Source organism: Alosa alosa, chromosome 15 (assembly GCF_017589495.1).
Source record: "Alosa alosa isolate M-15738 ecotype Scorff River chromosome 15, AALO_Geno_1.1, whole genome shotgun sequence".
In the NCBI taxonomy this organism is placed as follows: domain Eukaryota; kingdom Metazoa; phylum Chordata; class Actinopteri; order Clupeiformes; family Clupeidae; genus Alosa; species Alosa alosa.
The window spans coordinates 16,286,304-16,358,392 of NC_063203.1; the positions used below are offsets into that span (position 1 = coordinate 16,286,304).

General features: G+C 42.2%; 1 protein-coding gene and 2 long non-coding RNA genes across 11 annotated transcripts; 1 reads left to right on the top strand and 2 right to left on the bottom strand.

Annotated features, from left to right (window-relative positions):
• Positions 1-11,419: 11,419 nt before the first annotated feature.
• On the bottom strand, positions 11,420-21,120 carry grk7b (G protein-coupled receptor kinase 7b). Its single transcript, XM_048264370.1, has 4 exons — positions 20,023-21,120; positions 18,459-18,896; positions 15,362-15,633; positions 11,420-13,704 (listed from the first exon to the last, which is right to left on the bottom strand). The coding sequence occupies exons 1-4, from the start codon at positions 20,623-20,625 to the stop codon at positions 13,362-13,364; spliced, it is 1,656 nt and encodes a 551-aa protein (XP_048120327.1). The 5' UTR covers positions 20,626-21,120; the 3' UTR covers positions 11,420-13,361.
• Positions 21,121-21,543: 423 nt separating this feature from the next.
• Positions 21,544-40,875, top strand: LOC125308108. Of its 2 annotated transcripts, XR_007195834.1 has the most exons (4): positions 21,544-21,925; positions 25,058-25,120; positions 39,592-39,784; positions 40,090-40,875. It is a non-coding gene; the product is annotated as an uncharacterized LOC125308108 (long non-coding RNA). The 2 variants fall into 2 exon arrangements; XR_007195835.1 differs by lacking the exons at positions 21,544-21,925; positions 25,058-25,120 and adding an exon at positions 35,753-35,997.
• A 1,080-nt stretch (positions 40,876-41,955) lies between these two features.
• Positions 41,956-50,948, bottom strand: LOC125308109. 8 transcript variants are annotated; one of them, XR_007195841.1, is made up of 6 exons: positions 50,793-50,948; positions 48,509-48,587; positions 46,048-46,140; positions 44,096-44,202; positions 43,818-43,852; positions 41,956-42,090 (listed from the first exon to the last, which is right to left on the bottom strand). It is a non-coding gene; the product is annotated as an uncharacterized LOC125308109 (long non-coding RNA). The 8 variants fall into 8 exon arrangements; XR_007195837.1 differs by having other exon boundaries at positions 46,048-46,143; XR_007195839.1 differs by lacking the exon at positions 50,793-50,948 and adding an exon at positions 50,096-50,132 and having other exon boundaries at positions 46,048-46,143.
• Positions 50,949-72,089: the final 21,141 nt, after the last annotated feature.

The following is a 72,089-nucleotide window of genomic DNA, read 5'->3' on the forward strand; positions in this document are numbered from 1 at the left end:
CTACCATCAAAGAAATCCTTTATAAGGGACAAAGTTGATGGATAAAGGGATAAGGAGAGAGACTAGACTCTCTCTCTCTCTCTGTGTGTGTGTGTGTGTGTCTGGCCCATAACAGTAAGTTATTACTGCGGTGCTGAGTCCCACAGGATGGCTGTACGCTGAGCGCCCTGATGGGAAAGACTAACCTTTGTTCTGGGCCGTTCCACTGCAGAGGTGTAATATGTCATAATGATTTTGACACGACTCTGCTTCCACTGCAGGATCATTCCAGAGAGGCCGTCTGTGTGTGTGTGTGTGTGTGTGTGTGTGTGTGTGTGTGTGTGTGTGTGTGTATGTGTGTGTGTGTGTGTATCTACATCTGTGGTGTGTGTGTGTGTGTGTGTGTGGTAAAAGTGGACACAGAGGAGTGAGACTTAGCAGAACAGAAAACATCAACTGTGCGTGCAGAGGTAAATACCAGAGGTGGGACCAAGTCACTGTTTGGCAAGTCACAAGTAAGTCCCAAGTCTTAGCAGTCAAGTCCAAGTCAAGTCCCAAGTAAATACAGAGAAGGGCAAGTCGAGTCCAAGTCCAAGTCACATCAAAGCCAAGTCGAGTCCAAGTCCAAGTCCCAATCTTTTTCAAGTCCTGAACAAGTCATCAGGTACTCTTCACTTAATAATGCCATTATTAGACTATCGGTCATAATTTTAGCACTTCCATCTAATCCACAGTATTTTTTTTACAAATACAGATTAAAATATGTTCAATGTTTCTGTCTTGTAATCTTTTACGACATATGCATGTGCATACCTGTGTAATATACACATGTGCATACCTGAGTAATCTGTACAAAGGGATAGCTACATGACACTCAGCACAGCTGCAAATATATATAATGTTTTTTTCCAAATTGCGGAGCCCACTGTAAGGATGAGTAATAATTTGACTGATGGTATTTCACTGCGCTAGGCCACAGATTTGCCTGCAAACAATTTATTAGGCTGTCTGCCAGTGGTGACTCATAAGGGAAGCCAAGGTCAACACTTTTATATTATTTAAAAGATAATAATGACAGTAATTGTGTTTTAAAGTATTCATTTCTTAAGAAATACTACACATTTGATTTGAAAAATTGTTTGTGGCACATGTATAGCACAATATTAACAATGATAAGCATGATATTAAGTTGCCACAAACAGCTTTCATTCCTTTGGAAAGAAAGAGAAGCATGTATGACATGATGCTTGCTTGACATTTTCTGTTTGCAATTAAAAGTGAATTATGAGCCTGGTAGCCAGTAGCCACCTAGCTACAGTAGCTGAGTGGAATGCGTTTCAATCGGCATATCATGTGCTTCATGTAAATAAATTATTGAATACTTCAAGACTCACCAGTTCCATTACACAAGGCAAAGACAACTCTTCATAATATTCTTGTCCACTTTCCAAATCACAGTGAGTGCAGCTATGTCATAGTGACCTGGATCTCATAGTTTATAACAGTATAGTAGACTAGTGAGAACCGGATAAATTCACAATCTCCTCTAATCTCGTACTTGTTGCTTCCACGATTTCTTTTTATACGTTTCTTATATTTAAAAGAAGATATCAATCATCATCAACAATGACAAGCCAGCTGGAACCTACTCGTTTTCTCTCCCTCTCGTGCGTGCTTAGATGTGTTCTCAATTAAATGCAGTAGCCTAGCATAAGTTTAAGTTGGATCTTAATGGAAGGACTCGAAAAGTATCATCTTTATGTAACATGCTGTTGGTGCTTTTGACAAACGTTCTCTAACAAGAGTGCAAATCAGTTTGCAGTAAAGCTACTAGTGATTGGCTAAATGTTGATCCTTCCTCTGTCTCTTGATGCCCTACACACAGTGCGTAACGCGTGTGAGGGTAGTGGCAGTAGGCTACTGAACTGTGCTCTACCGCTTGTCTCCGCTATTTTTTTTTTTAATTTTTAGTCGCAGGAAAGCGTCTCTGGGTTGACTGGTACACGATCAGGAAATTTAGTTTTTGATTCGAGACATGTCAAGTCATCACAAGTCAAAGAGGCAAAGTCCGAGTCAAGTCTTGAGTGAATAGTATTCAAGTCCAAGTCGAGTCGCAAGTCATGCCGAATTTTATCAAGTCAAGTATGAAGTCATGGGTCCAAGTCATGTGACTCGAGTCCACATGTCTGGTAAATACACAGTGAGCCACCACCACATCTGGGTTCATTGTGTGTGTGTGTATTTATGTGTGCGTGTGTGTGTGTTAGCATGTGCAAGGTCTCTTTCAGTAAAAGTGTCCAGTGTTTAAGTGGTAATATAAATGTGCGTGTGTGTGTGTGTGTGTGTCTGTGTGTGTGTTTGTGTGTGTCCATGTGTGCGTATGTGACCCTCTCCAGTTGAAGGTTCCAGGTTCAGCCAAACTATAAATATTCATCCATATTCCTTTACAGAGACCTAAACTTAGCCTTCTGCTCATCCAGGGTCCTTTTGCATGCAGCCATCAAAGTCTTCCTGATCAAAGGAGGGTCACTCATCTTTCACTGGCCTGCACTAGTGAATGTAAATAAAATTTAAATGCCTTCTGGTGCTTACGATTTGACTAATCTTGTGGCTTTGCTTAATGGCAAAGTTGATGGGTTAGAATGTCAAGGTGTGAGACTATGCATGACGAGGCATGTCTATTTCAGATGAGATGTTAGACTTCCAGGAGCAAGCGTGTATTATGTATCAAATTTTATTATGACTATGTAATAGTACGTTAGGAGGTCCTAATATATTGGTAATTACACAATAACTAACACATTATCATTTATAATGTGTTCTGAGTGAAATATACTTCTGTAACGGTCCCAGGACTTAATAGTGTAGGATTCGTATCACTGGATGGGACTCTATAAAAATGAAAGAGCTAAGCAGTGACTATTCTATCTTTAGGGGACTAGATGAGTCCTTTTATGTGTTGACACAGAGGCATTTGTAGCATGTATGCTAAAATGTGTGTTGTTGTTGTTGTTGTTTCTACATCAAAGTGTGGCTCATGCATGAGTTCCTATGCAGCCGTGGTGACTCCAGGGTCCCAGTCTCTCAATCTAATCCCTCTCAGACTCCCCCAGTAAACACCAGTGCAGGGTTGAGGACTCTCAGTCTCACACACACACACATACACACACACACACACACTCACAAGGTCACCAGATCGCCTCCACACACACTCATGACAGCTGGCCTCTGAGACCTGCACTAGGGGTCTCTCTCTCCCCTTTCTTTCTCTCTCTCTCTGTCTCTCTCTCTCTCTCTTGCCCTCTGTCTCTCTCTCAGTCTCTGTCATTCCCCCTCTTTTTCTCACACACACACACAGACACACACAAAAACACACACAGGCAGACCGATATCAGCGCTGAAGTCAAGAGACTTGGCTAAGCCCTTAGTTACACACTCACACACACACATACACAGACACACACAGGGAGAGTGATGGCCTTGGATGGTCTCCAGGGCAGCCCACTGTGCCAACTGTCAGTCACATGACAGCACCCACAAGGAATGCAATAAGCACTGGCTAATTAGATTAAATTAAACTCCAAAACACACACACACACACACACACACACACACACACACACACATTTGACCAGATCTATTACACAGGACCTGACGCTCAGACAAGTGGTTTCAGCTTTCTCTACTTTCGGTCTTCCTGTCTTCCCTCCTTTCTTCCCTTCACTCTTTTGTTACTCCTCCTTTTCCAGTCTCATTTTTTAACTCACCTGCTGCATCCGAGCTGCTTTCTCACCCACTTTCTCTCTGTCACTCGTTCTTTTTCTCTGTTTCTTTTTAACCGGTTTTCAATTCGCTGTCTGAGTGCCTTCTATTCAATCTCTCTCTCTCTCTCTCTCTCTCTCTCACTCTGTGTCTTTCTCCCTTTCTCTTTTTCCCTTGCTCAACCCATCTCTCTATATCTGTCTCGGCCTCCCTTGCTAAGACTCTTTCTCTCCCTCTCACAATGAGATCCGTGTAAGTGGAGCCGGGGTCGGTGAGCGTTATCTCCCCCAGTGTGTCTCCATATGCATGTGTGTGGGGCTCCGTGTATTTGTACTGAGGTAAAGTGGAGTCTTTTGTCCACTTTGCAGATAAAGCCGCAGAGTTAACTGGCCTCTACAGAAGCCCAGCTCGTCTCCAGTCAGTGGTGCCAAGCCTCCTCTTCCTCTCCCTCTCTCTCTCTCTCTCTCTGTCTCTATCTCTCTCTACAGCCAAAGGCAAGATGCTGGGCCTCGCAGCTGAGCTTACTGGCAACCAGTATTTCAAGAACAAATGAACTCCAAGTGAACTGCTTAAAGGAGTTAAATTTAAGAACCCATTTCTGATTCAAGTACTTGAGAGATGTGTATTATAGGCCTTTGGAATTGAAGTGAATATTTTATTATTTTTGGTTGATTTTTATGTAATAAATAACAGTGCCATGTCAAACAGAGCAAAAAAAAATGGGTTTCTCAGTTTGGAGAAGTTGTCTGTCTCCACAGGAGATAATTTTTTTTGCAAGGTTCCATGTTCTCAAATAAGACCCATGAATCATCATCTATCAAGTGAAGCCCAGGAGTCAACTGCTAGCAGCATTGTTCTGCTAAGTTTCAAACTCTCTGTGGGCTGACTGCAACACACACACACACACACACACACACACACACACACACTCACACACTCACACACACACACACACACACACACACACACACACACACACACACACACACACACACACACACACTCACACACACACACACACACACACACACACACACTCACACACACACACACACACACACTCACACACCACACCACTGCCATTCTCGTCTCTCATCTAGCTAGTGATGAAAGGCGAAGAGGTGAAGCCCAGTGGGTTTGTGAAGTCCGCTCTTATCTCGCTCTCCTGGTCCCCTCCCTTCTGGCTGGTGGTCATCTGGAGTGGCCAGGGCCATATGAGGTCTGTGTGAGCCTGTTCTCCAACACCAGAGAGGAGCAGCGCAAGGGGTTTGTGATGGGACAACACTCTGTCTTAGCACACATTCTGTCTTAGCACACTGGCCAGTGTGTATGCGTGTGCGTGTGTGTGTGCGTGTGCTTGTGCGTGTGCATGTGCAACATGCGTGTGTGTGAGTGTGACACTTTATGCAATATGCCCATTGTGTGCAAGTGTTACAATTCAAGCATATGAAGCATATAAATTATATGTGTGTGCATGTGTTGGCACGTGTGATGTATTATGAGATGTGTGCACGGTATGCATGTGTTAGTGCACGAATAGTGTGTGTTAGGGGGCCTATAAGAGCTTTTGTTGTTTATTATGATTTAGTCAACGGATGTGCATGCTAGCTGGAGTTTGGTGTGACTGACTGTGTGTTTGTGCATGTGGTGTGTGTATGTGTATGTGGTGAGAGTGTGTGTGTGTGTGCGTGCATTTGTGCTGTGTGTCAGTGTGAATGTGTGTGTGTGTGTGTGTGTGTCCATGCTGTGTGTATGCAGCGTGTGTGTGTGTGTTTCTATGGTTTCAGTGCGCTCTGGTTCAGACGGGAAGCACGTCAAGGCCGGAGCCTTAGCCTCGCGTCTCTGTGTTGCTGTTGGACGGCGGCGCGGGGTTCACTTATTTGTGAAAATGTCAAGAATTCAAGCAATGGGGCTCAGAAAATTGAGCGTAAAACAAAAAAATAAACCCCCGCTCCTCGGTGGTGAAGCACACACACACACCACCACCCATTCCCACCCATACACACACACACACACACACACACACACACACACACCACCCCACATACCACCCCCACCCATACACACACACACACACACCCCCCATTCCCACCCATACACACACACACACCCACCCCCATTCCCACCCATACACACACACACACACCACCCCACATTCCCACCTATACACACACACACACACACCCCCCCCCATTCCCACCCATACACACACACACACACCACCCCCCACATTCCCACCTATACACACACACACACACCACCCCCATACACACACACCATCCCCCATTCCCACCCATACACACACTCACTGGCCTACATTAGCAAGCCCGGAATACTCATCACCACTATCTGACGAGCAGAGAGGATGGCACTCTCTTTCTCATTCTCTTTCTCTCGCTCTCTCTCTTCCTCGTTCTTTTTCTCTCCATTGTTCATCCTCTCTCTCTCCTCTCTCATTCTTTCTCCTCTTCTTTCTCGTCCTCCTTCTCTCTTCGTCATGCTTTGGTTAACCATTGGCCACACAAAGACTTACTGTTATTAATGTCTAGTCTTACCCCTTCTTCCTCTCTCTCTCTCTCACACACACACACACACACACACACACACACACACACACACACACACACACACACACACTGTAGCCAGTCCATCTAACAGTCCAGCTGAGCTCCAGAACTTGGTAGCTGTGGTTTCCCTCCCTGTTGTTTCACATAGGGCCTTCAGGCACGCTCTCTCTCTCTCTCTCTCTCTCTCTCTCTCTCTCTCTCTCTCTCTCCTTAAAGGGGTTTTCATCTGCTGCTTTGGAAGAGAAACCCCTCTGGTCTCAGAGTTTGTGGTGGTGGTGACATTCAAATATTCATAGAGAAGCAATGGACATCATGTCCTGTGACTCTGCCTGCCCGGCTCGCTTGCGGATGTACACATGGACAGCTGCGGTCAGCTGCGGACACCACGAGTGCATATTTGTTCTCATTATCCTTTCGAGCCTGCTTGGAGTCGTCCATGCTCCGTGGGTGCCCTTGTAGCGTGCAAACAAACAAACAAACTGGAAGGTATACAGACTTCCACACAGATCCATGGGTGATGACACGTATGTCACTTGCACCCTCACTTACTTGAGGACGGAGGTGGATAACCCAGTTTCAAAGAGTAAAAGTCCAACCACATTTGGTCCAACCGTTCACTGGACCAACCGATTCTAGACTCTTTAGCCAAGTATAGACAAGCTAGTCAGTGGAAATCACCTGTGTTACTTTCACAGGTAGCAGGCTTTCCAGAATTGAATTGAAACTGGCTCTTAAATTCCAATTCAATTCTTGAATTTCACTTGCATTTCAATTGAGGTAGCAAGCAGGAAGCAGAATTGCAATTCGAATTGTGCACAACCCTGACAGGTAGAACCAATACCTGGTAGGACTTTTAGTTTCTGAAACCAGAGTAACCCACCTCTGTTCTGTGGACACACACAATTTCACACTGTCACAAGGATGCGCCCCCCCACACCCTCCCCAGTGGTGTAGTCTAGTTAGCTGTAGTGGGTATACTGTGATGTAGTCTTGTTAGCTGTAATGGGTATACTGTGATCAACCCCAAATATTAATACGTATCCTTGCCTATTTTATGTGGGTATACTGAGATTGTGATGCTTTTTAAAGCCCACCACACACGGCGGGCGATACGACAGTCAAACACGAAGGTGAAATTTTGTACTCGCTTTACGACACACACTGCTGGCGACGCGATCAGCCATTGATTCAGTCAGACAGCTGTTTTCTATTATGATGTATCAAAATCGCCCTGAAAAATAGAAAAGGGTCGAGAGACGGTCGCCCTGTCGTCACACTTGCTGTGTGCGTTGCACCATTCCCTTAATTTTCCATTTCCATTTTGCCGGTCGCCTGCCATAAATCGCCGTCGCATCACCGGCCGTATGCGTAGGCCTTAAGTGGGTATACTGTATAGTCCTGCGTATCACATAGGCTACACCACTGACCCACACCATTTTCCATCCTCCAAACACAGACCAGAAATCGAACTCTCTGGTGGGCGTCTGATTGCTTTCCCCCCCACACACTGATCCTTCAGTGGCTACAGTGCATGTTCTCAATGTTGAACAACACAACAAGCAGTCTGTCAGTACCCAAACCCTGAGTCTCCTTTCCAGAATCTCTGGTACGACTGAATAGACTTCATATTGTGAAGTCTGCTTCTTCGTTAATGACTGCAATTCCCACAAAACGTAAACATATTAGCGCTAATAGCTCTGTATGGGTACAGTGAGCTACTCAACACACCTTCACAGGCCATTTTCAAAACAGCTATCCAGCACAAAATAAGCGTTCATACACACACGTACACACACACACACACACACACACACACACACACATGCGCAGGGCGATAACATCCGGAGGATGCCAAAGCTCAGCGGAGTGTTTGCAGACTCTTTGATGTCAAGCCAGAGCATGTCACACACACCGCCTCCAAATTACCCCCTCTGCAGCTTTGATCTTACGCAACAACTGCCTGCACTTTGAGGTAGTACTATGTGTGTGTGTGTGTGTGTGTGTGTGTGTGTGTGTGTGTGTGTGTGTATGTGTGTGTGTGTGTGTGTGTGTGTGTGCATTAGAAATAATAAATGATCAAACTGGTATGAGGTACATAGACAGGCATTTGGAATGGGTATGCATGTGTGTTGTGAGTTACTGAAATAAATCTTTATCACCACCTGATAAATACTCTCAGTGTGTTTGTGTGTGTGTGTGTGTGTGTGTGTGTGTGTGTAGGCTTTGGAATCAACCATCAGCAATTCCTCAGTTTCTCTTGCTCTCTTCCACACACACACACTCCAACACCCACCCACTCCACACACACACACACACACACACAGTGTGGGTCACTATGGGCTGCCATTTTCACGCCTGTGCTTAAGTAGCAACTCCACAGTCATGTTCGGAGAGATCTTGCGAGAGAGTTTCGCCTGTCATCGCATCGACCACAGATGGCTCCCCTGGCCTATCCCCTCTTCCGCGTGCGGCTCCAAGACTATCAGCTTGCACCTTGGATTGCCATCGGATTGCCCCCACACCCCCCACCCCCCATGCCCCCACAACACCCCACCCTCCCCCTGATGAGAACCACAACGTCCCTTTGAATCTCCTGTGTCACCTCCTGTGTCATTAACGAAGAGGGGGGAACGAAACGGAAACCTGTCTGGATGCGAGTGTGTGAGACACCGAAAATGAGACCTGGGTGTGCGGGCTGACGGGTGTTTAGCAAGGTGGTGGTGATGTCGGGTGCTTAGACTTCTAAGGCGTAGTTGATGTGGAAGAAGGTTAAGTGAGGCGGCCGTTAGGTCAAAGTGACCCCTGTATCCTCTTGATGGAATCAATTCAGGAACCTTGGAGACAATGTTTTGGTCTTCTTCAGCCTATTTTCAGTGAAGGAGAGAGGACAGAAGAGAGTGATAGGGAGTGGGTTCGGGATATTACCTCAGGTCAGGCTTGAGTATAGGTCCCCATTGGCACTAAGTGCCGCTTACACTGCACTACACTTCCCCCAACTGGTGACGATTAAACAGCAACTCCATGCAGTAGCCTTAATGTTTCATGTCATCTGTGGAAGCAAAAAAAGTGGAATCTTGTGTCTGATGTTGACCTTAGATGCCACCCTGGAGGAGTGTTCCCAGTACCGTTGAGAGCAGGGAGGGTCATGCTCTGGTGACTCTGGTGGTCAGGACTAGGCCTGGGGAATTGTTATGAGAGTCTTACGGTAAAAGTGGCGAACCGACACACTGTGGCTTTTGGTGGCACGCGGGCAAAAAACGGTACGCGACCGCTAAGCGCTTAAGTATCGCCCCCTCGGAGGCTCGCGGCCAAAATCATCGTAATTTGAGGTCGAACGGCCTGCTGCCCCCGACTTTGCGGTCCTCTTGTTTCCGTCAGAGCCGGTTCAGTCGTCTGGAGCCCCGTTTTGCCGACGCCAGAACACGCAGAGATGCAGACTTGTATTTTTAAAGCCGAAACAGACGTGCCAGTCTGCCAAGGTGTTGACACATGAATGAAGTCTCTGGGAGGCACAGGATGTGCCAGTGATCGGTGGACTTTAGTACGAACATCAGTCACCCTCTGCCCATTCACACAGAGTCACAGCCAGTGATTACAGTGGAAGATTACTCTGGGAGACTGCCAGGGTCTACAGAGGCCCCGAATGCCAATCAGATGGTAGGAATTCATTGTAGGCTACATAAGCAACCCCATACCATGGGGCCGCATCATACACATGAGTACTTCCATGAGCTTGACAGGGGCTGCTATTTTTCAATCCTGCAGGAAGTTTCTATCTGTGAAAAAAAGTTGCAGTCCTGCAACCAAACAATGTCAGAAAACATGGAATAGATTCACCTGGCAAGACAAGGAGGGAGTTTTCCCTGGAAGGACAGCATCTCTTTGTACAATAATCACTCTATTATTTTCTTGTCAACTCAATAGGTAGGCTATGTTCAGCTCAATATAATGTGTGTCATTACTTCATTAAATAAAAAAATAAAACATCAGTAGTTGACTTCAACCAGTTTATAGAGAACAAAAAAACACGTCTCTGACTGTTATTCTGACGTCTTTTTGTTCCGAGTCTTTTCAAATCAAAGAAGCCTGTCGTTAAGGTTTTCTCTTTCTCTTTCCTCTGCGATCTCATGTGGAGCAACACAATAACAAACCGCCCCATACAGATGAGTCTGACTCTGCGTCCCCGGCCGAAATTCCACAGAAGTCGGCCAAAACCTTGCGCTTGGCACCGGCGGTCATAAAGGCACTTGTTGCTTCACACACAGCTTCACGGGAACTCAAGCACGACCGTTGTCCAGACACCAACTCTACGCTACATAACTTGGCCATAGCAGCTGACTAAGCTATGGGTCTAGCCTCCAGCAGCAGCAACTCTAAGGAATCTAGTAGGCCAAACTTGAATGGTTTTATAGCCATGCAAGGAAAATGTTTTGGTATCGTTTCAGTGTTAGGTTAGGTTAGGTTTCTTGAAGGTAGGCTTAGATGACCTCTGACATGATTGCATATTCGATCTATTTCTCTGCTTATGATCTCTGATGTAGGCCTACTTCCTTCCACACATTGGCAATTTAACCACCAATATGTAAGCGATCAATATCTGGTGTTAGGTTGAAGTAGTTTCCTGGGGCCTCCACTGCTAACTGTGTGTGTGTGTGTGTGTGTGTAATAGTAGGGGTTGTGATGACTGGAATGGCAACAAATAAATGACACAAAAATCTCAAGTAGAAATCTCAGAGTAAGAAACATATTATAATGGTTCCCCTCCCTCCACCAGTTAATACATCAGATATCCATTCAGACATCTGCCAACTTGTCTGCTAAAAGCAGTTTCCTTGCACGCCAATGCATTTATTGACAGTGTTCCTCTCCCTCTGCTGGTAATCCTGAGTATGACAGGTTAAAGGGGGACACGTAAAAGCATGGTCAGATTGCCATCATACACCAGTACTGGGGCAGAGAGATAAGCCACTCAGACTTCATTGCTTCATCAAAAATGACTGTTGGAAATAATGGAAAGTGACTTATATGTACAACAGCAGTGAATTCAGTCGGCAAAGACATCAATATTTTTTTATTTTTTTATTTATTTATTATCATTACAGCACCCTAACACACACACACACACACACATAAAAGAACAAAAGTAATTACATAGTCACAGTGTAAAGAAATGCAGAGATGTGCTGAGGACTATACCTCTCTAATTAGAGTAAAAATAAGGCAAGTACAAACAAACAAACAAACAAAGAGAAATGACAGACAGGTTCACATTTGGAATATGAATTTCCTTATTTCACATACTTGAAAGAATGCTACATTATACATACAGTCATTTAATGTGAATTAATGAAATAATGAATGATTGCTAGATTAGACTCAAATCTTAGATTTAAGCTACAGCAGTTAACACTTACAGTGGCAACAAAATACAAGTGTTTTAATAGAACAGCATAGACTTGCACGAAAATTGTCTTCGTTCTCACCAATAGATAAAAACAGAAAGTACAGTACATAGATAGAGATAAGCAGCAGCGGTGAGATACAGGGTCAGCACTCAGCAGCATAGCTATGTCCCTGGTAGCAATATACAATTCACAATCGTCAAATTGTCAGCTGTCAGTATTGAGTAGCTACACATAATTTCATTTCTTACAGATGTAATGGTTTTCTAATGCTCTGTTGCCACCAGTACAAAGCCACCACTGGTTGGTATTTTTCAAGCTGCCATACAAAACACAAACAAAACAAAATAAAAGAAACAAACGGAACACTTGGACATTCCTGTAAAGCTTCTATACTTGTACACTTGTATAGCCTTTTTGTCCAGACTGCCTTTGAAAAATCCTTTTCACCCATTATCTGTATGTAGTGAGGCACAGTGCATTCATGTGTGCGTACAGCACGTGTACAGCTCCACTTCAAATGATTTGTAAAAGCGACACTATAAAACTTACAGGCACAAAACAACAGTAAGGTTTTTGGGTGACCACATCTGGTAAATAAGTGACACACATACAGTACAGGGCACACAACATTTAAGATGTGACAAAAATGATCATATTATAACCATCAATCACAAATGTTTCCTTTCCTGAAAAAGTTCTTTGCCATTGTAGATAAATAAAAATCAAATGCTTCACACATCACTGTCATTTTTAGTTTATCATTTGAACAGAACAAAAGGCATCAGAAATAGTTGCCCAGATTGATTACAGGACCATTAAAGTCTCTATCCACAACTATAAAGTAATGAGCTGAAATGCCCTACACTAGTCAGCTCAGCAGTTAGGCAGAGGACAGAGTGAAGGTTTGATGATGATGAGGGTGGACAGTGGTAATGGTATAAGTACTATTGGGTTCTCTTAGGCATCCTTACACTCATACACATATTGCACTTCAGGAATACCAATTAACATAGAGGTTAACTTTCCATGTATGATATGCCACAAAGCAAAGCTAGGGAAAGGTTTTATCCTGCAGGTTCAAGTCTGTGGAAAGGCAGTTGGTGAGGAGCTGATGACAGGGGAGAGTTGAAACTCTAATGGGTACCTACTGACACCTTGTGGTGGTGAGTAGATACTACAGCCACTATCACCTGCAAGTCGAGGCTGATAGAGAAGCCTCATTAAGACAGAGAAAGTAAGGCTGCGAAGAGGGCCACTCTTCTATTTGAACATGTTTTGACACAGGGTAATTGGACTGTAATAAAATGAAATAGAATAGAATTCTGTATTGAGAAATACCGATGATAAGGCATTAATATACAGACTAAAGAGCTATCTAAAAATCTGTGAAAATCTGTTTGGTTCTTTCACCCCCATCTGCATATTTTTCTAAATACAAGATCAATTCAGATTTTCCGGGATGAAAAAACATGTTTAACTAGAAGTAACTATGTATGATTGATAAACATTGTAATACTTAACTACAGGTATTCTAATAGTATATTAAGATTTAATTGTGTACTGTAATATTGACTTGAAGGTCAAAGTGCACATTACCCTTGATGTTTGAAAAGAAGGAGATGAGTGCTGTGTTGATATCTGGCCACGCTTAGAGCAGTGTGCAGGATTTGGACTTCTTCTCTTCCGCAGTGACCAGTGCTGAGGACGACTCCACCCTGCTGGGGTCATTCAGCTCTTCAAAGAGCCCGCTGTCAATCATCTCTTGTTGCCAAGGGATGGACACCGCCCCTGTGCTAAACACCTTGAAGAACTTCTGGTCGACGGCATCAAAGTTAATGTTGCCCCTGACCTCGGAGAAGTCGCGGATGTCGCCTGTGTCTTTGGCGTAGACCACGTTGGGCTTGGGTGTCCAGGGGGGCTCGATGAGGCCCGCCTCCAGACGGGCGAAGTTGATGGACTTGAACCACTCGTGTTTCCGGGGGTCGTCGCCACTAGAGGTAAACACAAACGCAAACACACACACACACACACAAACACATTGACCATTTTCATCAAGACAAAAAAGCAAATTTCTTCTCATTCCCTGGGTGTGCCATTCCCACAGTTCTTAATGAGGAGCACTCCTGTCCCATCCTTCCCACAGATGACCTCATGAGAATGATTACACCTAATACGGTTTCCAAATAGGACTAGGAACAAGAGTGTGCCATGTGTTGCCAGAGTAACTCTGACTCACACATACATACATACACGCACACATGCACACATGGGCGGATTATGAACTTTCGGGCCCCTGGGCCCAGATGTATTAAGGGCCCCCCACTAATTGTCGCTCATTGAGAGGGGGGGTTTGGGTGTCTTCCCCCAGAAATTTTTTAATTTGTTTGATGTGATTTCCTGTATTCTGGTGCATTTTAGGGATGGCCAATACTTTAATTCAATCAGATTCATAGCCTACATCCTGATTTGTTGATATTGAGGCAATGATTCCATGCAAAAGCTTGGGCTTCAGGGCCCCCTGACCCCTTGGGCCCCTGGGCCTGGGCCCGGTAGGCCCGTGCAGTAATCCATCCCTGCACGCGCACACACACACACACACACACACACACACACACTTTCCCCTCTTTATTAGCTCTCTGTCAACACACACACACACACACACACACACACACACACACATACACACACGCGCACATGCACACACACACACACCTTTCCCCTCTTTATTAGCTCTCTGTCAACACACACACACACACACACACACACACACACACACACACACACACACACACACACACACACACACACACACGCACACACACACACACACACACACACACACCTTTCCCCTCTTTATTAGCTCTCTGTCAACACACACACACACACACACACACACACACACACACACACACACACCTTTCCCCTCTTTATTGGCTCTCTGTCAAGTCAGGCTAAATACAGCTCTCCAGTAAATCCGCTAGTGGAACTGTTTGTGGAAAGCCTACTTGCATGCACAGCTGAGCCAGATCAGGTCATCCCAGGACCCTCTATCCCACTAGAGAGTGTTACCTGAGAGAGTGTGACTGGGTGACATGGAGAGTAAGAGGGGCATGGAAGGTGCTGTGTTAGAAAATACCATCCTTTTTTGTTTTACAGTAAACATCACTGTTTCCTCGGATTTGGGCCTTCTGAATTCCTGTCATTGTGGGAAAATGGTTACATAAAACATGAGCTGACATTACATCCAGACTCCTCCAGCTACCTCAGCTTACCTACTGTAGGCCAGTAAGCATTGGGTAAGGTAAGGTCATTCGCCACTGGTGTCATGTATCATTATACTGTGTTTTACATGCTCTAAATGAATTCCAATTGTATATGAAAGCAATCCAAAAAATGCAAACAGTTCTCATGATTAAACTAGGCTCTTGGCAGGTGCTATAACAAGTGGAAGGGGGCTACTGTCTCTTTCTTAATGCTTTGACATCATTTGCCATTCTGTCCTAGAATGAACAAAAATGGATTCACCACTTTGTCTGATCTTTCTCTTATGTCATTTTTGTATTTTTTTTAAACAGTAACAGGACTGTGGCTTACATTGACATCTACTGTATGCCTGCCAAAAAGAAAAATTTCATGCGGCAGTCTTACTTGCATCCGAGCCGATCAATGATTCTCTTCTTCAGGAACAGGTTGATGATCTTCTTGGTGAGAGCATCAAAGTTCTTGTGTGTGTACTTGCACTCGTCTTCGAAGGTACGCCTGGCCACCTCGTCTCTCTGGACCTTCTCCTTGTAGTCTTTGAAGGGCAGGCGGCCGGCCACCATCTCGTAGATGCTGCAGCCCAGGGCCCACCAGTCCACTGACATGCGGTACGGCTCCATCTTCAGGATCTCTGGGGCCATGTAGCCACTTGTGCCAGCCTGGGGAGAGAGAGAGAGAGAGAGAGAGAGAGAGAGAGAGAAACAGAGGGAGAGAGAGGGGAGAGAGGGAGGGAGAGAGAGAGACAGAGGGAGAGAGAGAGAGAGAGAGAGAGAGAGAGAGAGAGAGAGAGAGAGAGAGAGAGAAAAGAGGGAGAGAGAGAGGGAGAGAGAAAACAGAAGGAGAGAGAGGGGAGAGAGGGAGGGAGAGAGAGACAGAAGGAGAGAGAGAGAGAGAGAGAGGGGGAGAGAGAAACAGAGGGAGAGAGAGGGGAGAGAGGGAGGGAGAGAGAGAGACAGAGGGAGAGAGAGTGAGAAGGAGAGAGAGGGATTAACATTCACACACACAAAGATTGACATTCACACTTAAAATCACTCTTGGTAGAGTTGACCTATGACTACCCAAAAGGTCAAAGAGCCTAATATCCACAGCAGACACAGAAACATATATACACACACACACACACACACACACACACACACACACACACACACACACAGGCAGACACACACAGGTTTGCAGGTGAGAGGTGAGACCCCCCTGGGTGACAGCACTCTCGGTAGATTGGGGTCCTGCTGTGGGTCTGCACACGGATGAGGAGCAGATTTGAGTAATGCTCAGATTAGCTTTATCGAACACATATAAACACACACGCACACACACACACAACACACACACACACACACACACACACACACACACACACACACACACACACACACACACACACACACACACACACACACACACACACACAGTTCTGTATGCATGCATTGAGTATTAGAGCATCAGCAGGCCCACAGACAGACATCTTAATGAGATTACAGGATGAGGGTCTGGAGGAGTCATCGCTGAGTCAGAATCCCACTGCACCAATAACAAAATCACACTTCTTCCAGATGACCCCAGTCAACCTCCAGCCCCCAGGCCAACTGACAGAGGGAATACAACACTCCCAAGTCAACCTCCAGCCCTCAGGCACAGGGGTAGGTTACAACACTGCCCAGCAAACTCCACAAGGATTTCTCACTCATTACATGAAACCATGTCTTGATCTTGCAGTCATGATGAGCCAAGATGTTTTGTTGTTGTTGTTGTTGTTGTTGTTGTTGTTGTTTTTGTCAATGTTTTTTTTTTTACTTTCTGCCATTCATCCAATATCTGTTTGATGAAAGACTGTCTCTGATGTACTGTGCAGATGCCCTGTCCTTTAGCACTCCACTTCTCAAAAGACTGAATCAGCTCAAGTTAGGCCAGACACCATGCTGTGAGTCCTCCCTGTGACCTCCTGCCTCCTGCACTTGGATACGTATTACACAAGTATTATCCAAGTAAAGATAAGCAGGTATCCAACATACAGCGTACACGTGAGGGGAACACTAATCAGAGATGAACACAACTCACAAAACGTCAGAGAGAAAATGGGGAGAAAATGATCTCTGCTGTTGTTAGTACAAGGATTTAACTGAGATTAGCTGTAAGCCTATGTTAAGCTTCTAATAAATAAGAGAATAGTGTAACTGAAGACTGAGTAAATATTTTTGGTCACAGGAGCGAGCGGACAAAGTGAAGCTGATTTGCACCTCTGTTTGTTACTTTGTTGTTCATGCAGTTACACAGTCAGCATCATCATCAAGTAACCATCTCAAAAACTACCTTTCCAGTTAATATCATTCTCTGGGCTTTTGCCACATATTACTGTCAAAAACAGTAAACAACAGTAAACAGTAAACAAAAAAAAATATTTAATGATGATTAGCTGTTCTCTTTCTCTATGTTAGGTCTTCATAGCTATTTGGTTGAGCATGGGGTAGGTGTTCAGTGTTCATTTAGAAGTTATGCACTTGGATAGGGCAATGGCTGGTCCTTTGGTATTTTTGTCATCTTTAACATCATGCTTAAATTCATATATATCTTCAACCTTAAACTAAGCCTAACCCCATAGTGAAAGCTATGCACAGACCCCACAACATTCACACAATATGTAGGAGCCTACATTTGAAGTTTTTCCCAAGTAAGAATTTACAGTGCTGCCCTTTCTGCCTATTAATAAGTACTGATGAATGGAAAAATTTGGGCAGCCGTGGCCCACTGGTTAGCACTCTGGACTTGTAACCGGAGGGTTGCCGGTTCGTGGGCCGCGGCTGAAGTGCCCTTGAGCAAGGCACCTAACCCCGCACTGCTCCCCGAGCGCCGCCGTTGAAGCAGGCAGCTCACTGCGCCGGGATTAGTGTGTGCTTCACCTCACTGTGTGTTAACTGTGTGCTGAGTGTGTTTCACTAATTCACCGAGAATGCAGAGACCAAATGCAGAGACCAAATTTCCCTCACGGGATCAAAAAAGTATATATACTTATACTTATACTAAAAATCCAGATCTTGTGACAAGATTTAGATTTTACAGTTCATAATTCTGGCAAAAGGTTGTTGACATTTGAGTACAAGAAGTCAATCAAGTTCATCCATCAGTAAAGTGCTCCTTCAGCCAGGTGGCCATAGTGTAGGCCTCTTTGTTCGACCCACTTTGGTTCCCATATACAGAGCCAGGAATGTCAATGAATGTGCACACAGAACACACACTAAACTACTGAACAGCTAAAGGCCTGTTGGCCTGTTGGACAGTGGAAGCATTTCAAGGACTAAGCCAATTAAACTGTTCCTATTTTAGGATTCCTAAGGATTTTTTCCCACAATAGCCAGATGAATCAGGGTTTAAAATTCCAGTTATATTGATATTGTACTCCAGCTTGATACAAAACTCCATTAAATCACAACACAGACTACACCCCCCCACTCCCACCCACCCAAACACACACAAACATACACACCTTTTGGCAGATAATCTTCCCATTGGGCAGTTCCACCGCCAGTCCCAGGTCTGAGAGCCGGCACTGGCCTTGGCTGTCCAGCAGCACGTTCTCCGGCTTCATGTCACGGTAGACGATGTTCATGGTGTGCAGGTGCAGGAGGCCAGTGGCGATCTGTGCCGTGTAATACACCACGCGATCCATCTCGATGCCACGCTCGCCCACGTCGTAGATGTGGTACTTGAGGTCGCCGCCAGTCATGAGGGTCATGACCAGGCACAGGTGGTCGGGTGTGTCGTAGGCGTAAGCCAGGTTGACCAGGAATGGGCTGTTGATCTTCTCCAGGATCTGCTTCTCCACCAGGGCCATCTTCTCCCCGGCTTCCTGCTTCAGCCGCTTCTTGTCCAGCTTCTTACAGGCGTACATCTGGCCCGTATTCTTCACCTGCACGGCGCACACCTACAGAGAGAGATAAAGACAGAGAGGGAGAGAGGGAGACCGAGATGGAGAGAGACAGAGAGAGAGACAGAGAGAGAGACAGAGAGAGGCAGGGTAAAGACAGGAGGGACATAGAAGGGCTGATATTAAATCATTCACATTTATACAATGTGTTTTATTTGTTGTTGTTGCTAATATTCTATTTTGCCTGTTTTGTAAGTATAAGTATAGTATAGTATATATACTCTTTTGATCCCGTGAGGAAAATTTGGTTTCTGCATTTATCCCAATCCGTGAATTAGTGAAACAGACACAGCACACAGTGTACACACAGTGAGGTGAAGCACACATTAATCCCGGCGCAGTGAGCTGCCTGCATCAACAGCGGCGCTCGGGGAGCAGTGAGGGGTTAGGCGCCTTGCTCAAGGGCACTTCAGCCGTGCCTACTGGTCGGGGTTTGAACCGGCAACCCTCCGGTTACAGGTCCGAAGTGCTAACTAGTAGGCCACGGCTGCCCCCAAAGTTGCTTTGGACAACAGTGTTAGCCAAATACCATAACCATAATACATGTACCAAAGGTGGACACTGAGATGAAGACAACAGACTTGAGGAAAGATATCGGAAATATACAGAAAGACAGACGAGATAGGAAAGAGAGACAGAATGCAGTAAAGGAGGAACCTGCTTTTTGCAGTGTTGGATGGTTTCATCAATTAATCAAACAATGAATCAGTGTTAATCATTAATTAAACATTGATGGATAGGTGTTTAAATGTCTTTGAAGATTTGCTGGTCTAATGACAATGATCCAACAAAAATACAGGAAACATTAATAGACCTGACAGATTTCATAAGAAAATGCATGGCAGATATATTTTTACTGTAAGACCAATGTGCCCATGTTATAAGCATGTTAATAATGTATATTCAGTGATACTTCTGACATCAACCTCCGTAGGACTAGTGTTCTCAGTACATTTCCCCTTTTGCAGTTGAATTTGTTTACTGCACCCCATTATAGGCTATCAGAAACAACTAAAATCTTCATTTTCGCTATTTAAATTCAGTCATGTTTGAGCAACACATAATAAAAATGCAGTCAACCATCTGCTCTTTAACTTAATAATAAACACAATTAAACGGTTACCTCTCCAAAGCCTCCTTTGCCTAGGGTCCTGAACTCGTAGAAGTATTTCTCATTGATTGGCAGCTTCTCATACTGCTTCCACTGTAGGAACTTGTCAAAGTACGGGCTGTTCTGGTACTCGGTGAAGGGGTTTCCCCTAAGGAAGTCCCTAGTGGCGTCCCTCACCTGCCCCTTCACTACCTCCTCGAAGTCCTTCTCTGTGACAACCTTGCATCTCTCTGCCACGCCACCTGTCAGGAAGGTCAGGAAGCTATTGGAGTCGGCCTTGCAGAACCGGTTGATGATGTTCTGCCGGGCCTTGTCTTTGGTTCCGGCCTCGGCTAGTTCCCAGCCGGCGAGCTCGTCCAGGAACTCGACAGCGGCCAAGTACTCGGGCACGGCGGCGTCTCGCAGGAACTGGCGGAAAAGCCTCTTGCCGATGGGCTGCTGCTGGCACAGCGCCTCAAAGTCGTTGCCAACGGAGAAGCGCAAGGCGGAGCACTGCTCGGGCTTGGGGAGTGCCAGGCTACGCCTCCGGCGCCGCATCTCCTTGTGGTCGCCGGCCTGGGCTTTCAGGTAGGCCGTGTTGGCCACCAGGTTTTCCAGGCCCCCCATGTCACACATGGCTGTGGCTGGGCAGGTGGGGGTGAAACTTCACACCGAAGGGAAGGGGAGAGGCAAGGGCCTCTCTACACAACCACCTCCAGTCTACGTTGTGGATCTATGTGTGTGTGCATGTGTGTGTGTGTATGTTTTACCTGGGTGCTATCCCCTCCGAACCCATGTTGCATCTGAGAGTGACTGAGAGTGTGACACCTGTGTGACAATCTCTCCCCCTCCCTCTTTCTCTCTCTCGCTGCCACTCATGTAATCAGTCAATTGGAATTACAGGCAGTAGGCTACAGCAGGATTTACTCTTAAGTAAGTGTCTTTGTGTGCTTATTCGTGGACACAGCGCATGAAAAAAACCTCACACACTTTCTCGTTTAAGGAGCTTTGGCCCCGTGGCTAAATAAAGACAGCCAAGAGATAGCCATTAGGGCTAATGACAACTCTCTTCGGTGTCGAAATGAACGGTCAGAAATCATCTCGTTGTGGCACAGACTTGATATCATTAAATCAGAATGACTCTCAAGTATTAATTGAGACATATAGAATCCTCTTGTTCTTTTTTTTTTTTTACAAAGACTTAATTTGCAATTTCATTCTAAAGGCTTATCGATATGTTACAATCTAGCCTACAACAATCTCTTTGTTGAATAATTGTTTGTGACATACACCTATCTTCATACAGCATCGCAGGACACAGTTTGGCTTGACGGATTCTTTCTTAATCCATTGATTCCCACTGTGCAGGCAGGATTAGTGGGCACCAGTGCCACTATGTGTGTAAATGTATGTTTGTTGAAGCTGTTGGATGTGAGTAAGCACTGGACGCAGGGCAAGCAGACGTGAACTTCCTTTGACTATGACTGCACTGTGGGGCTGTCGGGTGTGGTTAGACACCACACACTATTGAACTTGAATTCCGAGAAATAAACACACAATTGTTAGGAGAAAAGTCAAAATTACGAGAAAAAATTAATCTGAATTGTGTGAAATAAACTCGTACTTGCAAGAAAAAAGTCTGTAGCCTATATGAGAAATAGAGTCGTAAACGCCATAGATAGGCCTACAGCTCATTCAGTCAATGCGCTTGAGCTGCAGGATGGTTCGATGTTGCATTCGGCTCTGCGATGTTGGTATAAACACTGCCATCTAGTGTACAAGCCTATTGATTGGGGGAGGCAGGCAGTGCTGCAGCCTGTACACTGGAGAGGCAGGAAGCAAAACATTTACATTAGCGTGCAATTTCAAGATGGAATCGAAACTCGAGAACAGGAGACATGTGGAGCCAACCTAAGCCCTCGCCATATTTAACTAGGTAGGCCTAAACCAAGCTGTTATTGCTCATAAAGCGATCATTGAGGTCTGCACTTGAAGTTACTTGATTAGGCGGGAGGATTTACCAGTCTGTAGCATTCATGGCAAGCCATGCTGTGACTGTCTTACAAATGGCCTTCCAAGATCGTGAGAGATCACAGACATGCATGACATAACCAGCATTGCTGTCATATTGTTTAACAAACTATTGTTTTACTATTTGTTTAACAAAAACTATTTGTTTAACAAATAAATGGTCCTGTCTTCAGCTTCCCTCTTACCATCGCTATCGCCATTCTCCTATCAGTAGGCTAGCCTATGTGGCAGCTATATTGAAATAATCTGGCCAATGATATTAGCTTTCCCTGCTCATTATATTTTTAATATATATAACTTGTTTTAACTCATCCTCGAAATTAATTAAGAATATTACAAATATTTTGTCTGATTTAACATCCGATGACTACTCCAATTCACTGGTTAACAACCCTGCAGTCAGTGGCTACAACATGGAATTTTGGCTAATCCAATGGACAGCTAACGGAAAGCTTCTTGAACAAACTGGTACAGACATCTTCGAATGAAGCCAAACGAAATTTCCCTGTCCAATTGAGACGATTTCAAGAGTATTTTGATCGTGGAGAAGTCTGTTTTTGCTTAGTCTTTACTTGCTAGCCACGATTGCTTTGTCCTTGGCTGCCACATCATTCCATCAAGAGCATCTCCTATGTGGAATAGGCAGGAATGAACACTATTACAGCATTGTTTTGATGGCTGAGAGAGTCAGTAGCCTATGTGTCTGTTGATGCTCCATTACATACAGAGTCACACACTGCTTGAGGTTTGATGTAGGCTATGGACTCAAAAATAACTTTCAGTGGGTTCTATGATGTGTCTAATCAGTAGGCTAGTAGGTTTCATATTGCTCACTGTTAGGACGATTCTAAGGGCCCAGAGCTGACAGGGAGCCAACCCCCTCAATAATTATTATTATAATACCAAAGAGTATAGTTACTTCTATACTCTTTGATAATACTATATATCATCTTGGGGGCCCAGAATTATTGTCTGTCATAGGACCCACATTTTCTAGCAGCGCCCCGGTTGTGAATGATGCACGAAATGTTTTGTTTTTTTAAGCCATTATGCAATCTAAAAGTGGAACAGAGACTACATCCACATTAGGCCAGATCAGTTTTAACATGTATTTTATAAACAAATTTGTTCCACGTCCACAAACACTGGATTAGTTTGGAAGTACCGGTAGACACAATGTGCGTCCACATTATTACCCCTGATTCGCAAATCTCTCGCAAATCTTAGTGTTAAAATCTGCATTAAAACTTATAATTCTGATTCTTGAAAATCATGACAAACAGTCAAGAAGTATGGGTAGACGGGAAGAAATAACAATCAGAGAAAATCTGCAAACTGGGGGGAAATGCCAAGTTCACTGCCTGGGTGCAATAGATAGCTTGCATGCTACTTACTTATAGGAATTCCAGGTAGCTTTGTCTGCTGGAAACAAAGCTAAGCTAAGCAAACAAATGAACAAAATAGCCTTCCTCATGTGATGGACATTATAGAACATTACACAGTGCTATAATCAAGAGGGATTTATTTGTCACATACACAGTTACAGTATACAGTGAGAAAGAAAGTAATAACTATACAGCATCTTTATTAAAGTGCAATGGCTATTAATCAGTTGCCATTCACTGTAAGCTACTCGTCAAATGAATAAATGTAAATGTTTACTTCTTGAAAAGCAGCCCATGGCCATCGTTACGTGAAATGAGCACAACAAATCAGGGAAGGGAACATAACTTGTAGGCTACACCATCTCTTTTCAGATGGTTCCGCAACAAACTGTCCACATTCGTCCTAAACAGCTCGGGTGCAAAACGAGTTTGGGCAAGGCAAGTTTATTTATGTAGCACGTGGGGTACACAGGGGTAATTCAATGTGCTTTACATAAGCAAAGAGTAGCCTAATAGTACATAAAAGCAGCGGGGTCGCCAGCGGATTCAAATTGCTCCGTTCTGGGGTCTCGGATAAGATGGTCTAAGGTAGACGGGAGGGTGAATCGTGACAAAAAATGTGTCGGATACAAACGAATCCAAGATAGCATGGACATGGGCGCCAATGGGGGGAGGGCCCTCAAGAAACTGACTCAAAGTCAATGCCCTGTTAGTGGTAGGCTACTCAATATTTCAAATGTCAAATATCTCAATATTTCTTAGGTGTTGCCATAAGTATCCATAATTAATGCTTAAAGTTTGGTTCTCTGCTTCTCCCTACGTTAACCTAAGGCTTGTGGGACATATTCAACACAATGCAAAGGCTTGTGGGACATATTCAACACAATGCACGAAGACCGGACTCGGCACACTGCAGGATTCAAACCCGCGAATACTTGCACCTCGGAGCAGATGTTGAGCGTGTTGACAATTGAGCCAAAATCCCTGGGCTGCTCACTAAAAAAAGCAGCAATGCAAACATGGGGCAGCTGACTCATTGACGGCAGTATTCATGTATACACAGTTCAAGGTTTATGCCCTTCTATTTTGTAAAACTTAGCGAAAAATAGGTCCTTAAAAACTTGGTAAACAAAGAATAGCCTATTTATGGGCTCATGTAGGCTACGATCTAGTTTGACCAGACCTAACTAGTCTAACTGGCCTAAGGGCCAGCCCTGGCCTACGTTTGGGCATCGGGCTTGTAACCGAAGGGTTCGATCCCAACCACGGCTGGAGTGCCCTTGAGCAAGGCACCTAACCCCTCACTGCTCCCCGAGTACCGCTGTAGCAGGCAGCTCACTGCTTCGGATTAGTGTGTGCTTCACCTCACTGTGTGTTCACTGTGTGCTGTGTGTTTCCCTAATTCACAGATTGGGATAAATGCAGAGATTCCTCACGATCAAAAGAGTAAATACTTATACTAAACAACACTTTTAAAACGTCTCTCTTTAGCACCCCCGCTGGCTAGTTTGCACCTCAGAAACGTACCTGGTGGCACGTTTGTCTGGGTCTGCAAAAACGTTCGCTAATGAGACCAGGTTGTTATAAATATAGTTAAGTTTTGTCTCTTCTTGCTCTGTTAACCTCTTCCCTTCCTCCTTCTTCCTCATCAGACCCCATTGGCTGGACTCTCTTCCAGACCAGGCAAGTTTACATGGATACTCCCATAGCTAGAGGTAAGAATTTACATGAAGTAAAAATATAAGACATATTAAATGGTGGAACAGCACTCTCTTTCTTCTGATTATGTTGCACCTGGGAAAATGTATTTGCAAGATATCAACGTATTTTCCCACTGGAAGTACCAGCAGTCTTGACAAGTAAGAATCTAATGAAAGTTTATACAAAAGTTATATTTCATAAGTCATGATGTCATTGGGCTGATGTCAACCTGACTCCACCAGATGGATTGCTTCGCATTTGCTCGGCATATCCATTTGGGAACTTTTCGTTGGAGAACTTTTGGGAAGGGGCGAAAATACTGGTTAGTTGATTGGATAAAATCAGGGATGGATTACTGCACGGGCCTACCGGGCCCAGGCCCAGGGGCCCAAGGGGTCAGGGGGCCCTAAAGCCCAAGCCTTTGCATGGAATCATTGCCTCAGTATCAACAAATCAGGATGTAGGCTATGAATCTGATTGAATTAAAGTATTGTCCATCCCCAAAATGCACCAGAATACAGGAAATCACATCAAACAAATTAAACATTTTCTGGGGGAAGACCCCCAAACCCCCCCTCTCACATGAGTGACAATTAGTTGGGGGCCCTTAACCCTTTAGGCGCCAAAGTTTTTTTTTCGAAACGTTCGATTTTGACATCTTCATTTCAAAAGGCTATATCTTAAAAGTGATAAGAGATAGAGACTTTCTGTAAATTAGAGAAATATTAAGGATGACCCAAAGTTTATGTCGAGATTAAATGTTTATATCTAATTTGCATATCATGACGTCATATGGTGGCGGCCATCTTGGATTATAGAATTTTCACGAAAAGTTGCATGTTTGAATGATAAAATGCACCACTTCTTTTCCCCCAAAATGTCCCTCACCCTCTGTATGCTTTATTGGACAATACTGAATGCTCAGGTAAATAGTAAGTAGTAAACAAACTGTATAAATCATTACTAATAAATGGCAGAAACAAACCAAATGCATGTAGCGGTAGGCTGGCCTTTTGCTGTAGAGATTTTCCATTTACTACATACAGTAGGCACTCTGATTCCATGTATGGGGCACATATATATTATTCAGATGACACACAAACACAAGTAGACAAGACCTGTTTAGTTCAAAAGCTCACTTGCCATGGCAAGGCACAGATCAGGAGTGAGATGACGAGACAAGACAAGAGACAATGTTAGTATTTGTTTTCTTTTTGTTGTTTTTGTTGATGTTTTTTGTTGTTGTTTTTTTCTTAGCTGACAAAGACACACACATCACAAGGACATGAACACACACAAAAGAACACATGTCCTAAATGGTCAGGGAAATAGATAATCAACAGTGTAAATCATTACTAATAAATGGCTGACAATTTTTTTTTTATGTAGCAGGCCTTTTGCTGTAGAGATAATGACTATCCATATCCATATCCTATCCTATCCATACAGGGCCGCATTCCCATCATCTTGTGATAGACTATGCATGGCCTAATGGCTCTCCTGCCCCGTGTCACCACCTCTGCTCCTGTTGCGAGCAGCATGGCCAGATCTGCCTCACAAGCGTTGAGTGGAGAGAATTTGCACAGCTCGGACTAGACCTACTGTCATTCTCATTGCGACTCCCCACACTGCCTCTACGTTCCCCCCTAACTGTCCTATGAGCACTTCGACCTCGCCTAACATACCCAGTGGCATTAGACAAAGGCTCCACCATCGCACTGTCGCCAAAGGACAAGCGGAGGGCACACGCTCAGAAGACAGAAGCTAGCTATGGATATTAGGCTACCTCCAGCCTCGTTAAGCCACACCACTAACACCCTGCTAACTTCCTGATGAACACTCAACCCGTGAAACATTATTCCCACCAGTGACATTGGGCAAACGATTCAACGCTTTGTGCTTGGTGTAAGCTAAACTATGGAGTAAACTCTCACTTTGTCCAGCTGCATCATTGCAAGGCAGGGGGCGATCTGAAGCCTCACTAAACGAATCACCGTCATTTTCTGAAGGCAGATATTCCCCTTCAGAATCAGGGTCCGCGAATAGAAGACCCAACACTTCATTTCAGGTAAACTTTTTTGATGCCATTAGACGATAATCTAATGCAAATACTCGCTGACGTTGACAATATCGCTCTGACAAAGTGGCTCACACGCACACTAGCTCCGGTATTTCACGCACTGATTCAATGCGCTGTAGCTAGAAAGTTTTGTTTAATGCATGCCGTTTTTTCGACTCGGGGATGACGTATGACTTGTCTGCCATCTAGTGGAGTGGAGGTCGAACGAAATATGACACCCTATTTGACTAAATCGGCCGTTTTATTCAGTACCGCATCTTGTCGAGTAAACTCGACCGTGGCGCCTAGAGGGTTAATACATCTGGGCCCAGGGGCCCGAAAGTTCATAATCCGCCCATGGATAAAATACATATAATAACTTCAAACTAAACTAACCTTAAAGGAGAATTCCGGTGTGATATTGACCTAAAGTGTATTGAAACATGATACCGAGTGTGAACGTATGTCTCATAGCCCATCTCCATTTCGTCCCTGCACTCCAAAATCTGGCGCTAGTTAGCCGATGCTACCAACAGCTTTTTCAATAGTGGTGCTTCGGCATCGGGCTAGCCATGTAAATAAATCACTGTTTTACACCCATTTACGAGGCTCAATGTATCTCCACACTTCATTGGTAGACTTCCGAGGGCCCTGACATTTAAAACGAGACATTGAGAACTTTGAAAAAGCACTGGTAGTTTACTTACAAGACGATTTATACAGACAGTATCTTCACGAAGTTTAGCGTTTGCAGCCATCTTGAATTTAGTCACGATAAGTTGAGCAACGAGTAAGAATGAACAGGTATGATAAGGGATCAGATTCCAAAAATAATTCAGTGGAAATGCATGGATTCCAGTTTCTTCCAGTAGCAGCAACTGGAATCCATGCATTTCCACTGAATTATTTTTGGAATCTAGATGACTCGGTATCATGTTTCAATACACTTTAGGTCAATATCACACCGGAATTCTCCTTTAAGACCCATTTCACATCAGACTACACAAAAGTGTACCCAATTGTCTCAGAGTAAAACACAATGATAGTCTTGCACACTGGCGGGTTAAATGATTGCAAAAGACTTGTTGAGGTGAGTTTAAGAAGTGTCATTTCATTTGCATATTACTCAGGCCTATACTACTGTAGATGGCTAGTTGCCAATGCTACAGACCTTTTATTTATTTTCTTATTTCATCACACGTCAAAACACACACACACACACACACACACACACACACACACACATATATCTGACTTTCTCCAACTTTTGCACATCTCCATAGAACTTTTTATTTATTATTTTTAATTTCTCCTCCATCTATCTACCCATGTCCTTGATTGCCTAGCCTTTCTGCCCCCACCCCCACCCCACCCCTATCCCCAACACACACACAAAAAAACACACACACTTACATCATCACTGTCATCACCTCACATACATACACCACACTGCTTGCTACAGTAAGCCTCCTCTACATACTTGCTGCACACTGCCCCCCTACATACACAGCACATTGTCTTCAGGATCTTCTCCAACACACATCCTCTACATACTTACAGCACACTACCCCACCCACCCACACACACTACACACACACACAGTCACTGCTCCACTCCCCTCCCGCCCACACACACATCTTCACTGTCATCACTCACATACATCATACATACAGTACTCTGCTTGCAATAGTAAGTCCCTTCACCATACTTGCAGTACACCCCCCCCTCTCCCCTACATACACAGCACATTGTCTCATGAGGAAGCTTCTCCAACACACATATTGCACACTGCCCTCTCCCCCACATACACAGCACACTATCCCATCTCCCCTGTCATCCCCCAACACACACACCAAGACCCCTGGCAGTTGGGTTAGCCCCCTTGAGCCGTGGATTTCTTCCTTGGTAAGGGGAGTTTTCCTTGCCCCTGTTGCTCTTAGGTGCTCCTTGTTGGTGCCCCAGCCCAATCCCAATCCTCCCCCCACCTTTCTTATGCAGCCCTTGCCACTTAATCTACTAAACCCCTCTTCTACTGCACTTTTTGCCCCGCCATAAATGCAGAAATAGGCTGACACCAGACATAATTTCACTGCATTTATTACTTCCAGTAACTATATTGAATTTCCCCTGGGGATCAATAAAGTATCTATCTATCTATCTATCTATCTATATGCATGTGACAATAAACTTCCTTGTATCCTTGTATCCTACATGGACTACCAAAACTACCAACTACCAAAATCTATATATTTTACTATCACAATTTCTATCAATAGGCCTTCCTTATTTGGTGTACTGACTAGACATTATTGAACAAACATCTGAATTTCAGTATCTAATTAGGTTAGGTTGGGATGTCTGCTATACATTGTTGACATTACTGTTTAAATGCACTTCCAGTATAGTGAGTGTTGGAAAAAACGGTTATCATTTTTATGTTGAGGCAGTGGGGGTGTTGTCGGCAGCTGCTGAAAGTAACTAATAAAGTAACTTATAATCTAACTTAGTTACTTTTAAAATCAACTAATCGGTAAAGTAACTAAGTTACTTTTTAAAGGAGTAATCAGTAATCAGATTACTTTTTCAAGGTGGCAACACTGACTGTGTGCCGTTGTTTGATAGCTGTTGCTTTTAAAACAAACACAAAAATAGAAGGCTAGACTACTTTGCACGTACCTTTGATGTTCAATGTAGGCTACAGGATCCTGTGCCATAATTTCTGTTACTTCTCAGGCGTGGTCTGGAAGGTTCTGAACGTTCAGTCGTGTTATCAGCTTCATAAGTTTGGTCACGAGATTTACAAGTTTCAGTAACTTAATACTTATCTATTGCTAAGTGAAAGCAAGACTGTGTTGAAAATCCATACAGTATATTAATAAGTTGAGACAGCTTTCCTTCTTTTTCAGTATGACAAACTCCTTCAAATAAGTTGTCAACTCACCTATACATGTACAAGTAGCAAAAACATTTTTTTATGTCGAAAATGTCCTTCATTTTAAGTTTTATCTACTAACTTAATGAATAGTTTTTTAGAGTGATATACTTATGGTGTGGATGCTTGCATTTCTTTAGGATTCCGCTGTCTTGGTTTGTATAGAAATAAATATATTAGGTGCCACATACACGTAAGAGTTTGGACATATGGGACGGTTGGTAATATGTGAGGTTCCGATAATTACTTTCCATAAAAAAAAAAACACCATCTGGTATACAATAAGGACATATTAGTGTATATCAGGCTTGGAATTTCACCATTTTATGGGCAAGGCCACTTGGCCTTCAGTTGGGCATCTTTGGTGGGGGGCACAAAGGCCACATGTCAGGGCACCAAGGCCAAAGTTAACTATACAGTAGTAGGCTATAAAAATAATCAAAGTTGTATTTAGCCTATTTACAGCAGTAGACCTGCATCACTGTATGAAACAATACAATGAAAAGCATGACAAAACATGACACATGACATATTACATAGAACTGTAAATCATCTGATCATCTAATATTTACAGATATCTAGGCTATATTTAACATTTATTTTATATTTGGCCTGTTATGAAATCATGTATTGAACAATTTACAATTCACAGCTCAGCTTTAAGAAACTCAAATAGCCATGCTTAGCATTTTGTGCTCATTAAGCTACTTTCACAAACTCTTAGTCAGCTGTATATCCTCTGATTTTAATATTTACTGATATCTAAGCGATATTTGTAACATTTATTTTGTATTTGGTCAGTTATGAAATCATGTAGAAACATTTAAACACATTGTGAAACTTAAAGCCCAAATTTGGAGACATGTATGTCGAAATTTGCTGCAAATTCAAAACCGGATTACTCTGGAACGGCTAACTGTACAGGGGACTGCTTTACACCTTTGTGTTCGGTAAGGTCTGCTGTTTATTTTGATATATGGTTTGTCATGTGTTGAACGAAGGGTTCGTGAAGTATTCCACTGAGATGAATGGGTAGGGAGATAGGCGCAGAACCTAGAATGTATAATTTAATTGAATCATATTATTTATTGTCTCGCGAACCGTTCACCACAGAAATTAGCGACTAACATCATTTAAAAGCTGAGAAAGCTCTTTCATGTGAAGTGATAGGCTACTTGTGATGTCTGTATGATGAGTAGGCTACTTTGCGAGTAGTTCAACTGAGAAGAATGGGTGAATTTGGACGCACTTCTTTCTTGCCGTGTGCTGTCATTTTCTCCACTGCGTAAAATAAATTAATTTGCCCTGTGAATGCTAAGATTATTTTGACAGGCCATAGGCTAATAAAATACGCAATTAGTCGGACGCAAACCAGAATATTGAAAGAAGGGGGCCCCAAGGCCAAAGTGGCCTGTAAACCTCTGATTTTCAAAGGGGCATCACGGCCAACGCAAAGGGCTACGACGGCCATGGCCGCCGTGAAATTCCTACCCTGGTGTATATAATACAATGGTTTTGATATGTATGAATCCCAAATGAATATTTAAATTAAAGGGGAACTATGCCATTTTTTATCTTAATTTGCCTTAACTGAACAGCTTCGGAGTCATTGAAATGGTTATATGACTTTTTTCGGGTTAAATGGTGGCCGTCTTGCTTCTCCCTAGCGCCTGTGAGCGGGAAAACCACCCTTGCAACTTTGGGCCTGCGGGCCTACGGCCTCAGAGACAGAAAGTCTCGGAGTCTCACAATGTAACAAATTGCTTTACTGCACTACACACATAGACACCAGGCACCGACTAGAACAAGGTATCGATGGAGTTTGTCATGGCAGAGCCAGTGAAAAGAAGCAGAAAGCAAGTAAACCATTGTCGGAGGAACAGGGAAAGAGGAAATGGCAGACTGAGTGAGTGTCGTAAAATAAATACTCTGAAGCTGTAGAGGGAGCTCTGCAGAGAAACCTGCGAGCAAAAAGCGAGAAAACAGCAAAGAAATTGCCAAACTGCATAGTTTCTCTTGAAAGAAATAAAATGTCTTACATTATTCACATTTTTTTCAGGGTTTGAATACACTACCTAAGACCTCAAGTGTAAGTAAAATTGTATCTTACTAATCCTCATTAAAGACCACATACACTCACCTACCCCAGCCTTTTCAATATAATAAAGAAATAGTCCTATACACTTACTAAACTATTAATCATGAAATTGATTAAAGCAAGAAAGACAGTTGCATAAAAAGCTTTGATAAGTATATTGAAAGTTCCCCTTACCGGTGGGATTAAAATAGCTATTGGTTAGATGAAGGCTTAGGAAAATGGCAACTATCAGAGTTCCACCAACAAGAGTATCCCAGACTATGCCATGGCTTTGAGGCGCCTGTTAGAAAGTCACATCCATTAGCAAGCAAGACAAACATTACATTTGGCTGGTTCAACACCCAATTATAAATATACACACATTTAACATGCAATCTCTTATGTTCTAAATTATTTTTAAAATTATTAATTCAAATTTCCTTTTTGTATGGTTCTGCTCAACTTGTTCAACCCGAATCCCTGTTTCAGTTGTTACAACAGAAATAAGTTTAAGATAGCATAGACATATTTGTTGTCTTTGTTTGCCTTGATTATTAAGCATTGTTTATCAGTAGTAGTCATCAGTAACTTCGAAACCTATTAGTGCCTTCCCCTTTTGTTTGGAGTTATTAGAAATTCCAGAAAGTGGAGAGATCTAAAGTCGGCTAAAGGCTGAACACTTAAGTATAGCATGCTAAATTTAACATCACCGCGTGGCTAAGCATAAAGAGAGATATGCACACAATGCATTAGAGGAAATAGCTATTAAAGAGTTTGAGAGATTGTTAAAGAGGTGGTATATAGATAATAGTTTATAACTACTGCCAATCTGATAAAATCTGATAAAATCTGCCAAATTGTAGTCAATTTTCACTTTACCGTTACAAATGGCCACGTCATCGTTATACCTCCTTAAGCAAAATGGAGCTGAGCTTTGCCTATGACAACTCTGCCCGGATTCCTGGCCAATACTGCCGACCCACCACATGCCCTTTGACAACTCCTAATCCCCTGGACAATTCCATTTCCTACTCTGGACTATTTGAACTTTCTGACACTACAGTAAATTAGGATTAATGCATTATCATACCGGATATGTATTCATCCCACTGCTTGTAACTTTCACCTTAGGTGGCTTTAAACTAGCCTGGTCCTTACCGCCTATGACTTATGTTTCTCTTTGTCATACAGTCTGGCACAATGTAATAGGAATCTGTCTCTGTAATGGGCGGATGCTTATTTTGAGGATTAAAATCATTGGAGTTCCCTTAACCAATCAGCAACGTTTCTGTGCGCCGGAGTTCAGGCTCTTACTCTTACCACACACACACACAGCATTCGGTCTCCCCAGTCTCTCCATTACTAACGGGGCCACCTGATAAATCAAACTTTTCCCAAAGCCAGTTGGAAGGAGAGCTACGACGTCCTTGCCATTTATAAAATTGACAAGACAAGCCTCTTGTTCTTGCTTTAATTGCGTGATGCTCTCAAGAGTTGAGACAACTTCGCGGATAGCTTCTAGCGTCACCTCCGTCGCCATTGTTGCTATGCTGTTGAACTACAAGCTTCGCTGGACTACAAGCAACTCGGCAGGCCCTAGGCAGATGGGTCAGGCCCTTGAGTCGTGGATCTGCTCGAGGTTTCTTCCTATATGTATCTGCAATTCTAGGGAGTTTTTCCTCGCCCCTGTTACCCATGGGCCTTCTTTTCTTTTCTTTTTATATTCTCTGATTGTCTAACACTCTGTAAAGCGCCATGAGACATGTGTAATGTTTGGCATTCTATAAGTACAATTAAATTGAAATTGAATTGATTCTACATAACACTTAAGTCCCTACCACTTTGAAACATTGAAAATACACTTACATCTCCCTTGTTATGACCCTGAAACTATATGCAAGAGCCATTATTGAATTCAATTTTGTCTGACTCTTAATTAGATTTAAAGTCATACATATGTGATTTGATTCAAGTCAAATTTATAGCCACAAGCAGATACGATCAATACAATAAGTTCTGTAGTTTTTTAGTTCATCATTCCATCATATTCCAGATGGATTACTAAGGCCCAAACAAATCCAAAAGAGATGTATCTCACCAGAACATCCAACACTTGCAATAGTTAAACATTAATCCAAATACCAGGAGGTGTACCTTTTCACACAAAAAACAGGACCACTATAGTCATGTTTGAAGAAAAAACGGTATCCCTTTTCCTCATACTGCATCAGTAAAGGTCTTCTTAACAAAACATTTTTTATATAAAAATATCAATATCAAATCAATCTAATACCATTGGAGGGTAACTATTACCACTTACCAAACTTCTTTTGGGACTTTTTGTGTGGACCACCTCACTACATCAACACCTTAACCAAACCTTTTAGTACAGGGGTATTGGAATCTAGAAGTCTTGATGACAGGCATGTATACATACTGATTGTATAAATACTGACTATCCAAATCCAAGCACTATTTCCCATTCAAGCATGCCAGACACCCAAATTACTGCCTGTTGCTGGTGATTAGAGGTTGATCTTTGGCCCTCTGAACCTTAAAACCCCACTTTGTAAACACTTTACAACAGGCCATTCAGGAAGGGGTGAAGTAGATAATTGTTGAATGTTGCAATCTAAAGCAAAGTTCATCTTAACATCAGGATCAAAGGTTTGTAACATTTAAACAGGCCTAGGCCACAGGCCACAGACCTCAGCTGACCAGTGAAATATTTCCGTAACGCTGACAGTGTGTCATTACAGTATCTACATGTTCTCTTATGTTCAGTTTTTTGGAGTGACTATGTGCACTGACATAACTGTTATGTCTTGCCAAGTCACAGGTGCTTGTGAATTAAATATGCACAAAGCATGCAGGTTTTTTGGTTTTGCTCTAATCCATCCAGAAAGAGAGACAGAGAGGTGAGACTGTTCATTTTTTTATTAGGATCAATAGTGTTTGCCAATCTATCAATCGCTGTGACATTGTACTACCTCTTTTGTACTACCTCTTTTTTACCACAGGGGGGTGACATTGCTCTTTCTTAAAAGAAGAAACAAAGCAAGAACAGTGTTCAGACCAAACGAATGTTGCCTAAATTCACAAAGAAGCAATCACTCTCATTCTAGAAGCTCTAGATTCTATATTCTGTGTGACATCAGAGGTAACTGTCTGTAGAATTTTCCTTAGTAAGAGCAGAGAGGGTTAAAGCGGAGCTAGTAATCAAGGATCTTTGGTAAGAGCCTTAATCATATCTACATAGGTTCTGTCTGACTGATAAAGGTGTTCAACAGAATCAGACAGAGAGCTCTGCATCTCCAGGAGTCAACAAGCCCCCTGGTACCCTATCAGAACAACTAAGGTTCAACAGAGGAACAGAAAAATATGGCTCTAAAATCACCCCTCTCCTTCCCCCATGTCCAACCAACCATAGCCTATCACTACCAACCCCCAAGGGGGGGTGTTAAGAATACTTAAGGGAGAGGTTCAATCTCACCTCCGCCAGCTGCCATAAGGCGCGATCTTAGGAAGTCCTATTGATTTTTAAAGCGGGGGTTTACTGTCCTCTTCCTACTGGGTTGCTTGCGTAGCACGGGTGGAGCTGGTGCATAGGGTGTTGCTGGTAGATCGGGCTGTACACGGAAAAGAATAATATCTAACCAAGTGTTAGATAAGCTGATTAGATTTTATTTGATAAGCAGTTTTTGCAGCGTGCTGATTGAGCCTTTTCAGAAGGAGCAGGGGCTGGTTCCTCCGAGGACAAACCTTTTGGAGTTCCCAAAACGGACGAGGCCAGACTGAGGAGGTCATCCCTGGGGCTGGGATGGTATGTTTTCTTACCGCGGTCGGAAAGCAAGAAATTACCACGGTTCTGTGGTTTCGCGGTATACAACCCCCCACTTTCACGTTACTTTCAAAATAAAAGCAACGATATTGAATTGCATGCATTATCTCTATGCTAGGCTCTTGACTACTTACTACTACTTGACTACTGTTTTTTCACCGACCTTGTGCGGGCCGGTCAGGGAAAGGCCACGGGCCGTATGTTGCCCATGTCTGTTTTAATGGCTGCGTCAGGTTGTAACAAGGGTAGGTCCTAGATGTCGCTGTTAAGTTATTCTTAACAAACTAGAACATATTTTTTTCATTCTTTCATGGAGTAAACATGTATGAGTCCTTTCTGGCTAAATTTCACAGGTTTCACTTTTAACAGCTTAATGTAGGCTAAATCGAGTTTGAACGGAGAGAATAGAAAAGTGTTACTACTGTGCTAGTTCTCCCCTACTCTCGCATAGTCTAGTAAACCAATGGAATGTTGGAACATTGCATTCCCCAACACAAACGCGAAAGGTCGAAAGATCTTTTGATGGTAACTTTTGAAGTTTTGTTTTGAGAACGTAAGGTTAGCCTACTTAACATAACTGTGGTTTTCTGAGAAATGTCATAAGATGGTTCATCACATTGAACAGGCCTTAAGCTGACTGCATAACGTGATTATTTCGGAGATTCTGCAACGTTTTCAACCCGGAATTGTGCATAGGCTATGTCATAGTTGAAAACGGATCAGAATCTCAGAAATAATCATGTTATGCAGTCAGCTTAAGACCTCTGCAGGCGGGTACATGAGGTCGAATCCTCCAAATGTTTTACAGATTTTTTTTTTTTTTGTGGTGATGACGGTGACGAGCTCAGACCCGCGGTAGGTGTCACGTAACCGCGGTATTGCAGTAATGCTGTTACCGTCCCAGCCCTAGTCATCCCTCGATAAACCACTTTCGACTGGAATGCTGTGTTGTAGCCCGGAGATTCAGACCCAAATCTAGAAAGATTTCAGGTCTGGCTTAGCCTAGAAATCTAGACGCACCCTAGCGGGCTAGTCTAGCAACTCTCCGTTGGCTTGTGAGCTCGAAAAATTAAACTTCTATCAGGCCAATCAAATCGTGTATAGAGTCGTTAGGTGGGCTTAACATAATGATTGATGGCAGAGTTGCAACGGTTTGGCTTGAATTCCCTGCTATTTGAAAACAAATAAGATAGATGTTGCTGTTGGCGAACAGTGTGACACGAGTTAAGCTTTTATTAAGTTGGCAAAAGTTTGAACTAGCCAACTAGCTCCGCTGGTGGGAAACGCATGGAACTCATAGCGCTGTCCTATTGCGTGCAGAGGAAATTTGAAAGACAACCGATTATCCCGCCCCACGGACTGAGCACTGCGAACGGTGAGTGCCCAGACCCTACATTTTAATGTGGGTCTGGCTCATCAGGCTAGGTCTGGCTATGAGTAATGAAAATGGCCTCGAGGGGCGGCACCAAGCATACATTTGAAAATATCACTGGTGCCGCCCCTCGAGGCCATTTTCATAAAACTTGTCTCCTCTCAAGTTAGAAAGTGTAATAAGACCAACGGAAAATCAAATGTAGCGATTTTCTAGGCTGTTTTGACATGGAATTATTGGAATCATTCAGGCGTAATAATCCAGTCACTAACCAATTCGTCTGCTGCAGCTCAACCCATAGGTGGAGTTTGACATTCGAGCCAGGGGGGCAGACAAAAAAAAGCAGTATGAGCACATATGGAGAAAACAAATATGTTAAATAAAGATATATATTACATTGTAACAATTTAACAATTCATTCTTATGAAATCCAATGCAGCACGGTTGTCTTGAAACGCAATAGACAGTGTCGCCTAGCAGTTGAAAACATTCGGGGCTTAGCCCATAGAGTCTGGTTGCTGCTCACTTTTGATAAATTAATCCACCGCCTCTAGCCTCATTTGCGTCACATTGATTAAACATTTTGTACAATCATATTTTGTAAATTAAAGAATGTAATGACCTGTTGCCATCTTGACATTTCTGTTTGCTATTAAAAATGAACTATATAGCCTAGTGTAACAGATGCCAGCTAGCTTAGCTGTGCTTGTGGAACATTAAACCTCCGATGCCTCAAGAGTGCTGCTGGCATGCGAGCCACCTAGCAGAGTGGAGTTTTAAATAACAAGATGCATCTGTTTATGTATGCTTATCTTAAGGAGAACGAGCCATTGAAAAAACTCAAATTTGATTCTACAAAGGCAAAGTAAGTAAACTCCAAACTGTAGGCTATTGAGTGCAGGGCAGACCTAAATCATAGCGAGAACTCCAAGAACTTCAAAGGAAGTGTTCACCTACAGTCTGATGCCTCTCCAAACGCACAATCATGACATTACGTTAAGACATGTTAAGAAAAAAATATTCATATATTGCTGTAATCTAATGACACGAAAAAAAGTAATCCACAGCAATCAGTAGGCCTAGATGCACAAAAAGGGTCATGGTATATCTAGCCAGGAGCGTCACGTTCACCAGCCAGTTGAATGTGACGGGTGAACGGGTGAACAAGACTTCGCCACTTTGCCAAAGTGGAATAAAAAGTCCAAAACTGCACACAACGCAAAATCAATTAGTAAGCTGACTCATATACATGGCATTTAGGCAACCTTTATTGCAACGTCGGCATTTCAAGATGTCCATACTAGTGCAACAGTAATTTTCGTTTTCGTCCTGCATGCCTCGTCAGGTTGGCCGTAATGTCGCTTTCAATGTGAAGGATCGCAAGAGAAGAATACCTGGCTGCTCCCATCATCAACCGCAACCCGTTTCTTATATCGTTGTTTTATGTTATTTAAATTATTTTTAAAATATCTGGTCATGCCAGACATATTTCACTAATTTTTGAAACAATGCAATTACCCGTTAACACCAGGGGGGGGAGTGCTCCCCCTGCACCCCCACTAACTTCGCGTATTGCTCAACCTTGTTGCTGTGCTATTTTAAGGTGCTGCATAATATCATTGTGCTGCTGTGCCCATGGTGTTCCTTGATTATTATGCTGGAATGAGAGTATAGTTCCATGTCAAATCAGCCTAGAAAATCGCCACGTTTCATTTTCCGTTGGTCTTATTACACTTTCTAACTTGAGAGGAGACAAGTTTTAAATAGGAAAATTACTGGAAATCTTAGTCACTTTTAAATGTGATGCTAGCAGGCGAGAAGCTAATGGTCTAATCAGATTCGATGATCTATGCTAGGCTGGAGCTAAAACTGGTATCGCCAGACTCAGAGAACGGCTACAGAGCCCAATAATTTTACAGTGTGTCTCTTGGGTAACATATGTACACCTGGTAATTTTTTCAGAATTTTTTGAGACCTACAGTATGTGTGTGGGCCCTGGTTGAATTGACGTGGAATGACCCTATTGCTAGATTGTTGTTGACACAAGGCTTAGAATATGTTTGTTTACATAATCACTGAATGTTTGAATATTTTTTTTAGTGTGGTTATCTTATTCTTAAAGTACATACATACATACTTACATACAATTACCCCCAAAATGGAAAGATGGATTTGAAATGTTGACAATTTCTCACTTTTTTAAGGTTTCCCAAAATCGGAGAGAGGAGGAGGAAGTGGGAAGTTGTCCTAAGAACGGACAGTTTTGCTGCCACTGACAGGACACTGATCTGCAGTGAGCACTTCAAGACCGAGGACTTTGACAGGACCGGGCAGACTGTGCAGTTTAAAGATGGTGTTTTGCCATCCATTTTCAGCTTTCCAGCACATCTTCAAAGGGTATGTGTATGTGTATCATTGACCAACAATAATTTAAGGTGTATAAGATTGACATATCAATATACATATTTGATTACCGTATTTTCCGGACTATAAGTCGCACCGGAGTATAAGTCGCACAAATGTTTCATAAAGAGGAAAAAAACATATATATAAATATACATATGTTGCACCTGAGTCACAGGACTGGCCAAACTATGAAAAAAAGTGCGACTTATAGTCTGGAAAATACGTTGTTTCTGCAAGTTATATAATTTGTTGTTTAATACAGCACATTTTAGACACTCAAAACTACTTTATTTTAGTCGGTTGCAATAAGAAGCACTACCACTTCAAGAATAGTGGAAGACAACCTGCCAATGGACTTGATACCTGATGTTGTGAGTATTTGCATGTGGAATGTCACAAACTAATCAGACCATCATATGGCTTGTAATATTAAATCCTTTATCTTGGTGGTACCCAGAAAGGTTTATGTTGGTGTTAGTAATCTAAGGGCAATTTCATACCTGAAAGTCTGGACCAAGGAGCTTGGCTTTGGGGATTTCCTTGCATGAATGTCTTACATTCATAAACATCATGTTTGTGGCTGCCTGCTGCTCAATCAGTTTTTTTTTTTGTTTGTAAGATATGTTTTATGAAGATGTACACATTACCTGAAAGTGTCACAAGCTATTTTGAGTATTTAGAAAAAAAAGGTGTTTTTGACTATCTGTTTGCAGAATGTATCACCACTGATACAGTCTAAATTGTTTGATAATACTCGTATATCGTGTTTTTTTTTTAAGGTGGTAAGGTGGCTGGAATAACAACCCCAATGCCAGCCAGTTTAAGTATATATTTAGAAAGCTGATGGCCTGGTGTGGAGTTGTGGACCATGCAGAGACAATGTTACAGCACAGGATGAGGCCGAGTCATCGACACCTCTACAAGCCTGTCAACTGTATATATGTCCTCTGCAGCAAGAGAAGATCTTCCCTTTCCGTTTGCTGACATTCCTGCATTAGTACATGATCACAGTTACCTTCCCGTCAGCTTCAATTGTCTTCTGGACAATGCTCTCGTGTACATTTCAGGTAAAGGCTGACTGATTAACCTATCCCCCCCCTGTGGGCCACCGGGATACCTTGTTACTTGGCTACATTTTTAATAAACATGTTTTAAAATGTCATCAAATGTCCCTGTAACACTGTCCAAACATTGATTCTAGTAAAAAATATTTTTATTAAAAATTTGGAAATATAAAATCTTATGAGTTGATTATAATAAACCAAATCGGTTGAAAGATGGCCGCCATATGCGGACATTCGACTCCATTAGCCAGCAACACAGACGAGACATCTAGCCATTCTATATATATCCAGAGAGGGTTAAAGCGAGCTTTTGGCTAAACGCTCGACAATTTCAGCGCTCGATTATTGCAAGGGGGAGGGGGGAAAATCCCCCTTTATGCAGACCAGAGTAAACCCTCGCTGCACTAATGTCAATGGAGACTTTTGGAATTTTACCAATAAATTGGTCATTATGTCTTTCTGGATTTGTTGAGTTTTTTTGGGAAATTTTTGTCATAATCTGTAAGTGTTTGGGATCATTTCAAGCCTAAAAGTGTAATTTTTTAGTGTTCGGATTTGTAATAAAATAACTTAATATCAGACCATGCTGCTGCCAGTTACTGTCCGGTTGTTAGCATGCTAGCTAGCCTCTTAGCTAAGGTAACATTTTAAACGGAGAAGTGTAATTTCTTTGAAATGACAACTAGCTGAATAACATTACTGACATTAGTTAAAGTGGATAGTTTATACTCAAGTGAATTTGCAACAGTATATTAAGTTTAGGCGAAGTCCTTCAACTACTAGTCACTTGTTAGCGCATAGCTGTATTGCCATAGCTACTCCCATCCACTTGTATAGCATTTTAAGCTAACGTTAGCTAGATAGCTAGCTCGGTTCACATGACTAATTAAATTATTCATATCATGTCCTAAAGAATGATTCATTGGTATCATACATGATTATAGACAATAATACTGTGAACACAATTATGTTTATCTGTTCTTATTGCTTATTAAGAGAGAAAGTTTATTTAGTGACGTAAGGTGACACTCCCACTTATGCAGACCGGAACTGTCCCGTTTTGCTCCCATAGTAACGAATTACGTTGCTCTATCTTGCTAGTAATCAAGGATCTTTGATATATCTATGTTCCCTTATGTTCTCCTCTTCTTCCTTCTTCCTCTTCCGACCTCTTTGGCTGGACTCTCTCCCAGTCCAGGCAAGTTTCCATGGATACTCCCAGTGGTTCCACGCCTAGAAGAGGTGAGAATTTACATAAAGTACTTTTTTTCTTAGTCAGATAGTAATTGTTTATAATGTTTTATGAAAAGTTCTCGATTTTTGTTGATGCACAGAAAACAGAAAAATATCATCTTCATCAATTGTTTCATACAACTCAACAGCAGATGCAACATAAGATGTACGTGTTGCGGTATTGTGAGTGACTGCAAGATCATAAATACTATAACTAATTTATACCAATTTCTGCGCTGTTTTGGTTTCTTCTGGAATTATAAGAAAATGTCACTATGAGCCTTTTATTAAGCAGATTTAGCCCACTGTTAGAAGCAATAGGAGACTGGTTGGGTAAAAAAAAAACACTACCACATCAGCATTGGTTGTAATGATTTTTTTTTTTAAATCAATAGGAACATTAAATCTAGGCAACAAGACGTGTCATATTATCATGGACAAAAATCAAGTGCACATCACGTGAACAACATATGCACATCGCAACAATCCAACCAATCACAAAACAGTATCCGCATACAAGTGAGGCCTGTGTAGGCCTATAAATATTTCTTATTTGATTAGCAATGGTCTTTTCGTGGAGACTACGCTCAGAGCAGCTGCAGAACAACAGCGAGCTGGGCTGGGGGACGTGACTCCGGGCGTGTGCAGGCCCGAACTGCACTGTATGACCACTGAGCATAGATAAACAGTAAAATGTAGCTGGGACGGTAGAGGGGTTAGAAACCCATGAATAAAAATAGCCTATTTATTTCCGATAGCCTATTTTTGCACCAAAAATATGTGAAAACCATGAAAGTTTAAAATGTAAACAAAAAAAAAAAAAAAAACTCTCCGCGTTCCCAGCCCCTAGGTTGTCTGAGCGCCCCCCGTTGAGAAACCCTAGCATACACTGACAGGGACTGGCTCCCTCCTCCTTTTTCAAAATGAAATGAAAATAAAAAATCTAATGTAAATGCAAATTTTGCATGAAATGTAATATAATGTAAATGCAAATTTTCAGGTGACAACAAGTTGTAAAAATCACTCGCCATGTCTCAAAAAATAGTCGCAAAATGCAAGCATTTGGTCGCAGTCTGGAGCCCTGTATGTGGTCTGTTTGCCAGCACTGAAAGGCTTTTTTCCAGTAAATGGACGTGAAGAGAGTCAATTAATCCATCATATCTCAAAATAAAAGTCTTGACCCATTTAGACTAGTATTATAATTAGAATTACAGTATAGTAACTGTAAGTATAAGAACTCAAGTGTCCCAAGTCGGATCTGTTTATGGGTACATCCTTGGCCTATGCTACATATTTTCAGCAAATTTCATGAAAATAGGGCACGGGTGAAAACATTACCTCCTTGGTGGACAGCAACATACTCCAAATACCTCCAAGATTCTATAGATGACTAAAGGAAGAAAGTTTTGCAAAGTATACACAACTATAGACTAATCCTCTTGCAAACAGCACAAGACACAAAATATCTGTCCTCTCACATTTTCAGAAGGAGCTTCAGGCATTTTTGATGAGCACAAACGACAAGCACAAACTACAACAACAGTTTCCTCTTCTAGTGATGTAATATACGAGAGGGAGTAGCAGTAGGGCTGGGGCGCTGAGGAACAGCACTCATGCTGTCCACTCCATCACTCACTCACTGTCACTGCAGAATCATACATCTTGTTTGTGAATAGTTTTGGAGATCAACTGTGATGCGATTTTGGTTGTCTGTCAGTTAGACTTACCGTCATTGCAAGGTTCTGGCAAGGGCCTAGCGGCTCTGTGATGCAGTAAAAGAGGGCAGAAATGAAACATTCAGTTGGCCACTTTTAATGGATGGCAGTGTTTTATAGCAGCCAGTTCACATTGACAGAATCAGAGAGTATGAACAGGTATGTAACATTATAACAAATTATAGGTAATATCTACTCTTCATGCATGAATTCTACATAGTTAACCCATCGGTTTTGGCATATTTATCTGAAAGGAACATTTGTTCATGCTTAGAGACAACTCAACTCACAAGACAGGGAGTTGAAATGGATGACACCTCCTAAGGGGGAAGGATCTGTCCCCAATCACCATTGTGGCGTTGAAGCCATACGGATCATCCACACATTGCTGTGGGACCTGCAGACAGTAGACATTTAATGTTTGGGGGTTGAATAACTCCTTAATCAAGCAGTATCAACCTGAAGAGCATCAGAATAAGTATTCATATTGTACTTATTGGCCCAGTGACAAAGTTAAAACATGGTTTCCATTGATGAATGTAAAAGCCATACACTGAGATTTTGGTCATTTTGAAAGAAGAAGTTGTCATAATACACCACGTCTGGCCTTTGACTGTCCACAGCCAGGGCTTAAAATTCATTTTTCAAAATGGGGGGGAATTTCCCCCTTATGTTATTCATGTAGGGGGAATTTACACAATTTTGGGGAGGGGGGTCGATTCTGATACCAAGTCCGCAATTACATTTCAATACTTCGATACTTTTTTTTTAAAAAGTGTTTGATTTTGGGGCCCCCACCACCCTGACGTCATCAGTAATATATACTGTAGTGGGATCATTCACAACAGTGGACATCCTAGATTCTGCTTGACTCTCTCCACACACACAAACACACACTGAAAATGATAGCTTATGTGATATGTTTCTATCATATATTTTTGAATTCATATAGAGTGTATTTATTTAATAATGCATTTTTTAAAGTATAGCATTTTACTAGTAATTACTACTAGCTAAACATATTTAGTAATTTGAATGCCTCATATTGACGTTTAACCTATAACACTTAGGCATATCTTTAATGTGGTGTGTAGGTCCAATTGAGTGCACATTGGTGATGAGTAGGTGTAATTGAGTGCCTGTCACTTTAAGAAAATACCTGAGAGTAATTCTATGGAGTAATTAGCCCCCCTTCAACCTGATGGTTTTAGGCTGTAGTCGCTAGTGAATAAAAGTTGTGCATAGTGCGGTATGTGTATGCAAATCATTATGTTTTCTATGTCATTAGATACAATAAATGTTCAAAAAACTAACATGTCGGAAGACAATCTTTCTGGGATCAAGTGTTGACGTGACCTGAGCTAGCAGGATAGTTACCAAGGAGCTCTTTCCAGATGTAAAAGTTTGCCATGGTAGCGTAGCCTATTTGCGTAAGCGCAAAGTGGTTCTCTCTCTCTCTCTCTCTCTCTCTCTCTCCGTGTGTGTGTGCGTCTGCATGAGGCTACGTTCAATTCAACTCGGTAGTTGATCAGTCCGGTCAATAGCACCGCATTCACGCCACTTAATGATTAGGTTATATTAACGTCATCAGACAGGCTGTAAAAGTGAATGCGGGAATTTCTCGCATTATGATGGCTAGAGTTGCGGGACTTGAACAAATTATGCGCAATACCCGCAATCCCGCAGTGAAATTTAAGCCCTGCACAGGGGCCTGTGTTAGAAACAAATCACAGTTAGCACACACAGCAATTCCTCTTAGACTTCAACATTGTTTTATAATCCGATATGACTTGAAAATCAACTTCTGCAGTTTTTTTGGGACTTTGCTGTTTCACAATCATGGCAAGACAGGAACTTTTGAGACAGTGTGTAGTGATTTGTTATCCTTTTTCACCATGTAGATATGTAGGCTGGCTGAAATCCACAGGTAGTTTGGTCGATTGGCCCATCTGATCTCACACAAAAGGTCATTGTATGACCTCCACACAGGGGGTCTGGCCAAGGCTTAACTAATTTTAACATACAGTGTTTGTTTGTTACCTCAATTCCTCCTACACACAGAAAAACTCGTTGTTACTTCCAAAATATATTACATAAATGTATATATGAATATGACATATTCATGTTTGGTCTTGAATTGATCCTTGTAATCTGGGCACTGAAGTCTGTATGTGAACCTCACACCTATCATTTCCACACCATCTGACCAATGATACAACATATATGAATTGATCAAACATACAGTGAGATGATTCCTCCAGAGGGGGAAGGATTGGTCTTCAATCACCACTACTGCATTGACACCATATGGGTCATCCACACATTGCTGTGCAACCTGCTGATAACATGAAATAATACCTGGGTGTTTAATGACTTCTTTAAACAACATGACCAAATACATTTGTATACACACTACTAACATGAAATCTGTTATGATGCAATATTGTTGTCTATTCTGATTACAGTGCATGAAAATGCACTGTACTGTTCTTCCTAGGCAACTTCTTCTTATTACAGTGCATGAAAATGTTTAGCAAAACTGCTAGAAAATGTTAGTTAAGTTAGCTAAGTAGCATGGTTAGCATGTTAGCATTGCTAGCACTACTATAAAACATTAGCTAAGTAGCATGGTTAGCAGAATTACAAATCAAACATTAGAGCCATTCCAACTTTCAGTTATCGTCAAATATCTACCTATACACAGTCATTAAACTATTTGAATATCAACATTCATTAAACTGCTAGAAAACGTTAGCTAAGTAGCATGGTTAGCAGGTTAGCATCACTAACACTGCTATAAAACATTAGCTAAGTAGCATGGTTAGCATAGTTAAAAAATCTTAGCATAACTGCTAGCAAACATTAGAGCCATTCCAACTTTCAGTTATCGTCAAATATCTACCTATACACAGCCATTAAACTATTTGAATATCAACATTCATTCAACTTCCAGTCTGTCAACAACTTTTAAACTATTTACCTTCAACTTTTAAACGGTCTACTTTTAAACTATCATTAAACTATCTATTAAACTAGCTGTCTATCAACAACTTTTAAACTATCTACTGTCTATCAACAACTTTTAAACTATCTACATTCAACTTTTAAACAGTCTACTTTTAAACTATCAACTTTTATTAAGCTATGCAACCACCATGTCTATCCTAGCATCACCGTAGTAACCATCTCTGTACTATCTGTTTTAACTATACATGATATTTTACATCACAACTTTAGCATTTTCATGCACTGGTAATTCATTGGAATTGCATTTCTAGTTTCTGTTTGAGCTCCCAAATGCTAGTGCTATTCTGTTGCTGCAACGGAGACGCTAACATATATTTTAGTTTTTATACTTTTTTGTCTTATTCAGCATTGTTCATCAGTTGTGATCATCAGGTCCTTATAAAATATAATATAAAATTGTTAAACAAGTGATATTAATGTTACTTTATCATCACTGTATACATCTGCTTTAATCTACAGTATGGTTAAAATAAAGTGTCATTTTACCGTTCTGTCTTCTCCACGTGGCTCCATCATTTTGTATAGCTTTCGCTAGCACATTACGTCACATTTACTTTTCCTTTCTAATGTCTGATTATATACAAAAGTCCTTATTTACAAGTAAAGAGGTCCTTCATTTTGAAGTATATTCCATTCATTTTACTTTGATCTTTGCCTGACTCTTAGTACTCTTATTTACTTTTTAAAGTACATACATTGGGGATTACAATTAAGAACTAAAATGTTTTGTATGCAGATGATTATTGTTACCCTTTATTTTGAAATCAAGTTAGCCCCATAGGCATATGTTGAAGATGAATGAAGAAGACCCAAAGATATCCGAAAGAGATTTATCTCATCAGAACTACTTTTCTCTTGCAATGTTAATCCACAGACCAAAATAACAAGAGAGATGTACTGTATCTTTCCTTGATAACTGGGCGTAGACCCAAAACAGGAATCCTCTAGTTAAATATGAAGATAAAAGTGCTTTTTCACCTGCCTCCTGTCTCACAGATGTTCTCTACGCATGCCCTGCTTCATCCAGCAGGTATACTTTTGTTAAACCCTACTCTTGAAAGTCCCCTTTCCCCACACTGCATCAGTAAAAGTCTTCTTGACCCTAAATTATTCAGAGAAAAAAGTATAAAAATCAAATCAACATGCCCACATTACAGGGATCGATTCAAGACCAAACGTGAATGTATTACATTTATAGATAATTTTTGGAAATCACAACCTGAGGTTATCTTTGTTACAATGGGAGGAAGTAACGCCATGTGACAAATGTATGGTAATTGGTTAAGTTAAACAAAGAGTCTTTGTGTGGGAAGACTATTTGGCTAGAAATGTGCTGCTTCCTCCAGCAGGTCTAAGTAAGTGAAAGTATATATACTCTTTTTGATCCCGTAAGGGAAATCTGGACTCTGCATTTACCCCAAGCTGTGTAGGCCCTATATTAAAGGTATACTTTTGTTAAACCCTAAAGTCCCCTTTCCTCACACAATATCATTAAAGGTCTTCTTGACCATTAATTATACAGAGGATAAAATATTAATATCAAATCAGTCTCAACTTCTTTTGGGACTTTTTGTATAAACCACCTCACCACTACCAACAGTGTAACAAAACCTCTATTAGGGTTATTGGTACAGTTTTGATGACATACATAAAGACATGTATAAATACTGACTCACCAAACACTATTTCCCATTCAAGCATGCCAGACACCCCAGTTACTGCATGTTGCTGATGATGAGAGGTCGATCTCTGGCCCTTTGAACCATCAAAACCCACTTTATAAACACTTTACAAGAGGCTGTCCAAAACTCCTTGTCTGTAAAGGCTCACATTCCTATGGTGAGGACTTGCATAACTAGTTTGTTCTGTTGTGAAACAGGGAGGGTCAAGAAGATCATTGTTGAATGTTGCAATCAGGAACAAAACAGGCCTAGACCTCAGACCACAGCTGACCATTGAAATATTTCCATATTTGAATATCAACATTCATTAAACTGCTAGAAAACGTTAGCTAAGTAGCATGGTTAGCAGGTTAGCATCGCTAACACTGTTATAAAACATTAGCTAAGTAGCATGGTTAGCATAGTTAAAAAATCTTAGCATAACTGCTAGCAAACATTAGAGCCATTCCAACTTTCAGTTATCGTCAAATATCTACCTATACACAGCCATTAAACTATTTGAATATCAACATTCATTCAACTTCCAGTCTGTCAACAACTTTTAAACTATTTACCTTCAACTTTTAAACGGTCTACTTTTAAACTATCATTAAACTATCTATTAAACTAGCTGTCTATCAACAACTTTTAAACTATCTACTGTCTATCAACAACTTTTAAACTATCTACATTCAACTTTTAAACAGTCTACTTTTAAACTATCAACTTTTATTAAGCTATGCAACCACCATGTCTATCCTAGCATCACCGTAGTAACCATCTCTGTACTATCTGTTTTAACTATACATGATATTTTACATCACAACTTTAGCATTTTCATGCACTGGTAATTCATTGGAATTGCATTTACTAGTTTCTGTTTGAGCTCCCAAATGCTAGTGCTATTCTGTTGCTGCAACGGAGACGCTAACATATATTTTAGTTTTTATACTTTTTTGTCTTATTCAGCATTGTTCATCAGTTGTGATCATCAGGTCCTTATAAAATATAATATAAAATTGTTAAACAAGTGATATTAATGTTACTTTATCATCACTGTATACATCTGCTTTAATCTACAGTATGGTTAAAATAAAGTGTCATTTTACCGTTCTGTCTTCTCCACGTGGCTCCATCATTTTGTATAGCTTTCGCTAGCACATTACGTCACATTTACTTTTCCTTTCTAATGTCTGATTATATACAAAAGTCCTTATTTACAAGTAAAGAGGTCCTTCATTTTGAAGTATATTCCATTCATTTTACTTTGATCTTTGCCTGACTCTTAGTACTCTTATTTACTTTTTAAAGTACATACATTGGGGATTACAATTAAGAACTAAAATGTTTTGTATGCAGATGATTATTGTTACCCTTTATTTTGAAATCAAGTTAGCCCCATAGGCATATGTTGAAGATGAATGAAGAAGACCCAAAGATATCCAAAAGAGATTTATCTCATCAGAACTACTTTTCTCTTGCAATGTTAATCCACAGACCAAAATAACAACAAGAGATGTACTGTATCTTTCCTTGATAACTGGGCGTAGACCCAAAACAGGAATCCTCTAGTTAAATATGAAGATAAAAGTGCTTTTTCACCTGCCTCCTGTCTCACAGATGTTCTCTCTACATGCCCTGCTTCATCCAGCAGGTATACTTTTGTTAAACCCTACTCTTGAAAGTCCCCTTTCCCCACACTGCATCAGTAAAAGTCTTCTTGACCCTAAATTATTCAGAGAAAAAAGTATAAAAATCAAATCAACATGCCCACATTACAGGGATCGATTCAAGACCAAACGTGAATGTATTACATTTATAGATAATTTTTGGAAATCACAACCTGAGGTTATCTTTGTTACAATGGGAGGAAGTAACGCCATGTGACAAATGTATGGTAATTGGTTAAGTTAAACAAAGAGTCTTTGTGTGGGAAGACTATTTGGCTAGAAATGTGCTGCTTCCTCCAGCAGGTCTAAGTAAGTGAAAGTATATATACTCTTTTGATCCCGTAAGGGAAATCTGGACTCTGCATTTACCCCAAGCTGTGTAGGCCCTATATTAAAGGTATACTTTTGTTAAACCCTAAAGTCCCCTTTCCTCACACAATATCATTAAAGGTCTTCTTGACCATTAATTATACAGAGGATAAAATATTAATATCAAATCAGTCTCAACTTCTTTTGGGACTTTTTGTATAAACCACCTCACCACTACCAACAGTGTAACAAAACCTCTATTAGGGTTATTGGTACAGTTTTGATGACATACATAAAGACATGTATAAATACTGACTCACCAAACACTATTTCCCATTCAAGCATGCCAGACACCCCAGTTACTGCATGTTGCTGATGATGAGAGGTCGATCTCTGGCCCTTTGAACCATCAAAACCCACTTTATAAACACTTTACAAGAGGCTGTCCAAAACTCCTTGTCTGTAAAGGCTCACATTCCTATGGTGAGGACTTGCATAACTAGTTTGTTCTGTTGTGAAACAGGGAGGGTCAAGAAGATCATTGTTGAATGTTGCAATCAGGAACAAAACAGGCCTAGACCTCAGACCACAGCTGACCATTGAAATATTTCCATAACACTGACAGTGTGTCATTAAGGTATCTACATTTTCTCTTATGAAGAATATGTTCAGTGCTTTTTAAATGACCATGTCTACTCACATCTTGCCAATTCACAGGTGCTTTTGTTTTTGCTCTAATCCATCCAAAAAGAGAAACAAAGAGCGACCTCTGTCTCTGTGACATTGTACAGCCTCTTTTGTACCACAGGGGGGTGACATTGTTCTTTCTTAAAATAATAGACAAAGCCTGAACAGTGTTCAGGTCAAACGAATGTTGCCTAGGTTCACAAAGAAACACACACACACACACACACACACACACTAACATTCTAGAAGTTCATTTATATTGTGTGTGTCATCAGAAGTAACTAAGTTTTACCTCTCCAGGTGTCAACAAGCCCCTCTGTCAGGACAGCTAAGAGGAACAGAAAAATATGGCTCTAAAATCACCCCTCTCCTTCCCCCATGTCCAACCAACCATAGCCTATCACTACCAACCCCCAAGGGGGGGTGTTAATAATACTTAAGGGAGAGGTTCAATCTCACCTCTGCCAGCTGCCATAAGGCGCGATCTTAGGAAGCTCTATTGATTTCCACACAAAGATTCAGCCCAGAACAGATTGAGCACAATGAGGGAACAATGGCCCTTTGGCACTCATTGAAACGGCCCCTCTAAAGTGTGGGGCGCTGGATTTGCCTTACTAATGTACTTAAATGGCACTGCGGGAAGACATAGGTGGCACTGAGGTGCTGGAGCGGCTTTGGGCCAGATTATGCAGAGTGTTTTAAATGGACTGGAGATAGTGTGGTGTCCAGTGATCCCACTCATTTGTGCCACATTCAAGAGCTCTACAGTAGGTATTGTACCAGGCCCCAACAAAAGTAGACAGGAAACAACTATTTGACACTTGTTGGTTTTCTTGTATTGACTATCGATACTAAATAGCAGTAATATTTATAGGAAATAGTAAAGGAAATAATAAAGGAAAGTAATTGCTTTATTTGTATGTGTGTGTGTTTGTGTATGTGAGAGAGAGAGAGAGAGTTCTCAGCTTTTGGATGTCCTGTTCTTTCCCTACGCAAGCAAGATCTAGTCAAGTATGACTAACACTGAATAGAAATAAATAGCCTCCCTGCGTAGATGAGCCCGTATGAGAACTAGACTACTCATAGCCCACACAGTCTGAGTGAGCGGGCGAGCCATCCCTCATCAATCACAATGGGCTCCCAGGATTAGCAGCGCCTGTATCACATGAGCTGCTCGAACTGAGAAGCTGTACACATGCAGCATTAGCTACGGTCATTTGTCAGAGGGGTAACGCCGGGCACATGGCTAACAAAGAGCACGCGGCCCACAGGCCCCTTCGCCTCATATGTGCAAACACATACACACATATGCAGGCACACACACATACAAACACATTCACACACGGACTCATAGACGCAGACACTCACACACCCAAACAAACTGTACATAAGCATACTAATAAACACCCCCAAGGCCCGCTGTCTATCCACCGCCTGCCTGCCGTACCCTAAGGGAAGACGGTCCGGCACACGGCGCTTTCTCCCCCTCCCCAGCCCCCACACCATCCCCCAACTGGCAGCCCCTTTGCCAGCCTTTGTGCGTGGATCAAAAGTCTGATAGCCTCGGGGGTCTGCCCTCCCTCTAGTGCAGAAGTGTGCCCGATTATTAATCATTGCACCCCAGTGCAACCCCTCCCTCACTGTTCCAGTCCTCTCACACACACACACATACACAGGCCGAAACACACCCTTCCCCCCACCTCCCCCGCGGGCCCTCAACATACCCCAGCTGCCTGCTCCTGAATGCAGCAGGGGCCCCTGCAAGGAGAAAAGAGAAAGAGCATCTGCTGTGAGAGCCAGTGGGGGAGCCCATCCTCTGTGTGTGTGTGTGAGAGAGAGAGATGTGTGTGGGTGAGTGTGAGAGGTGTGTTTGTGTGTGTGTATGAGTGAAAGGCGAGTTATACTATTGTAACAAAAATTGAGTTTTTAATCACGGTTCCCCGAATGAGGGAGCGTGACCGATATTGTTAATTGTTTGCAGTTAATGAAGTTACCAGCAGATGAGGCTGCTGCACTTTAATCCAGGTTCAAACAAAATTAACATCAGTATTCTGAGACAGAATCCTATTATCAATGTCTTCGGCTTCTTGTGTCTTTGTTTTTAGGTGTTTTCTTTTTTGTTCTGGCAATGGCACCCCCTGTTTCATCCAAAAAATAGAAATTAAAGGAAACAGAACAAATAACTATGTACGGGTGTCATATATTAGTAACCATTATTGAAATGAATTTTACAATAGCTTTATACTCAAATTAAATTGTGGATGATTCCGAAGTATTTCACTTTTTTGTACATTTATGAATTGCAACAATTTCATATTTTTTAAATATTAAATTGGCCAAAAATTGGAATTGTCATGGAAGGTGTCTATTGCCCTCAGTCAGGTGTGCTTCATTAAGCTCTGTTAGCTCTCCACTCCAGACAGGCCCTTTATATGTCTGTGGTGTCCTTCAGTGGAGTGCTGCATAAAGGATGATGAACATCATGGTTATTGGCCCTCAGCTGGAGGCAGCTTCTCTGCAGGCTCCACCAGCAGGGCCTGAGGTGCCTCTGTCTGGTGACCTTCATGGCTAAGATAAGCACCCATAAACTACCTCCCTTTTAGCTAATGTCAATAGCATAGGGGCAGGGGGCAAGGGACCTGTGTGTGTGTGTGTGTCAGACACAAATGTATGTTTTGTGAGTGTATGTTTGATGTATACGTTTTTGCGCACGTGTGTGTGTTTTGTGTTGTGTGTGTATGTGGATATGTATGTCATTTTGTTTTTGATCGAGCGTGTGTGTTTTGTGAATGTGGGTGTGGGTTGTTTTGTGGGTGGGTGTGTGCAAAAGTGAATGCCTGTATGCATGTGTAAAGGGGATTTTCCTGTCAAAGTCTTCTCTAAAATGCATCCCTCTGGATTATGGTTCTTAAGTACACTTGCATTTCTGGGCCTAACCAACAGTGTAGCTTTTTACAGTTAAGTTACCCCATCAGAATCACTACATCATCTGAGGCCTCTTTACAGACCTACATGGCAATGCATGCCTGCTCTCTCGGTGCAGGAGCACTCTCTCATGAAGAAGAAACAGATGATGTGTTTACGGTCACTGCCCCAGTCCCTTTCCTTCTCTTCTAAACTCTCTCTCTCTCTCTCTCTCTCGTTTTCTCATTTTCTTGTTCTCTCTCCCACTCTCCCTGTCTCCTTGTGTCTATGGGTCTGGGGCTGTGCTTGTGATTGCGTAAGCATGGTAGCGTCTGCATTTTCCTCATTACTCCTGCTGAACCTGACTCTATCTGTCATTACTGACAGCAATTATTACACAGCTGCTACTTAAAGGACATCTCCAACGTAGGGGTTTGTTTTTGGATGAAAAACAATGTTAACTGGAGTAGTTTTGATTAAGATTATGACGGAATATGCACTTACAACAAAATAGCGATAGTGATGAGGGCAACCTCACTGCATCAAAGTAAATTGTTACTCTAAGCCACTTACAGTACAAGGCTCAAAATATCATTACACTTCTGTGGTCCTGAAACAGTGGGGAGGGTCCCTAAATAAATCAAAGTAATTTTAACTTTGTAAGTGTACACGCAAGCTCAATGTGGTGACTGGATGGGGGGAGGTCTTTGTCTTTCCTCTCCATCTCTGTCTTTCTATCTCCCTATCCAGACATTTTAAGGGTTGAGTTGACAGGCAACTTCACATAAACGTATATACAGAAAAGCATGCAGTGTTGTTCAATTGCACATTCATGATCATAGCTTTGGTTACTTCCGCCATTTCTGCTCTTTCTATGTACTGTAGCAATGAATACAGTACTTGTGCCTTACCAATTTGACGCTTCTGAAACCTGGCCACTAGTGGTACACATTATTATGACCGCCGCGCAGCGAAGGTTATATAGGTTTAGTCAGATTTGTTTTTTTTTTTTTTTTTTTTAGCATGCCCAAATTTCCGTCAATGATTCCCCGGGACACTGAAAGACCGGGTACACGAAACTTGGTGGACATGTAACCCACATGGATAGCATGGAACCATCGTTTTCGTTTGGTTCTGTAGCCCCCCGCTGAATTGGACCCCCAAAAGGAGGGTAGGGGCAGACACAGTTTTCTGTGAATATCTCGAAAACCGTAGGGTTTAGGAGGACCATTTTTTTGTATGTTGATCTCAAGGGGCCATGTCAACCCATTCCATAACCACTCATTTCATGTATAGCGCCACCTAGTTAAACACAAAAAGTAAAAAATGAGGTGGTGTAATTGAAGGTATCTGTGACCTAACATAGTCAAAACTGCACGAAATTGGAAGTGTAGGATCATTATGACACCCTCTGTATGCACGCCAAGTTTTGTGGAATTCCGTTCATGGGGGCCACACAATAAATTAATTTATGTTATTATACACCAACTGGCCTGTAGGTGGCCGGAGACAGTTTTCTGTGAATATCTCGAGAACCGTGGGGCCTAGGAGGTCCACCTTTTTTTGTATGTTGGTCTTAAGGGGCATGTCAACCCATCCCATTACCACTTATTTCATGTATAGCACCACCTAGTTAAAAATTAAAAAGCAAAAAAATTAGGTGTTTTTTCATCACAATATCTCTGGCTGACAAGGTCAAAACTGCACGAAATTAAAAGTGTAGGATCATTATGACACCCTCCGAATGCATGCCAAGTTTTGTGTACTTTTCGGTCAATGGGGGCCCTACAATAAAATAACTTATGTGTACATTTAGTGACGTACACCAACAAGGATTCCCGGAAACTGAAAGACCGGGTACACAAAACTTGGTGGGCATGTACCCCCACATGGATAGCATGGAACCGTCATTTTTCGTTTTTGATCTGCAGCCCCCGCTGGACTGGACCCCCGAAAGGAGGGTAGGGCAGACACAGTTCTCTTTTATGGTATGTTAGTCTCAAGGGCCCACATCAACCTGGCTCATAATCACTCATTTGTGATTTGCACCCCCGTAAAAAAAAAAAAATGCAATATTATTCTGCTTTAATCGCCCCTATCTTCAGTTAAGATGTTCAGAACTGCACCAAATTGTATGTGTATGATTGACCTGGCATTCTCTGGGGGTATGCCAAGTTTCGTAGAATTTCATCCATGGGGGGGTCTAAAAAAATTAGGTTATGTGTACATTTAGTGACTGTACACTCATTGGCCTGTAAATGGCGGTGCACACATAGAAACATGCACACACACAGGCACCCACATACTATCGGTATTAGAACGGCCGATACATAATTACAAATTCAGTAGGATCAAAAAGAAAGCCAAAATAAATATTCATCATCATCATCATGGCTGCATTTTCAGTATTGGCGATAAGTAGTCGTTTGTCCACTAGATGGCGCATCGTTGCAGTGAGACGTAATTTTGTTGGAAGTTAAAAGTGGGTTGGGGAAAAACAATGGACACTTCCTACAAGGACTGTAATTTACCGCAGCGAACATCTAATAAGGACAGGGGCGATGTTCACATGAAGTGTAATTCCCATTTCTTCTTGAAGCCGAAATAAATCTGAGGATGTTTATCGGACATGCTTGGTTTTTACTGCAGGTACGTTAATCTTGTAATATCAATAAGGACCTAGGTAATGTTACCGTTAGCGTTGGTTGAGTGATGGAGGCCCATTTGATTGATTGCATTTGTAGAAAACTATAAATGCGGTTATACCAAGCAAATTGATAGCAGCACTGTTTGTATCTTTCGACTGTCATTTATTGCACGTGCTACAAAAATCATTCTGTGCAATGGAAGATTTACCAACGTTACACCGGTCTGATACAGTTTTGCCTATACATGCGTGAGACTGAGACGCCTGTTTATTTTGTTTTAAGTGCGTGCAGGGTGTGAGAGGGGAATCAATGTGCTTTGATTCCAGCTTGGTAGTTGTAGTCTGTGAAATTAAAAAGCATGTGTGTGTGAAGTATCCAAACAATGACACCTTCATTTCATTATGGCTGCTTTTAGCAACACACCTACTAGCTACTGTGTAGTGGGTCCCATTTAGAAGTGGCTACTTCATTCGCACTTTCCTTGACTCATGGAGCTGCGTGAATGTTATTACAACTTTTTTTTAAGCCACGATATGGCAGTTTAAGTCCGCTTGATACTGTAAGTCGTAAAAGCCATTGGTTTCCAAAGGAGATTTTATTTGTGTCGCCAGCATAGCCTATTGACAATTTATGTTGTAAATAGGCCTACCTTATAATCCTACCTGTAGCTTAGGGAAGCTAACAGCTTTCTATTAGGATCTAGTTTGTTAGTTACAGTTTTGTCATAACTCCCTAATGCATTTTTGCATTTAGAATAGCCAGAGCGTGTATATCTCAATCTGAAAATTAAACAATATCGGGTGCCTATGGACTAGGCTGGGTGAACCCAGCCTGATCTGCCCGCTATTTATTTTTTTTTTTTGTTTTCTTAAAAGATTGAGCTTGGTCTGATGAAAGCCAGACTAGCCATGGACCTCAGTTACACAATGCAAGGGAACATGAATCAGCCTATATTTGCACGAACAATAACGGACAAACGCTCTTCAACTTTGGCCCGTTAAAATGTGTATGAACAGTCTAGCGACGCATTTCATCAAGGCCCATTTGGACATGTCAGTTATTTGCACCACTGGTTAGATGTAAAACAGCATTTCGTTTCAGACTAGGCTACTGTTACTTAATTTGTGCATTAACAATAACGTTTCAGACTACTGTTACTTAATTTGTGCATTGACAATAAAGTATTACATGAACTAAAGATGACTAAAATCTTATGTAGAAGAAGAAACCATCCATCCAAAAATGACCATTGTTTTTGATAGCTGTTGAAAACGGCATGGAACTGACAGAGATGTTTTTTGTTTATAAATACATAATAAATAAATAAATAAATAACATTATGCTGATACCTTTTGCTTTTCCCAAATACAATGTAGCCTACAGGTGTAAGTGACCTTTCATCAATCCAGTTGCAATGGATGAACTGTGATGAACTGCCCTACTTGTGATTGTTTAGAGATTTTAAAGGTTTTATAACAATGCTACATCTTCTTTGGCTATTCTACAATCTATTCACCTTTTCAGCACCAGTAGGCTACTTTCTGTGCAGCCACACACACACACTCAGGCATGCCAAACAAGCATACACAAAAGTTTCAAGAGTGGGGGATGGAGTAAAATATGGAGACGTGTGAATTGAATTGAAGTGTGATTTATTTTCGCGGAATGGATGTACAGGACTGAGCGGCGGTCATATTTTGTACCGCTATGCGGTACATCTAGTTTTATAACAACTAACCTTTCATTAGCATATAAAGTAGACGAGGGAAAACCCTTTATTGTGCAAAAACATCTGGTCCAGATATAAATCTTAGACAGTGAGACACAGAGACCATCCTGGCAAGCCATGCGAATCAAATGGACCACCATATAACTGCTGAGCGCCATAACTCTACTTGGGAAACAAATACAGTACTCCTGTGGGAGCAGTGGTGCAGAGCACAGGGCATCAGTCAATACTTCATTTACAGACACAGTGGTGGTAATGGATGTGATGAGGTCATGAAGCTCATCGGGAAACAAATGAGCTTTGAGGTGCTGAGGTAGGAGACCAGGCCCTAACTGAGCTAAGCAGCTATTGGGGGGGGGGGGGGGGGGTGTAAGTGGAATGAATGGATTGGGTAGTGGGAAGCTGCAGCCATGTTTTTTTTTTTTATCTCACTGTAGGATATAGGATGTACCTCTGCTTAACGTGCCAGATCAGCATGACATGATATGAAAACATCAGCTCATGAGCATAACAAATGTTTAAAATGTGTATATTGTGTTTGGTGCACCACTAAATGAGTAGTAGTAGTAGTAGCTGTAGTAGTAGTAGTAGTAGTAGTAGTAGCAGTAGGTAAAGAAAAGAATGTCTGTAGTATGTGAAATGCCATTTGATTCAGTTGCTAGACTGGTGATGGGAGGAAAGAAACTGATTTCATAGACTTTATTAAATACAGAACACAGGCCTCTGTGGCAACACCTCTGATCTGTCATTCCGGATAAGAAATTCCCATCATCCTCTTCAAAACCACATCAGCATCACTCATCAGGGAAGTACAGCAGCATCAAGGTCAGAGGTTCATTTCCCAGAGCGAGGACATGCACTGACAAACATAACATCCCTTCACGTCCACTGAACTGTACGTAGCTATTGATCAGCATGCTTGCCTAATGACCAAATGTAATCGTGTTGAGATCTCCCCTTGACTCATTTATCACTTATCCAGTTAGTGTTTATCTAAAATGCCCAGAGAGTTGCAGAGCGCATAGGTTCGTCCGTCTGCTTCAGGGACAGCATAATGGGTCCAGAGCAAATCAGTTTAACCCAAAACTTGTGACAGGGGCATTCCACCCGTGACCCAGGAACACCTTGAGGGCTGCGAGAGGAAGCAGCTTGCCCACTCTCGAAGGTGCCCCTCGTTCACACGGCCAAGGTGTGGTCTGCCTCAGAGCCAAGTAACAAACACATAACCCAGTAAGATTTATGGAGCGAGCAGATCAGAGGTTTTGTGGGAAAATAAGACTTGACCTCAGTGTCTGCAGAAGGGACGCGCAGGCCAGGTGACCTTTGCTGCAGGAGAGGATGGTTCGAGTTTTGGCGTGAAGCCCGGCAGTTCTAGGAATGCGGATGGGCGGACCGTGATTAAACTCCACTCACATTCTAACAGCAGCAGTGGCCGTACTCGCTGGATCTAAAGAAATCCATGTTCCATTTGGAGACTGGGCTTCTATCCAAACGCACTTTCAGAGTTTATTTTTCCGTTCCAGCCTTGCATTTTAAAAGGAGAAATCCATCCTGTGTTGCATTTTCTGTTTCAAATGTAGCACCGCCTAATCTCATCTTATCCCCTAAAGTTTCTTGGTGTTTTATGCCCCCAACGTTGTCTTCAAGGTAGCACTGCCTGGAAGGCACTAGGGTTAGGCATGGGTTAAGGTTAGGGTTAGGTTTAGGATAAGGTGCCTTTAAGTCGACGGTGGGCGCTGTCTGGAAGAAGACGTTGCGGGCTTAAAACACCATCGAGCTCCCCTTAACAGTAGTCTGTAGTCTGTCAGTCAAGGGGGTTCTTTTGAGTGTAGTCTTACGAGCTCTTGATGTAATGATGCATGTCACTTGATGATTCTAATTAGCACTTGAACAAAGACTGCCCCCAGTAGCCCCAGGGCTTCCTCATGTCAACACTTCCAATTTCATTTAATCACATTAAGATCTGAGATCCTGCAGAAGTGGCCTTCAGCAAAACAACAATAAAAAAAAGTAATCAAATCATGATTCTGCTGAAGAGCTGCCCTCTCTTGACCCCTTCTAGAAGGCTCTGTCACATTTAAAAGCTCTGCCTGAAGTGGTGTCACAGCAGGATAGCGGAACATATAGCTCACACGCAAGCATCCACATGCACACATATGGCAAGGTTGATTGTTCATTCAGGTGTGTGTGCATTCCAAGTGTGCGGTTTGTGTGTTTCTCTGCATACTTTTGTGCTTGTATGTTTTTGTGCACCATTTATATGTTTAGGGGCATGTGCATGTGGGTCATTGACAAATAAGGCTCCTAAAAATGTGTTTGAAGTTGGAAGACTATGTTTAAATAAGTCTTAATGGCTGTGGAACATTTACAGGGGTTTTAATACATTTTAAGACTGTATTTGCATTTTCACCACCCAAAAAATGTCAGATGACACAACCCAAATTTTTTTTTTTTTTGGGGGGTCATTGACCCATATACTGTGTAGGATAGCTGTATGTGCACATATCACATGATGTCTCTTTGCCTGTGTGTGTGTGCATATGTATCTGTGCATGTCTGTGTGAGCCCTGGAGCTCTCCCAGCTCATGTGTTTGAGCCCTGTGAGCGGACTTCCTCCCCCCCAGCCACCACCATGTGCACACACACACACACACACACACACACCCTTCCCCGGCGTCTCCGGCCAGCACAGCAAGCCCCCAGGCCGGCACAGAGGCTTCTTCAGTGAGGTCAGAGAGTGGCCCAGGAATGCCAGAGACTGTTCCCACGCCGAGGGCCTCGGCACACGGCCGCGGAGCAAAACACAGGTCCCCCCGGGGCTCGGAGTGGCCCGGAAAATACCACAGAGAGGGGCAGTGGGCCGATGGGTGGGACTGCACAGGGGGAGATGTTGATACAGGGGAAGGGAGCAGGCAGGGAGGGAGAGAGGAAAGATAGAGATGGCTCTGGGGGATTTAAAAGGAGACAGAAAAACAGAATGGCTGTAACCGGACAGAGCCATCCACCATCCAAACATCACACTGGAGCCTGACACCTTTTTTTTTTTTTTCTTACACACACACACACATTTGTTCAAATACACTCATGTATGCATGAGGCTGCATTGCATCATTACACTGGATATGCAAACACAAATGCTGACATGCTTAGACACATGCATAAAGACACTAAAACACACACACACACGTGTGCCTACCAAGACTTAAAACACACACATACATGTACATTCATGCAATCAACCCACACACACAGATAGGCACACACACTGTCTGGGCCAGTGGAATCAGTGAGATCCCCGTGTGAATGGCTGCAGTGCTTGATGCACGGAAGAGCGACCCCTGCCACAACACTGTCACAATGCATCAGTCCTCTGTGCACTGATCTGCTGACCTGCCTCAGCCTTGTACACACACACACACACTCATGACTCATACAAAGACACACATGAAATTGGTAGCATTTAAGTGTGTGAAATATAGTTTTTGCATAGATAGATAGATAGATACTTTATTGATCTTTATTGGAAATTCAAGATTTGCATGTACATGTTTATGTGTTCGCATGTGTCTGTGGTCATGTTTGTGACGGTAAATGTCTTATAGTTTGATAACACCATTGTGAGTGTGTGTGTTCAAGTTTTTGAGTGTGTGCATATGTTGTAAAAGTGAATTGTATATGTTTGTGTGTGTGTGTGTTTGAGTGTGTATGTTTTGTGAATGTTGATTGAATATGTTTGTGTGAGTATGTGAATGTGGATTGAATATGTTTATGTGTGTGTGTGTGTTTTGAATGTGGATTGAATATGTTTGTGTGTGTATGTGTGTTATTTGAGGACACCCTCCGCGTCTGTGTCATGTACTGTAGATCCACCGCCACTTAGCCCAGAGAATTGGATCTCTTCCCCCAAAGACAGAGCCCACAGACAGACAGACATGCTGTCCCCCTCCGCTCCACTCCTGACCTCATCTCTGGGGAGACAGAGGGCAGAGACAAGGGGGATTACCATGGAAGCGGCCTGTGAAAATACCCCGTGATAACAACCGGAGGGGTCAGCTAGGGTGATGCGGAGGGGGTTGAAAAAGACAGAGTGTGCTATCAGCAGATCAGGAGAGCACAGCCTGAGATAAGTTAGGATGGCTCTTTTAGGAAGGGTTGTGGCTCCTGTGTGTGTGTGTGTGTGTGTGTAGTTAGAAATCTGGGAATGAGAGAGGCTGGCACTGATTACAAAATTGTAACTTTGAGATAGAAAGCTCTGTTGTGTACAGTGTATGTATGTTTGTAGACATGGGTGCATACACACATGTGTGTGTTTGTATGTGTATTGCCGATCTGTGTGTGTTTTGTATACTTGTAAACCTGTGTTGAACAGTTAAATTGTCACTGATACTCAACTAATGTCCAAAATACCATCCACTGGTCCTGAACTACATTAAGAACAGAAGCCTTATCGACCCACCGCAGGCCAACTAAGGCAGGACATTATGTGACGTTGTGTGTAATGGCCTGTGTGTGCTGTGTAGGGGGAACGGTCCAGTCTCAGTCTGGACGGGGAAAGTTTTCCCGGGTTCCAGCTGTCTCCATGGGATGAATGTGGCTTTGAGTGTCTGAGTGGCCCAACCTGCCTAAGGTCATGCCTGGAATGCAGCCACAGAATTGCCGCTCAGCAAGTTGTCCCACACACACACACACACACACACACTCACTCACTTGTGTGAACACACACATATTCACATGAAGTTTCTAATGGGTACACACATACTCGTGCATTTGTTCACATGTTCACATACACTGTAGCCAAACATACACACACACACATTTCAACCAACTCACTAGTTAGACATAACGGTGTATATGTCCATACAAAAAGCAACATACACACACACACTTACATACAAATGCCCTTAAACACAAAATAGATAGATAAATACTTCATTGATCCTCAAGGGGAAATTGCACAGTGCGTAGACACACACGCACACTCACACTCACTGCCCTCTCACCCTCAAACAGCTGTGAGGCTCAGGTCCTCCCTCTCACTTCTCCTTCCCACAAGGACCTCCACCTAGGGGTCATGACCCCTGCCCTCTCTATTATGGGCGACGGGAGTGTCCGACGACAGTGCTGCAGGCACTCGCTTTGTAAGCAACATGTGGCTTAACGGGAAGTGTGGAGTCGCACAGCGGACACTCGCTAAAAGGGGGTGACTGGTGCCAAGGGATAGTGCAGTTCATAAGACTGATGAGACAGCTGCTTAGAAAGGAGAGTGTGTGTGAGTGTGTTAGAAGGTGTGGGTTAAACCGTGTGATTGTGTCAAAGACAGATAGAGTGTGTGTGTGCGTGCACACTTCTGTCATTGTCGATGAGTGTGTGTGCATGTTAGTGTGGGGGAAAGGTCCTTTCCCGGACTGATGCATCAAGGCAGAATGGACTCGGTCTCTATAAACCGAGAGCTGTGCAGTCAGCAGTCAGTGAATTAGCACTCTGGAACACAGGAGCGTGGATCGATGCCCTGATGACGGTGAGTGTGCACGGCACGTAACTTGCCCAGCCTGGCTGGCGTCCTGTCGCCACCGTCTGACACTTCTCGCTCCAGGGAGCTCACTCAGCCAATCAACAGTCAGCCCCATGAAGCCGCACATGCAGGAGGAGGAGGGTGCTAAAATAAATGCACAAAACAGCCAAGGACATAATGTAACTGAAAAATACCACTAGGAACAGTCTTCCTGGTTGGTCTTTCTCCATCATAAGCTTGTGCTTGGTATATCACCTTTTCCATGAAACATTCTAGATGACGGTTTAATTATGTTGGTAAATGCAACTCATATCTTGGTGTACTTTTCAATTATGTGCAGACTGATAAAGTTTTTTGTAAGAGGTCTGGTAAGTGGACTGTTCCCAGTCGAGAAGTTTTGAAGAATGTGTTCAATTACAGGAGCGTAACTGCATTTTGGCAGTCAGAGCAAGAGCCTCCCTCTGCTAATACACATAAAGAATCTGGAAGAGCCATCCAGCCCAAACCGAGTAAGTGGTCAGTGTCAGGATGATGGATTGAAGAGATGGATGAGTTAATTAAAGATAGATTTAGGTAGGCATGGGGGGTGTCACTGCAGCTAGAGCAGATGTATGTGTGTGTGCCTGTGTGACCATGAAAACTAGGTTATGGTTGGGGCTTTAAAGAAAAGTAAATAAATAAAATTGTATCTTGACAAGGCAGACTCAAGTCTAATGTATAATCCAGAAGGAGATTCGGAATGTGGCGCCATAGATTTGTAACAGCACCTTTTCGTATATATATGTTATGATGCTTGTCTGCGGTCTGCTCCATAATGGAGGTGATATTCCCCTCAGGGTTTCACATCTTTAAAGCAAGTGACACCAGCCCTCCCCCATCCTGTTGGAGACCTCTGGACACGCTGGCATAACACTGTAGGGTGTCTACCACTGGACAATACGGACTAATTTGTTCATGACATGTCCCCTCTTGTAATCTGCTGAAAGGAGATTGGGTTGTGGGAAATAAGAAACAAATAGACACGTACACAAATCCATACAGACACACACACACACAACACAACCAATAATGCACACAGAAAGAGACCTGCAAAGTGCAAACACACAAGTGCACACAAATAAGCACTCCGTCACGAGTACTTACGCACAGAGAGAGAGGGACATCTGAGACCTGGTGGAGTTGGCGAACAGTGACGTTATCTTAGCTGACAGCAGAAGAGCGTGGCCACCATTAGCTCAGAAACCTGGTGGAGGTACTGTGTCGCTCCCAGTTCTCCTCATCCCTGCCTCTTCCACTGCACTGGACATGGACACACACACACACTGATAAGCAAACACGGAGAGCAGGGCTCCGAACCGGTTCAAGGAACGAAAACCGAAAACGAACGGAATTTTACGAGGAGCGGAAACGGAAACGAAAACAAAATGGTCTTCAACTGTTCCGGAACAGAAACGTTATTCTGAAATCCACAAAACCGGTTAATAACGTTTTTTTTTCCGTTCTCTATATATTTTATAAAATTTCACAAAAGCATATCCTATGTGAGGGAGACTATTTCCAGTTGTTCGAAAAACAAGCCCGCATCTACACTGTTAATGTGAGCTAACAAGCCGCTATGTAGCCAACTACTGTAGGCGAACAGCCTAATAATTTGATTTCTGCAGTTTGAAAAAAAAAAAAAAGAATAAATGGACCTTTGGTCCAAATGTGTATATTTTGTCTTGCTGTTGTAATGTAACCTATCCGTCTGCCACTTCGGATCTTAGGCCAGCTCGTAGCGTAGGCTACTGAAACTGATTTGGAAATTGTTTGTAGCCTATGCGTAATAGCCTATTTTGCCTGTCCACGCCTTGTCGTTTTAAAGTCGGGATTTGAAATGTTTGCGCAATTATAGCCTATTCTATGTAGAAGAGTTAAACGGGAAATTTGAGATAGGCCTTGTCAGCAACAGACAGGTTTGTTTATAAACAGGGTTGGAATTAAAGCGCAAGCCTTTAAAGATCTCCATATGGATAAAACTTAGGCTACAACCAGGTAAGGAGTTTAGCACGTATCCAGGAATATTTTTGATAAGAAATTATTTATAGGCATAGGTTAGGTCTACAGTAAGTCTGTAGGCTATGGGATGGATAGCCCATCTGAATGTTTTTGGATGCCGCCTGTGATTTATTATTTTTGGGCATAGCTACGGTATAGGCTAAATCAAGGGGAAATAATGAGTATGTCTATTCTAAGGTAAAGTCCACAAAAATAGACTTGATAGGCCCACCAAACACTGCCGGAACTTTAAGAACGAACAATATTTTGTGTTCCGAACCGGTTCAGGACCGATATGTTTGTGGCGGAACGCATGCAAGAACGAAAACGTTAAACATAGGCCTACCTGAACCGTTCGGAACAGAACGTTTGAAAAATAATTTTGTTTTCAAGCCCTGACGGAGAGACACATAACTCTTCATGTGTAGAGGGGAGTACAGCTCAAGTTCACATTATATCCCACATATACACACATAAAAACAGCAGCATTCAAAAGCACACACACAATGAAATTCACTGCAAAAGTAAATGAAATTAAAAAAACACCAACAGACATTTGTTTTACTTTCACTGTTATTGTAGTTGACTAATAAAAAAGATGGGTGGAAGCAGTGTTTCCGTATCTTTATCTGTATGTGTGTGAGAGAGAGAGAGGATGGGTGTATTTGTGTGTGTGTGAATGCTTTGTAGGTTAATGGGTGTTTCTCTGTGTGTGAGAGAAACTGTTGTCCATGTGGTTCTCATTTTTTTTAGACACAGAGGAGACTGTAATGTGTACGTGCCTGTGTGTGCGTGCGTGCGTATGTGTGTGTGCGTGCATGCGTCAGCTGGGCTAGAGCCACACACGTGAGTGGATGAAAAACACATGTTCCAGTTGGGCTACGTCAGGGCGCTCATAAAGACTCACGTCTCTGTGTGTAAGACACAGATTGTGAGTGTGTGTGTAAGAGTGACTGCGAATGAGTGTGTGTATGAAGGAGGGATGGAGAGAGAGGGAGAACAAGGAAAAGAAACTGTTACAAATGTTGTTCCCCAAAAAACTGGAAACTGCAAAGGAGAAAGAAATATAAATGTTTGTGTGTGTGAGTCGGTAGGCCAGAGAGAGTCTGTGTGTGCATGCATGTGTGTATGTGTATCCATATTTGTGTGTGGGTGTATTTGGGTTTCTACACTGTTTGTGTGTGTGTGTGTGGGGATGACACAGCGTGTGAGCTTATTTCTGTCTGCACTTACTTATACATACGGTATGTGTGTGTTTCTCACACGTCTTGGCTGATGCAAACCTGTCTACACGTAGGCTTCATCAGCCGTGATGGGACGGCTCCAAGTCAAGTCAACTTTATTTATATAGAGCATTTCATACACAGAGGTCATTCAATGTGCTTTACATAAACAAAACCAAACAATAATAACAAATAAAAGCATAGAAGGGCAATATAGTCAAAGAATAGTTAAAAGGTAAAGATCATAATAAAAAGAAAACATAAAACACAAGGTAAAATCCAGTAGCGTGCGGTGACCATACATTTTGGTAGGGCAGAAAGTCTGACTTTTTTTAATAGCCTATCATTTTGGGCTACATTAAAATTACATATTTTACAGGACTTTGCGGTATGCTTAAATCATGTCACAGTCAGAATTGTAGATCAGTAACCCATCAGTTAAAGGAACCGTATGTAAGAAAAATATTTCAATTAATCATAAAATGGCCCTGATATGTCACTAGACATTAAGAAATCATGTTCATTTCAAATACTTATATCACTGACAACAGTAGTCCGGCCAGGATATTGTCATTTAAAAAGTGAAGTTTCAGCCCTCAACTGATGTTGATGTTGTGTTTTGTCATGTCATGTTGTGTTTTGGCCTGATGCGCCACCCTCCACCTATCTACTAATCAAGAAGTCAGTAGTGTTTAAGCCATCAGGGTTGGCAACCTCGAGTCAGGGGGGAGGGGGAGGGGATACACTGCTCTTCAGTATTTTGAAAGTGATTGCAGTACCAGTTTTGGCCACAATCTTACATATGGTTCCTTTAAGTTTGCACCGTTCTCATCACGTTAAACCAGCGAAGCATAGCAACGTTGTTGCTATGGGTAAACAAAACTATTTTTTTTGTGTTCTGTCTGGCCTGCTTACTATGTAATATTTTTAAGTAGTTGGGTTTTATAACTGCAACTCAAGACAGTTGGGTGTTATGGATAATTGTCTGACCACTCGCTGTAGAAACTAGGCTATATTGATAGCTCATTCTGAATGCAGCAGCCTATGCCATACCTTTGAACACCGTTGCCTTCTCGTTTTTGCGCTGTCAAAAGATGCTATTAAATCCACTAGAAGCTAGCTACTAAACCAAGGAAGACACCAGGGTTAGTTAACGTATCTTCTAATTTCAACCTCTCAAATAGTTTTTTTAAACAGAAACTCAACACGGTTAACAGGTGCAACACTACTCGCCATTTCTGCATCTTGAAATGAAACGATAGGCCTAATTTATAACAGGCGGAATAATTTGAGTAGGCTAGTTCTAGAATATGACCATGGGGCAGACTACTTTCACGACCATACAGGCGTCTTTTAGCGGATTGCAATCCTTATTGAAGCCGCCAGGGTTATCGCGATAATTTATTGAGGAATCACGATCGTCGAGGTGCCCTGCCCCAACATTGCATGACAGATTAAACTCAACGAGAATCGCCACCATCATCCAAAGTTGATGTCAATAGACCAAAAATAGTTGGAAAGCCTACAGAAACTATAGATAATTAATGTGACAATCACATTATTAAAAGTAGACTTGGAGCAATGATTTACTGAGGAACTATTTTTTGTGGAGGATGCTTCAGGTAGTTCGCTGCCCCACCTGCTCATATGGACCGCACGCTCCTGGTAAAATCATTTAAAAATAAAGAATAATTAGTAAGCAAAAACAAAGGCAAAAGTAGTAAAAAAAGTAATAAAAGACAAGGTAGAATAATTATCAAGGTAGATTCAGAATTTGTAACTTCGGCACAGTTAGCAGAAAGCATCTGAGAACAGTTTGGTCTTAAGTCTAGATTTAAAACTGGCTACAGTTGGGGCCTTTTGATGTCATCCGAAAAGTTGGTTCCACAGCTGAGCGCATAGCAGCTAAAAGCTGCTTCACCATGTTTAGTTCTAACTGTGGGTTTTACTAGCAGGTTTTTCACCTGGGACCTGAGAGGACGAAAAGGTGTGTACTGCTGGAGCATGTCTGACAAGTATTTAGGTCCTGCTCCATTTACTGATTTATAAACAAGCAATAGTGCTTTAAAGTCAATTCTGTGACTTACTGGAAGCCAGTGCAAGGACTTAAGAATTGGAGTAATGTGGTCAGTTCTTTTAGTTGTTGTTAGAATCCTAGCTACTGCATTTTGTATCACCTGAAGCTGTTTAATAGTCTTTTGGGGAAGGCCTGTGAACAGTCCATTGCAGTAATCAACCCTGCTGGAGATAAATGCATGAATGAGTTTTTCTAAGTCATGTTTTGACATCAGCCCTCTGACTTTGGCAATATTTTTGAGGTGGTAAAAAGCTGATTTAGTTATCGCTTTCATGTGGCTGTTGAAATTTAGATCACTGTCAATTAATACACCAAGATTTTTAACAGTATCCTTTGCCTTCAACCCTTTTGTGTCAAGGAGAGTGGCAACCCCTAAGTCTTTCCTCCTTTTTACCAAATATAATTACTTCAGTTTTTTCTTTGTTCAGCTGAAGAAAATTTTGAGACATCCAGGTGTTGATTTGTTCTATACACTGACACATAGATTCAAGAGGACCATAGTCGTTTGGTGATAGAGCTAAGTAAATTTGTGTGTCATCTGCATAGTTATGATATGAAATCAAATTATTTTGAATGATTTGTCCAAGTGGGAGCATATAGAGGTTGAATAATAGTGGCCCCAAGATCGACCCCTGGGGAACACCACAGGTCAAGGACGTTGGCGTTGAGGTACAGTTTCCGATGGCAACAAAGAAGCTCCTTTCTTGTAGATATGATTTTAGCCAGCTGATAACTATGCCTGTAAATCCAACCCAGTGTTCTACTCTGTGTAGTAAAATATTGTGATCAACAGTGTCAAATGCTGCACTAAGGTCCAGTAGCACTAGGACTGATGTTTTACCTGAATCTGTGTTGAGGCGTATGTCATTGGAAACTTTTGGAAGCTGTTTCAGTGCTATGATTTGCCCGAAAACCAGACTGAAATGAATCAAAATACCTATTTGATGTTCGGAAGATGGTTAATTGATTAAAGACTACTTTTTTAATAATTTTGCCAATAAAAGGTAGATTGGATATGGGCCTGTAATTGTTTAGCATGGAGGCATCCAGGTTATTCTTCATGAGAAGTGGCTTTACAACAGCTGTTTTCAGTGACTTAGGAAAAGTGCCAGACAGCAGTGATACATTTACAATTTGAAGGACATCCGCCGCTATGAGGTGAAAAACAGTTTGAAGAAATTGGTAGGCAGAGTGTCTAAGACACATGTGGAAGAGCTGAGATTTTGTACCGTTTTTTCAAGTGTTTCGTAGTCTATCAAGCTGAACTCAGACATCAAGTTTAGTTTCCCTCTGTTTGTTGCTGGAAGTTCAGGTTGTTGAATTTGTAATTGAGCAGTTATGTTGAGTCGGATTTTGTCAATTTTACCTTTAAAAAAAGATGAAAACTCATTGCATTTATTAGTTGAGAGAAGTTCAGGCTTAATTGTGAGGGGATTTGTTAACTTATCAACAGTTGAAAATAGAATACGAGTGTTATTTGAACTTCTGTTGATAATGTTAGAAAAGAAAGACTGTCTTGCTTTGCATATTTCAGAGTTATATGTGCGGAGCATCTCTTTATGGATTCCATAGTAGATCTGAAATTTGTATTTATGCCATTTTCTTTCAGTCTTCCTACACTCTCTTTTTAGAAGTTTAACTGCTGGATTTTGCCTCCATGGTGCTTTCTGTTTGTCCTTAACTTTCTTGAATTGTAATGGAGCAATGTCATCCATAATGTTTGCAAGTTTTGCATTAAAGTGATCAAATAAGTCTTCAGAGTCTGACAGTTGACTTGACTTTAGTGAAAGTGCTTGCTCAAAGAGAGCACTTGTCTGATCATTTATGATTCTCCTTTTTACCATCATAGCTGTGTCCAACTCAGCAGTGAGTTTGGACTGCGGCCCCACAAGCACAGAGAACCACTCAGTTGCTGTCACAGTAATACAGATGCCCTTCAGATGACAACCCACCTCATTCATTGTATGGGTGGCAGGCATTAATCACTACTGTGGGAATGGTTCAGTTTTAAAATAACACACGCTGAGGGAAAACCTTGTCCCCATTCATTTATCAAGAAAAAAAAACCTGGAACAACACATTGCATATCAGTGTAAGTGGCTGTTTTGGAGTGTTGGCTTACAAAGTTTGTTTTGCACTTATCAGTAATTGTGGGTCTGCAATGCAAAACACTGACCCGAGGTACTTTATTGTAAAAGTGATATATCAATGGCATTTTTGCAGACAGTAATTCATCATTCTGCTTGCAGAAAATATCATCAACAATATTCATCAGTGAGAGCTCTGGCTGTTGCTTGTGTCCTTTAGGGCTGTTCCCTATAGCATCATAATGAGTCTGTCTGTCTGTGTGTGTGTGTGTGTGTGTGTGCGCGCGCGCCATTTGGGGTGGAGGGGGGTATACATGCTGTTGGATAGCCCTGGTTCAAGTTCAGGCAGAACAACAGAGGAAGAGAGAGGTTAAAAGAGAAGGAAGCAGTGAGAGAGAGCCACTGGGGTATGTGTGTATAGTGTTGAGAAGGTGTGTTTGTCTGAAAGTGTGAGTGTGTGTTTGTGTGAGTAGAGGGTTGTAGTGATTGGGGGTTTGAAGAGCTGACCGTGTTTCCCTTGGGGTGAGGAGTTTAGCCTGAATATATCCACCAGTGACGGCATTCACTCTGGCCTTTACAACTTGTGTGTGTGTGATGACCTTTAATTTGGGGGGGGTGACATGTTGAGTAGGGATGTGCTGAGTGGTGCTGATGACAGATTTCTTTGTATGTGTGTGAGTGTCTGTCTGTATGTGTGTGTGTATGTATATGTC

Coding starts and splice junctions, on each gene's coding strand:
- grk7b (XM_048264370.1), bottom strand. CDS start 20,625: ATGTGTGACATGGGGGGCCTGGAAAACCTGGTGGCCAACACGGCCTAC. Junction 18,897..20,022: donor GCAAAGGAGGCTTTGGAGAG/GTAACCGTTTAA, acceptor CTCTCTCTGTAG/GTGTGCGCCGTGCAGGTGAA. Junction 13,705..15,361: donor ATTGATCGGCTCGGATGCAA/GTAAGACTGCCG, acceptor GTTTACCTCTAG/TGGCGACGACCCCCGGAAAC.